This window comes from Dama dama, chromosome 1 (genome assembly GCF_033118175.1).
Source record: "Dama dama isolate Ldn47 chromosome 1, ASM3311817v1, whole genome shotgun sequence".
NCBI lineage: Eukaryota > Metazoa > Chordata > Mammalia > Artiodactyla > Cervidae > Dama > Dama dama.
Genome location: NC_083681.1, coordinates 81,405,946 through 81,461,357, shown reverse-complemented (window position 1 = coordinate 81,461,357; position 55,412 = coordinate 81,405,946). Strand labels below are relative to the sequence as shown.

Genomic DNA, 55,412 nt, shown 5'->3' with positions numbered 1-55,412 from the left:
GACTTTGAAAGGCCTTGAAAGCTCGGAGGTTGGGTGAGCAGAAAGGAAGAGTAAGCGGAGGGGGATAGTTCAGGCTGAGAGAACCGTGTCAGGTGGCTCAAGTTTAGTTAATGTGAAGAGGAAATAAAAGTTTCTTTCCTAAACTGGAGCACAGATACGAGTGGATGAGAGGTGAGCCAGCCCGGGAAAGACAGGCTGGGGCCATGAAACGCTCAAGGATTCCATCCCAAGGGCACTGAGTCAACACTGAAAATGTCTTGTCCTTTAACAAGTGGACTCGCATCACCAAATGGCTTTTTTGTGCCCCAAAAGAGGCTCAAGTAGAAACGCTAAGAATGAAAAAAAAAAACAGACTTAAAGCTAACTGGAGTCTCAGATACTATTGTCAACATTAGAATGAAGAGGCTGTTTGGGCAGAAGAGCTTCTAGCACACAGGTGTTAGAAGGCAAATCAAGCCCTGAAGGAATGATGCCCAGCACCCCCATCTGAGGGGCCTCAGGGTTCGTCCCAGCACCCCAATCTGGGAGGCCTCAGGGTGGTCCGTCCCAGCCTGCCTGGTGATGCCCAGAGCCTTCTCTCAGGTTCCAGCAAGGGACCCAGAAACCCTGTCCTTCTCAATCCCACTTCTTGCACCAGAGTTTAGGAAGGCTTGTCCTTGAAAATTTCTGACCTTGAACATCAGGCACAAACTAGCTGCCTTCTTAAAGCTCCCCAAATCTGCGTCTCTCTTAATTTACTTATGAAGCCAACTAGGACCTGTGGGAAACAGGAAAGTAAAACAGCGCCCACGGCTCTCAGTTCTTTGTAATCTCTCCTGGAAGAATTATTCTGCGAGTTGGGTTCAAGGGATCCTATGCAATCTTTGCGATCAGGCCATGGGGCAGGACCATCCAAACTTTGGATGATCAGACAGGTGTCAAGTACCCTGTGACCAAGAAGGGTAGGTGGAGAGAAGGTCTCCTTTTTGTGCTTGAGAGCCAGGGAAGGAGCTGCAGGCATGCAATGCCAGGGGCACCCCGGTCCCTGACCCCGGGGTGCAGTCCTTCCCGGTTAGCCTTTTTTCCTTGCCTGTGCACCCCCCCCCCTTTTTCTCATGGAGGGCTACCCTAGACCTAACAGTGACTCAATCTTCTCCACCCAGCCTCCAATCAAAAGCTGAGTCTGGGAACCCCGAAGCCAACCAGCCACTCACTCCTTTCCTCCTTAAAGCCTTGAACCTTTGGAAGACACTCTTCTACAACCAGCAGGTGGCACCAAAAACCCTCTACCCCTCAGCTCCAACAACCTTCCTCAACCCTCTCCAAGACTGGTGAGCTGTGATTTAGGACAGGATTAGATCTAGGCTCTGAAGTGCTAAGCACTGTCAAACTCTGGCCATGCTGCTTAAGTCTCTCCTGACTCAGTTTTTCCATCTGTAAAATGGGGCTGTTACTTTTCGGACCCGAGGGCCCACCATGATGCATTTGGTGTCTGGCACATGGACTGCACGTGGAAGTGTGAGCTATTCCTCTGATTTACTCGGGGGCGGCCTTGTAAATTCCCGCCAGGGTGGCTGAGGGGCGCCCAGGCAGGAGAGGAAGGTCGATGCCCGGGAGGCAGCCGGCGCGGGTAGCGCTGCGCGGCCGATGCCCTTTTAACATTGCACTGCTAGTGGCAGGTGCAGACAGTAGCACAATGTGAAAAGAGCTCCGGCCCGCAGCAGAGGGGCGCGGCCCCCTCCCTGGCCCCTGGGCTCTCCCCGCTTCCTGCCTTCAGCCAGCTCCCCTCCTTTCTCTAGTGCCCCTTCTGGTTTTCCTCCACTCCTCCTCCTGTCTTCTTCCTCATCTCCTTCCTAACATGGAGACCACCTTTCCTGGAGGTTTCAGGGCAGGGGGAACAGAGTCCAGTGAAGCAGCCTAGCATTCCGTCTTCACCGGAAGATGACTGGGAGACACCCCCGCCCCCAAATCCGGAGGTGACGTCAAGCCGGGTTTACCTGGATGTGTAGTTCTTGTCAGCTTCCCTCCAGAGAGGAGCTGGCTGGCCCAGACCACAGAGCTTTCTCCCCGCTCTAAAGCTCTCTCTCCTTTTTAGTTTAGATAAAAGGAAGGTCTAGGCCTTCACGGGACAGTCTCGGATGAGGGAGAACAGGCCACACAGAGAGACCCCCAGGCCTGCAGGCGGAAGCTGTGGGTCAAGTCCCGCCTAAGCAGCTCCTCTCTGAGGCCTTCAAAATCCACTGAGTGGATTCAGCGTTGAGCAAAACGGTGCGGCTCATTCCCTCGCCATTAGAGACAGGCTTGCCTTGGCAGTGGGGTCAAAATCTGTTTCCTGTTTATCCAGGGACTCCGGTTCGGGGGTTTTTCAAGCTCACCGGCATCTTCAGACGTCCCCATCCTACCAGGTCTAAAGGGCTTACAGCCCCGACCTGAGACCGACCAAAAGTTCAGAGTTCGGCAGAGGTGTGGGGTGGCAGGCTCCTGGCTAGCCCAGGGGGGTCGGGGGCTGCGGGGGAATTCCGGGGTGCCCCCATCAGAAAGGCCTCTGGGGGATGCCCTGTGCCCTCTCCGCTGGGAGCTCTTACGGGGGGGGGGGGGGGTCCCCTCCCACTAGATCAGGAAGCAGGAGAGTCTGTCCCCCTGCCTTTCCAGGCAGTCTGTTCCTGTAATCAGGGCCCCAGGCCCACAGTTCTAATGGACGTAGATCCAGGCCCGCGAGGGTCGGTCACCAGCCTCTGCTTTTGGGTTGAGCAAAGCCGTCCCGGTGGGGAACCGGATCGTGTCAACAAGGGGCCGAGGGGCCAGGAGGACGGGCCAGCCAGCTTCCTGGAGGCCGGGGGGAGATGCCCCCCAGGGGGCCCAGATCGCACCCGGGTGGGGGGCGGGGCCGGACTCCGCGGCTCTCACGGCCCCTCCCCCCAGAGCCGGCCCCGCGCTCGGGCCGCCGGCGGGGCCCTCCCCCGCCCCCGGCCCGGGAGCCGCCCCCCGGCTCCCGGCGGAGGCGGGCGTGGAGGCCGAGGAGGAAACGGGGGAGGGGCGGCTCAAGTTCCCCGCGCCCCCCTCCTCACCGGCCACCATCTTCCGGCCCCGGCCCCCCAGAGCAGCGGGGGATGGGGCCCGGCCCGCGGCAGGGAGAGAAAGGGCAGGTGGAGGGTCGGCGGGAGCGGCGGGGCAGGCCGGGCCCGCGGCCATGGCGACCGGAGGGGCAGCCCGGATGGTCCCGGGAACGGGGCGCGGGGGGCGGGGGGCGCGCCCTCCTTCCACACCCAGCTCTGTGCGCCCCCCCCTCCCCGCCCCCGGGACACACACACCTGAGGCTGGACCACACACGGGCGCGCGCGCACACACACTCCAGCCACACTTGCTGCAAGGCTCAGCTTACTACACACTTACCCAGACGGCGTGCGTGGGGGGGAGCCCGCAGCTGGCGCTCACAGCCACCCCTCCAGGCCCCGCAACTCTTAAGGCAGGGGCGGGCCTCACCCCCGCGCGCAGCCCCCCGGCTCGTCCCACAACTTCTCCCGACGCAAAACTCCGCGCTGGCTTTAGCCCTGCGGCCCCTGCGTTCCCCCCTCAACGCCCCCGCCAAGTCCCCTGTGCCCCACACCCCCTGCACACACACACACACACACACACCCTGCGCGCGCGCGCACACACACCCCTGCGCGCGCACACACAGAGACACACACACACCCTGCGCGCGCGCGCACACACACACCCTGCACACAGACACACACACACACGCACGCCCGGGCACACACAGATGGCCCAGCGGAGCCCCCCCCCGCCCCGGCCCCACCACACCCCCACTGGAAAGGCGCAAGGAGCCACCCAGCCCGACACGCCTGCTGCTTCCCCGTTCAGTTGCGGCGAAAGAAGAAACCAGAAGAGATGCCCGCGCGCGAGGAGACCGCGGGGGGAGAGAAGACGGAGGAGGGGCCCGGCCCGCCCCCGGCCCTCCCCGAGAGGATGCGCCCCCCCGTCCGCGGCGCTGGCCCTCGGGGCGCCCCGATACCTACACGCCGCGCCTCCTTCCGCTCCTCGGCCCGCCACCTCCCTCTTCCCGGGCCCTTTCTCTGCCCTCCCCGCCCCGGCTTCGCCCCCCGCGCCCCCACCGCCCCCCGCCCCCCGCCAGCCGCCCTCCCGGGCCGGGCTCGGGCCCCGCGGCGGCAGCGGCCGAGGCGGAGGCGGGGGGCGCCGGGCGGAGCGCCCGCGCCGGGCCCCCCGCGCCCCCTTCTCCTTCCACACTCCCTGCCGTCCATCTTGAATACTTGGGATTCTTGAATGGAGTGAGCAGGATCCGCTGCCCCAGGCTCCCATTGGCTGCGGGTTCACCCTTTTGAAACGAGATCCTCCCGCCCATTGGCTGCCGGGCTCCCCTCTTCGCCCCCAACCCCCATCCCCCGCGCCCCCCCACGGCCGGCGAGGTCGGGGCGCTCCCAGGCGCCCCCTCCGCGGGCCTCCCCCCACACTCCACGCGCAGCCCCCCACCCCGGGAGGTCGGCCTCCCGGCTCGTTCCATCACGCCCCCCATCCGGCGGCAGGTGAGGGGCGGCCCCGGTTCCCGCCAAACGCGGCTCCCGAAGCCGAGCTCGCGGATGCCCCTGGTGCCGGAGTCGGAGACCCTAGGAGACGCGAGAGGTGCGATTTCCTGCCCGCCTCCCGACGCCCCTTGAGCTGAAGTCCCTTTCCAACTGGGACCCTCCTGGCCGTTCAGCCTCAGCACAGGCGATCGGAGCAGCGCTGCTGAAGCAGCCAGCCCCCTGGGCTGGGCAGGAAGAGGGCAGCTCCGGAAAGATCTGGGCCCTTGTGAGCTGCCTCAGCCCCTGGTTGCCGCGGGGCAGGTCTGACCCTACCAGGAATGTGCAGCATCTGGAGCGCTGCTCCTCACACAGATCCCCCGGGACCAGCCCGCCCAGCCCCGCCGGGCCCAGTACTGGGCCCACTCGGAGCTGGGAACCCAGACAGGCGCGGGAGCCGGGCAGAGAGCCAGGCCTGGACGTGGGGGTCCCGTTATTCTGGGCCCTGGTTTGCCCTAACATGCTTCACGAGGTCACGGGCTCCTCTCTGGGCTTGTTTCCTGATTTACAAAAGTTTGATCCAGAGCTTCCTATAGAAGTTTCTATGTGAGGATGGAAATGATCTCTACTGTACCACCCAGTGTGGTGACCACTAGCCACCTGCAGTTACTGGCCCTTTGCAATTGGCTACTATGACTGTTGTTCAGTCGCTCAGCCGAGTCCGACTCGCTGCGACCCCATGGACTGCAGCACACCGGGCTTCCCTGTCCATCACCGACTCCCGGTGCTCACTCAAACTCATGTCCATCCAACCGTCTCCTCCTCTGTCACCCCCTCCTCCTCGTTCCCTCAATCTTTCCCAGCTTCAGGGTCTTTTCCAAGACTATGACTGAGGAAATGAGGTTCTGATAATATCGCATTTTAATCACTTCTAATAGCCACATCTAACCAGTGACACCAGTTTGGACACTGCAGGTCCAGAGTGCCGGTGTTCCTGCTGGTGAAGAGCATTCTAGGACTCTTGCTTCGCAGAAAGTCTTTTCTCCTTGTCCCTAGGTGCAAAGTCCTCCAGATCCAATGTGCGTCAGTGTCCAGAAAGTGAGGCCACCTCGGTCAGGAATGCTTTCCTTACCACTGTCGGATTGTCGACCTGCTCTATGGGAGCTGAGATTACACACACCCACGGCGGGGAAGGTTAGGGGTAGTAGAGGATTTGCAAGTTTGCCCAACCTTCATGTTTTCCCAAGCTTAAACACCAAGATGTTGACCGGAGTTAGGGTGGGGGATGTCCTTGGCTGAAGCTTCCCTGGTAGCTCAGCGGGTAAAGAATCCGCTTCCAATGCAGGAGACCAGGGGTTGGATCCGTGGGTTGGGAAGATCCCCTGGAGAAGGAAATGGCAACCCACTGCAGTACTCTTGCCTGGAAAATCCCATGGACGGAGGAGCCTGGCGGGCTACAGTCCATAGGGTTGAAAGACTTGGACACGACTGAGCGACTAAACCACCAAATCACCAAGGGCGCACAGTACTTGGTACATTTTTTCTGAGCTTTACAAGGCGTGTGGGATCTTACTTCCCGGACCAGGGATTGAGCCCATGTCCCCTGCAGTGGAAGCATGATGTCTTAATCACTGGACCGGGAGGGACGTCCTCTTCAGAGCTTTTGTGAGCCTGCCACCCCACCCCCCTGCTGCCACACACACTATTAAGTTTATTCAATAAATGCACTTCTCTGACCCAGGACATAAAGGACCTGGGGTAGAATTCCCCCAACCTGGCTGATACTGAAGGACAGCCAGCTCCATGGGAGAGGCTGAGCTCCCGGGTCTGCCAGGGTGATGAGAACATGGGCCGCTCAGAGTATGTGTCCTAAATCAGGGTGGTTCAGAGAGCCCAGTGTGCACCACCCCCAGCATGAGGAGCAGGAGCCGTGAGGCAGAAGACTGACTCTGGGCTTATCCTCGGGTTGACCAGGAGGCCGAGTCAGCAAGCAGCTGTGGCTCCTGCAGGTGGAGTGGACCAGGGTGTGGGTGTCCAGAACTCTGGTGGTTATAGGCAAGGACTGGTGCATACAGGGCCCTAAGCCAGCGGAGAGAGCGGAGCCACAGGGGCTGCTAAAAGGGGCTGTAGCACCTGCTCGAGCTGGAACGGTATTTGTCCTCTTGGAGGGCATCTGGCCGGGCAATGTGCTGTGGGTAAGGGGACGACCCAGAGCTGCCTGGGGAACGGCTTCTGTGCTCAACACTGCGTTATTATAGGTGAAAACTGCTAAAAGACTGCTCCGGGGACAGGAGTTCAGAGGAGGCAAGGATGGCTCCCAGTGGGGAAGGGAATCTAAGAAGGCTTCCTGGAGGAAGTAACATCTAAGACTTGAAGACGAGAGAAGATTTAAAGGAAAAAAGACGAGGATTTCCCTTGTGGTCCAGTGGCTAAGACTCCATGCTTCCAACGCAGGGGGCCCCGGCTCGATCCCTGATCAGGGAACTAGAGCCCGTGTGCCTAAGGGTTTTCAGGCCATGGCTAAAGATCTTGTGTGTTTCACCGAACATCAAAGGTCCCGCCTGTCACATCTAAGGCTGGCACAGCTTAATTAGTTATTAAACAGAAGACAAGAAGATGAGAGGAAGGAAGACCAGGAAATGGCAAGAAGAGGCAGCAACACAAAGTCTGGAAGGTGGGGAAGCGGTGATCTGTGCTTAGAATGGGTTGTCAATTCCGTGGGAACCCAGGATGTAGGAAGGAGAATGGCCAGGATGGAAAGTCAGGCCAAGACAGGTGGTGGCAGCCTTGGACACTTCCCACTGGGCCTGGCTCTGCTCCAGTGACATCATGTTTCTTTCTTTTTTTCTTTCTTTTTTGACATCATTTTTCCTGAAGATGCCCTAACCCTTTTCCCTGCTGAAGTGATGCTTCTCAGCAGTTCATCAGGCTCCCAGCGCCTCCACCCTCAGCCTTCTGCAGCTTCTACCTTCGTCTGCAGGCCCCCGTTTGCATTCCACCAACCTCCTTCCCAGGGCAGAATAGCCCCTGGTTCCCCTCTAGGGAATGGACCCTCCTCAGTCTGCCTCGGCTCCGTGTCCAGCCTCTGGATCCCCTGGGCCGGGAATGAGCCGCACAAAGGTCCTTTCTCACTCCTGTCTGTGCTCAGCCCATCAGTCAGGCCCTCCAGGCTCCTCTGTCCATGGAATTTTCCAGGCAAGAATCCTGGAATGGGCTGCCATGTCCTTTTTCACTTATCACGTTTTAAACTCTATTCCATCTTGGGAGTTTAAAATGGAGGCCAGGAGACTTACCTGGTGGTCCAGTGGTTAAGACTCCACACCTCCACTGCAGGGGGTGCAGGTTCGATCCCTGGTTGAGGAACTAAGATCCCCCATGCTGCTTATCTGGGGTTGGGGTGGGAAACGAGGGCCAGGAGCAGATAGACATGGTCTGACATGTTATCAGTGCAATTCAGTCGCTCAGTCGTTTCCGACTCTGAGACCCCGTGGACTGCAGCACACCAGGCCTCCCTGTCCATCTCCAACTCCCTAAGTTTACTCAAACTCATGTCCATTGAGTTGGTGATGCCATCCAACCATCTCATCCTCTGTCGTCCCCTTCTCCTCCTGCCCTCAAACTTTCCCAGCATGAGGGTCTTTTCCAGTGAGTCAGCTTTTCACATCAGGTGGCCAAAGTATTGGAGTTTCAGCTTCAGCATCAGTCCTTCCAATGAACACCCAGGACTGACGTCCTTTAGGATGGACTGGTTGGATCTCCTTGCAGTCCAAGGGACTCTCAAGAGTCTTCTCCAACACCACAGTTCAAAAGCATCAATTCTTCGGCGCTCAGCTTTTTGATAGTCCAACTCTTAAATCCTAACTTGTTATAGGAGTGTAAAAAAAAAAGGTACCAGGAGCTATTTGGCTCCAGCCCCCGCCCCTACATTCTGTCCCCCTGTCTGGGAGTTCTGGAATGCTCCTGGGCTCTGCAGTCGTCTCTCTTCCTCATCGTCTGGGCCCAGGGTCACTCTGGAGGTGGCCCTCTGCCTTTCTCACTGATCTCCAGAGTCCCTCCAGATCTCTACTTGGGTATGTGTGTGTGCAACAAATCAGTCGTGTCCATGAGATCAGTCGTGTCCGACTCCGCCACCCCCTGGACTGTGGCCCGACAGGCTCCTCTGTCCGTGGGATTCTCCAAGCAAGAATACTGGAGCAGGTTGCCATTTCCTCCTCCAGGGGATCTTCCCGACCCAGGGATCAAACCCGTGTCTCCTACACGTCTCCTGCATTGCAGGCGGATTCTTTACCGCTGAGCCGCCATGGAACCTCATAGAGCTGGGTAACTGTGAGTCAGCAAGACCTTCTGCACCAGTCCTCTGCCCCTTGGAAGGACTGACTCCAAAACATTGGAGACACGCTGCCTCTCCGACTGAACGTCAGTGGAGGGGACCAGGCTTCATGGCCCCTCACTCCCCGAGCTGATACAGGCCTTTCCACGAGGAGCGCTTTCCTTTCCCCTCCTTCCACAATGAGGTGTTTTGTGTCTTCTCTTATCTGCTTCACCGGGACGCAGCCCCTGCTCCTTGGTTACACGCTGCCTATGACCGCCTTTGCACTACGGTGGCCAGGTTGAGTGGTCACCACCGCAGAGATCCCACTGCCAGCCCAGCTTAGTCTGTTTCTTAGCCGGCTCATTACAGCAAAGGTCTGTGGATGCTTGGGACCCTGTTGTGTGGGAAGGCTGTACCAGCACTCAAGGAGGGCCACTGAAATTGCCCCGAGACGGGACTGGAAAGATGTAGCGGAGGCGTTCGCCGTCAGCCTACACCTAGGCTCAAATCAGGCCAAGTCGAGCACTTCTCACAGAGCCAGTCAGCTTTCCGCATCTCTCCTTCACGTCCCGCTCACTCGTAAACCCGTGCAGTCCAGCCTCTGCCCCTCCTTTCCGCAGAAATGGTTCCCACTAGGACCCCCCCGACTCCCCCAAGCCTGGTCCGTCACCCTTTGCTCAGTCCCGGTCACGCACAAGCTCTCTTTAGCATCCGCCTCTCTTGACTACATCCATCTTGAAATTCTGGTGGCTTCCAGGAGACTAGAGCAACCTTGAATTGCCTCATTTCTTCAGCGATTCCTTCTCGGGTCCCTTCCCTTGGGTCTTCTTTCTTCCCCTCCTGCCTAAGCACACGCTCTGCACGCATTTGCCCAGGGCCTCCGTCTTCCCTCGAGGTTTCTCACTGGGACAAAATCATCCCTTTGCCTGCTTTTAATATTAATACTCATGTCAATGTGGATGTCTTTCTGACATTTAACTTCTGAACGGACAGCCAGATTTCCATCTTCCCGAAAAAAAATCCCTGGAGGTCCAGTGGTTAAGACATTGCCATCCAATGCAGGGGATGTGGGTTCGATCCCTGGTCAGGGAGCCAAGATCCCGCAGCCTTGCGGCCAAAAAAAAAAAAAAAACCCCAAAGAGAAAGCAGAAGCAAAACTGTAAGGAATTCCAGAAAGGCTTTTAAAAATGGTCCGCATTAAAAAAGAGAGAGAGAGAAAAGCCCAGGTTTGTGGGAGAATGCTGCAACTCCTCAAATGCTTGTCTTTCTGAGCAGACAAGCCGATTTCGTTCACGATCACTGTCAGAGGCACCATGCTGACCCCTGCCCTGCTGGGTGCATGACTGCCTCGCCTCCCGTCTCCCCCTTCACGGCTGCTCGTCCTGAGAGGTCTGCCCTCCACGCGTCCCTCCTCGGGGGCAGTCTCATCCACTCCTGCAGTTTCAGCAGTCACCTGTGCGTGCATCACTGCCCAATCCATCTCTGGGTGTGTTTCCAGCTGCCGCCTTGCATTCCCAGCGTATGAGGTAGGTGTCAGGTGTTTCTGCCTGCCCAGACTCCATCCTGAACCTCGTAACTGCCCCTTAGCTTTCCTTTGGGGAGACAACTGTTCCCTGCCTTCCCTCTGCGTGGTTCACGCAAGGCTGACCTCGTCTGCCCCTCCGGGGGGCAGTCCCAGAGGCCAGGTGTATCAGTCGTCTCTGGCTGTGTGACAAATTAGCCCAGAATTCAGTGCCTTAAGACAGCACACATTTATTTTCTCCCGGTTTCTGTAAGTCGGGAATCTGGGCAGGCTTCGGCTGGGTCCTCGGATCGTGGTCTCTCATGAGACTTTGACCAAAGTGTCTCCCAGCGCTCGGGTCTCGTCTGAAGGCTCAACAATGCTTGCAGAGTTGTGGGCAGGATTCAGTTCCTCACGGTTGTCGGACTGAGGGTCTCGGCTCTTCGGTGGCGATTGGCCGCGCTCAGCTGCTGGCCACGCGGGTGTCTGCCCTGTGGTGGCTTGCATCAGCAAAGCCAGCAAGTCTGCTAGCAAGATGGAAGTCAAAATCTTCTGCTGCCTAATCCCAGAAATGACAGCACCACCATGTTGCCATATTTGATTGGTCAGAAGTAAGTTACTCAAGAGGAGAAGACGACACAAAAGTATCATCTAGGAAGCAGGTTCACTGGGCAGGCAACTTCGAGGCTGTCAACCACAGAAGTTTTAGCCAGTTAAACCACAATAATTGAGTCAAGGCCGGGTATCTAATCAAAGTCAATCAGAATTAGACCTGAGAGGTTTGCCAGGACTTTGGAGAGAGTGGAGTTGCTGGCATTGTTCTGCAGGAGACGGTAAACTTGAAAGTGCCGGAGGTCATAACCACTGCCATCTGGAGGAGAATCAGCCTAAACTGGAAATGGATTAAGGAACAAGAAGGCAAGAGATGGGCAGAGAGATATGCCTGATCCAGCCACACCTACAGTAGACCCTCTAGAGTCGTTGGTTATATAAACCCAGATGTTCCTTCTGCTTCTATCGGTTTCAGACGAATTCTGCCACCCACAGCCAGAGGGTTCCTAGTGGATAAAATGTCTCAGAAATACCTGGATTCAATTTGCCCAAATCCAATTCAATGATCTTACCTTCATCTCCCTCACAAAGCTGCTGCTTTTCCTAGGTTCTATTTTGCAGTTGAAAGCATGACACAGACGCTTAGGGCGAAAACCTTGAAGTCATTTTTGCCCTTCCTCATCTGCTCTGGGGGTGAAATAGCCCGTGCAACATGGATTCTATAGAACGGTAGGAGAGACCGTTTTCCTTCGCAAAGACGGAGGAGGCTCTAAGGTGCCCCAGAGAAATGTAAGCTAAACAAGTGAGCAGGTTTTCCTCCTAGTCATTTGAATCCTACAGAATTTCTAGAGGTGAATCACATGATTTAGAGGTGGAAAATAGTGTACCTGACTCTCATATGAAAACATACCACAGACAAAATGAAGTTCTGACAAGCTGCCTGGTGACCTTGTCGTTTGGAAGGCACTTTGGGCTGGTGGTGTGAAAGTATTCACTCTGACTCTAAGGCAAATTTTAAGAAATTGTGTTGTTGGAAAGTCAGTCATACTTTCTTTGTCATCTTTCTCATTAGAGTCCCGATCGTAATTCTGATCTTTCCCGTTCTTTCCCTGTGCCACTTTCATCCAGAACTGCCCTGAATCCTGTGCGTTTAGATGCTATTCACCTGTCAGCTTAATATCCACCCTGGGGTTTTGGATCATCCTCTGAAAAGCTTTCCTTCCAAGCTCCCCTCCTTCAGAGTGTGAGTCCACAACATGGACCTCAGACCATTCATCTGCCCAGTTTAAACCGGGATGGCTCTCTAGTGCCCAGACCACATTTTCTAACCTTTATTGGGTTGTTGGTTTTTAGTCGCTAAGTTGTGTCTGACTCTTTGCAACCCCACGGACTGTAGCCCACCAGATTCCTCTGTCTATGCAATTCTCCAGGCAAGAACACTGGAGCGGGTTCCCATTTCCTTCTCCAGGGGATCTTCCCAACCTGGGGATCAAACCAGTGTTTCCTGCATTGGCAGGCAGATTCTTTATCTCTGAGCCGCCAGGGAAGCCTTTATTGGGTTAAGGACCCTTTTTTAAAAAGCTGATGAAATCTATGGGTAAGGTAGATCTTTCTAGAAAAATCTGTATTTTGTGTTTTGATGTACATGTCAAGATTATGAACCCTCTGGAGTCTGTTTACTACATATTGCGCCCACCTTTCATCAATTTAGGTTAGACCTTCATACAGAGAATACATTCCAAACTTCTTTTTTTTTTCATTCCAAACTTCTTAGCGTGGCATTCAATGCCTTCCAGACTGAATCCTACCTGCCTTTCCAATTGCAGCTACCGCCTCATGCAGTCGTTAGTTTATGTCTGATTCCCCGTCAAGCCCAGAGTCTCCTTGAGAGCAGAGAGTGTGCCTTTTAATTTTTCCTTGTTACATCTCCCCAGACAGAATGACAGTTTCTCAGGGGCAACAGTCAGAACACTTAGTACAAGATCAATTGTTAGTTCACTGCTAGATTTTTTTTTTTTTTCAATTATCTTATTATGGTAAGAATGTTTAATATTTCACATGAGATTTACCCTGTTAACAGATTTTAAAGTGTACAATGCAATATTATTGACAATAGACACCATGTTGTACCACAGATCTCTAGAATTTATTCATCTTTCTTAATTTAAACTTTATGATGGTTGATTAGTAATTTTCCATTTCTCTTTCCCTCCAGCCCTTGGCAATCACTGTTCCATTCTTGGATTCTGAGAGCTTGACTATTTTGGAAATGTCATATAAGTGGAATCACACAGTATTTGTCTTTCTGCGATAGGCTTATTTTATTTACTGTAATATCCTCAAGGTTCACACATGTTTTCACTCATTGTGGAAGTTCCTTCTGCTTTTAAGGCTGAATTCTATTCCACTGTGTGCCTTTACCACATTTTTTTTTTTTTACCACATTTTCTGTATCCATTTGTTGTCAATGGACATTTAAGTTGTTCCCACATCTTAACTATTGTGAATAGTGTTGCAACGAGCAGCTAGATTTATTAATTTCTAGCAGCAAAAGGATTTTAGGGTGACATGCCAAGCCAGTATGATGCAATGTCCTATGCCCCAAATCTGTATCTGCAGAAAGCCCTGATTTCAAAACTTTCTAGTTGTCATGGACCTCACAGGGACAGGAGCTGTTCAGACATTGTGCCATGATTTTGACTTAGAAAATATAGGTCTCCACTGGGGAGCTTCTTACGGCCTTGGCCAGTACTAATATCAGGAATCGTTTTCGGCAGCTGGAGCCCTTTGTGACGCTGGAGAAACTTAAAGAACCGGCTCCGCTGGTGGATTCTCAGGTGCGTTTATTGATTTCATATTGCAGCTCTCAGCTCCACCCCCACCCGCAGAGCAAGCCAGAACAAGAGGGAGGAATGTCTCCTCTGTTGCCCCAAAATGGGCTTTCTCAGGAGATCTCCTGGGAGTCCCGGGGGAGGGGCAATTTCCTCCTGCCCCTCTTTGGCCCTGCTTAGAAATTCCCTCCCCCACCCCCACCTCCCACGGGCGAGGGACATTTCCTATCACACGGCAGGAAGCAGAAAGAAGACAACGTGAGCCCACTGTAGCCCAGGCCCTCGCGGACCAGGGCTCTGTCTTGCGTGACGCTGTATTTCCAGGTTCACAGAGTGCCCAGCACATAATGAACCCTCACGTTATACTTGTCGTATGAATGAATGGGGAAACAGGAGACGTCAGTGGTCTTGGCTTCTAATTTGTAAGTGTTTGTCTTCAGAACCTCTATGCTTTCTCTGTGGACACTTGGAATCTTGTGATTTCATCCAACAAGCAGCCCTAAAGGATCTGGGTCCTACTAGGCCTGTCAGGACCAATGAGATGACCTCAGATTTCTCTCATATGCAACATAGGCATCATTGATAAGTCAGATACCCTCCTTGTGTGCAAGGGCCTTACATGATTGTATCGATGTGCTATGGTTGGGGTTATTGGTTAATATCAGTTTCTACCTCATGATCCATAATGGCCACTCAAGCACCAGCCATCGTGTTTTATTCCAGCCTGTAGAGGGGAGGAAGAAGGACTGAAGAAGGATGTGCTCCTCTTTTAAAGGGACTTTCCAGAGGTTATCTATGATACTTCTCCTTACCTCCCATTAGCCGGAATGTAGTCACATGGTCCCAGCAGATTTCAAGGGAGGAGTCCTTTATATTTCAGGTGGCCAGGTAACCAACCGGCTAAGTATCAGGGGCACTATTACAAGGGAGGAAGCGGGGAACGTACTGCAGGGGACTGCTGACGTGATTGAGGAGGTGGTCAGACCTGGGAAGTCTGGCCTTGCAAAGCCAGAGACCCTTCTCGCGGCTCACAGTCCCATTCGCTGCTCTCGTCTGTGGAGTGGTGGCCACCCGCCCAGTCCCGCGTGAGGGTGAGGCGTGTGCAGTGGTCAGAAAGCGTGGCTGCCGGGAGGGAGCTGGCCGGAGGTTCAGATGGGTCTGTGGGCCTCTCTTTTTCTCCCTTTAAGAAGTGAGGACAACAATCCCCATTGTGTATGGTTAGCGTGAGTACTTCACTCCTCGGAAATCCCTGGGACAGACTTGTGGCCCATGAGTGGTGCTTTTTTTTTTTAAAGAATTATTGTTAAAAAAATATACAGCTCCCCTTTTACACCATGTTTAGTGTGTAGCGCTACTGTACTCCGACTGCACGTTGTCATGCAACAGATTTCTAGAACCTACTCATCTTGCAAAACTGAACCGCCCCGCCTATTAAACAGCAAGACCCCTGCTCCCTCTCCCTCCAGCAAGAATTTGGCTACTTTAGACACCTCGTATCAGTAGACTTGGACGTTATTTGTCTTTGTCACTGGTGTATTTCAGCAGTGACCAGAGGCAAATAATGTCGAAGTCTACTGATAGGAGCCTAACGTCCTCAAGTTTCATCCATGTTGTAGCATATGGCAAAATTTCCTTTTTTTTTTAAAAAACTGAATCACATTGCATTGTATGGATATGCTGCATTTTCTTTAGCCACATATTCTTTTTCCAAATGGATGTTTAGGTTGCTTCTGCCTCTCAGCTGTTATGACCGATGCTGTGAGATTGGTGCTTCTTGGAATTTCTCTGGTGGTCCAGTGGTTTGAGTTTCCACGCTTCCCATGCAGGGGGCGTAGGTTCCATCCCTAGTCTGGGGATAAGATCCCACACACAGCGCAGTGCAGCCAAAAGCTAGACAAACAAATAAATAGCTACAAAAGAGAATGGTGCTTCTTATCAGAGACTAGTTAGTATGAGAGACTAGTTCTCCCCTTTCAATACCGTTTGGTGGGGAGCTTCACGGTTTGCTGGTTTTTTGCTTTCCGGGATGCAAATAATTGTTAGATGAAACAATTGTTAGGTGGAAACAAACATGGTGGATGAATCTGGGAGTTCTATAGATATTGTGTATCCTTTAGAGGGACAGGGGACAGGGGAAGGGGACAGTTACAGAGTGCAGATTCTCTTTAGGTGGCCCATTTGAATAGATAAGACATCTGCAGTGGTGTCACACTGCTGAATCCCAGAGTCACAAAAATTCCAGGCTCCAGATGTTTTGTTACAGGAAGGGTGCAGAACCATCACCCAGTTCCCACTGAAGCCAGCCCTCCACGAGTCCTAAATCCCGACCCCAGGGACACAGGCCTGGAGCAGCAGGGGGGAGGAAAGACCACGCAATGCGAATGTGTGATTCCCTCATTGAGAAATAACGCGTTACACAAAACCCTAGCTGATAATAACTATGAGAAGCAAAGCCTCGGGTTTCCTACCTCCAGTAGTTTTCTCAGGAGATACAAAATGTAAGAATAACATTGATGTCATCGTTTTAGAAAAATAAGATCTTTACGCAAATATGGACGTTGCACACTTTGAATCAAAAGCGTTTATAGGCCTAGATGGTGTCTATGGTATTCCCAAGGAGCTTCCTAGTAGCTGGAGTGAAAAGGCAACCACTCATGAACATGCTGCTATTGACTGGAAAGAGCAGAGGGCGCTCCTAGGGGGAGAGGAGGACGTGGCTCGCACTGGACTCAGAAGAATGACAGCATTTGAATAAATGGACAAGGAGTTCCCTGGTGGCGCAGTAGATATGAGTCCACCAGCCAATGCCGGAGACACAGGTTCAATCCCCGGTCCAGGAGGATCCCGCGTGCTGGGGAACAAACACGCCTGTCCATCACAACTACGGAGCCTGAGCCTAGAGCCTGTGCTCTGCGACGGGAGAAGCCACTGCCGTGAGCAGCCCGTGAGAACCCTGCTCCCACGGCTGGAGACCGCCCACCAAGGCAACGCAGACCCAGCGCAGCCAAAGCGTAAAAAATAAAACAAACGGACAGGATTCAGGAAGGCGCTTTTCTTTGGTTTCGTTTCGGCCAATAGGTACCGAGTGCCAGCTTGGTAGGTGCCAGGCCCCCTGCCTGAAGCTGAGGCTAATGACAAAAAGACACGCTCCCTGCCTTCCAGGGGTTTTTCAAAATTATCTAGGCAAGGGGAGCAGCTTTTTCTTTTTTTTTTTCTTCAATATTCATTTTATTTACTTTTCTTTTTTTAAAAAAATTAGTGTATTGATTTTAATTGGAGGCTAATTACTTTACAATATTGTGGTTGTTTTTGCCATACGTGGACATGAATCTGCCATGGGTGTACATGTGTTCCTCTCATCCTGAATCCCCCTCCCACCTCCCTCCCCATCCCAACCCTCAGGGTCATCCCAGTGCACCAGCCCTGAGCGCCCTGTCTCACGCATCGAACCTGGAGCAGCTTTTTCTAATGAGCACCACACTGCCCTGGTCCTCACGCGCTGAAGGGACACAGAGGCATCTCCAGAGGACCCAGTCCCCACCAATCAGGGCTGGATGAGCAGGGGTGGGGACTGGGGCCTGACCATCCAGCTGTGGCCGCAGGGCGGGAGCTGGCCTTGACGGTGACCCTGGAGCCGGCCGTCAGGTACCGTGCGTCCGGTGGCCCCAGACCCCCGCCTCTCATCTCACCCTGTATTCAAGCATCTTCCGCTCAGCCCCTGAGCCTTGGCCCTGGGGCTCCTGTTTATTTCCACTGTGGATCTCCTTGAGGCTCTGGCCCTTAATCTGGTTTAGGAGAGGAGGACGAAGTCCCCGTGGGGTTTCCAGGAGAAACCCCTCAGCTGTAAGCAAGCCCTTCACACGTGAGACCTGAGCTGCGGAGTCCGCTGCCTGGAGGTGGGGTCGGGCGGGAGACGCACCAGGACCCCAGGCAAACAGCAGAGTCTGGTTTGAACGCAATCGAGCCTTCCCAGCTGGGGTGACCTTGAGTAAATCATTTCACCGAGGCTCCTTTTCTTCATCTGCGAAGCTGGCAAAACAATGCCAGATCACGGGATGACTGCAAAGTTTCAGAGAAATGCTGAAAAGGAAGCCCGGTGTGGGGCAGGTGGGAAAATCCCCGCGTGAAGGGGGCTTAAGCGAGGGAGGGGAATGGGGGGTTCACGGGAGCTCCCCACAGAGGAGAGGAGGGTGTTCAGCTGAGCCAGACCGTGCCCCTGACTCTGTGGAGGCGGTCTGCTCAGTCACCCAAGGGAAACGGGGCGTCGGGGTGGGGGCGCGGCCGGGCGGCCAGCCTGTCACCACGGGATGATGGATGAGCCTGTTCGGGGCTTGTAATTAACACAGGGCAGCTCTGAGATCCTTCCCCTGGGGGAGTGCTCCCCGGGTGAACACTCCAGGGAGTGCCTGGGAGGCCCTCCTCAAGGGCTTGGAGCTGAGGCTGGGTGCAGAGTTTGCGAGGAAACTGACGCAGCCTTCCAGAGGCGGGTGTCCATGTGCTTTTGTACGTGTGTGTGAGTGCAAGTGAATGTGTATTTCTGTGACTCAAACATCAGCATTTTAAAAAGATATTTTATTTGTTTATTTGGCTGCGCTGGGTCTTAGTTGTGGCATGTAGGATCTAGTCCCCTGATCTGGGATCGAAGCCCCAGCCCCTGCTTTGGGAGTGTGGAGTCAGCCACTGGACACCCGGGACTTCCCTCATAACAGTGAGGGCATGTACGTGTGTGCGCATATGCACGTTTGTATGTACTTGCACATACCTGGGCTTCCCTGGTAGCTTAGCTGGTAAAGAATCTGCCTGCAATGCCGGAGACCCCCTTTCGATTCCTGGACTGGGAAGATTCGCTGGAGAAGGGATAGGCTACCCACTCCAGTATTCTGGCCTGGAGAATTCCATGGACTTTATGGCCCATGGCGTTGCAAAGAGTCGGACATAACTGAGCTACTTTCATATCTATGGGCTTCCCAGGTGGTGCTGGTGGTAAAGAACCTGCCTGCCAATGCAGAAGACGTCAGAGACGCAGGTTTGATCCCTGGGTGGGGAAGATCCCCTGGAGGAGGGCATGGCAACCCACTCCAGTATTCTTGCCTAGAGAATCCCATGGACAAGGGAGTCTTGCAGCCTGCAGTCCTTGGGGTTGCAAAAAGTTAGACACGACTGAGCGACCTCACGCACACAGCAGCACACATACATATGAGTGTACACGTGTGCTAGGTTACCAATCAAGACACGGTTAAATATACAATGAGAGGAATATGTAAAATGTAGATTTTTGTCTGGGTCACTTAAAGCGGACTTGCAGTTTGAACAATTCACTTGGCAGGTAGGTAGCCTGGGTCCTCAGGGAAGAAATAATGATGTGTCCTTGCCCCATCCAGGGCAGGTCAGGATGGAAGGGGTGTCCCAATTTGCTTAAAAGTTTTTTTCTGGGAGAAGGGGAATTCACATTCCCCCATTTCTTCTCAAGAGTGAAGATGGTAGCGATCTCCCTGGTGGCCCGTGGCTAAGACTCCGTGCTCCCAACGCAGGGGGCCTGAGTTCAATCCCGGGTCAGGGAACTAGATCCCACGTGCCACAGCTAAGACCCTGTGCAGCCAAATAAATATATCTTTTTAAAAGTTGAGATTGTGGAGAGATTTTGGTAATGGGTGAGTGTAATTTCAAACAAGTATTAGGACAGAGAATACATAAGGTTGCTATAAAGAAAAAGTACCTTGAGAAAAAAAGGAATCTAGGTTACTAAGCACTGGAGTCTACTCCCGACTCTGCTATGCGCCAGTTACGAGGCCTTGAGGGGCTGGATTAATTACTCTCTAAGACTCCATTTTCCATTGGCAAAAAGGGGATAATAATGATATGAATTCTTGAGAGTCCCTTGGACTGCAAGGAGATCAAACCAATCAGTCCTAAAGGAAGTCATCCCTGAATATTCATTGGAAAGACTGATGCTGAAGCTGAAGCTCCAACACTTTGGCCACCTGATGCGAACAGCTGATCATCTGAAAAGACCCTGATGCTGGGAAAGATTGAAGGCAAATGGAGAGGGGATGGCAGAGGCTGAGGTGGTTAGATAGCATCCCTGACTCAATGGACATGAATTTGGGCAAATTCCAGGCCATGGGGAAGGGCAGAGAAGAGAACTGCATGCTGCAGTTCATGGGGTCGCAAAGAGTCAGACACGACTTAGTGACTGAACAACAACCGTGGTGTGGCGTCATCATGTATCATTCAAATTCTAAAACCAGCACATCTCCTTAAATTAAGAAAATCAAGGCTGCATGATTTCTGAATTGCTGTGCTGAGTGGTTTATAGGCTGTTTACAGCTATTGCCACCTGACAATATCCTTTGAGTTGGCAAAGTAACTAACCACCATTAAGTTTCCATCATTAATCAGACTGTTGTTTATGTATATCATAACTTCTGATAGTGACATTACTGACAAATGTGCTGTTATTCTAATATTCAACATTATCATTTAAACATTTTCTGTACCCTAGAACGATGTTATCTTAGAGTCATTAAGTGGTTGTGTTCATGCCAAAAACACTCTCCAAAATCAATAACTTTGTAATGGAAGTTAGATATGATAAAAATACTATGAAAAAGCCCAAGTAACTGTTGTAACATGCCAAGAAGCTAATTTAGGAGTGCCTACTCAGTGAAACATGAGATTTTTAGTGTTTAGTAAATGAAAAATAGCGCAAACACAAGAGTGGTTGAAGTTTCCTCTCCCTGTTGCCTTGTTGCTCAGTCACTAAGTCAGATCCCACTCTTTGTGACCCCACGGACTGCAGCACACCAGGCTCCTCTGTCCCCCGCTGTCTCCCCGAGTTCGCTCAAATTCATGTCCACTGAGTCGGTGATGCCATCCAACCATCTCATCCTCTGTCGTCCCCTTCTCCTCCCGCCCTCAATCTTTCCCAGCATCAGGGTCTTTTCCAATGAGTCAGTTCTTCACATCAGGTGGCCAAAGTATTGGAGCTTCAGTTTCAGCATCAGTCCTTCCAATGAGTATTCAGGGCTGATTTCCTTTAGTTTTTTTTTTTTTTTTTTTTCTCCACTTTTTAAATTGAAGGATAAATGCTTTACAGAATTTTGTGGTTTTCTGTCATCCATCAACAAGAATCAGCCGTAGGTACACCCATGTCCCCTCCCTCCCGAACCTCCCTCCCTTCTCCCTCACCATCCCAACCTTCTAGATTATCACAGAGCCCCTGTCTGAGTTCCCTGAGTCTTAGAGCAAATTCCCATTGGCCATCTATTTAACATATGGTATTGCAAATTTCCAAGATTCTCTCTGTATGCATCTCACCCTCCATGTCCTTTGATTGACGGGGTTGATCTTGCTGTGCAAAGGTCTCTCAGGAGCCCCCTCCAGGACCACAGTCTGAAAGCCTCAGTTCTTTGGCACTCAGAATTGAGTTGGCACTTTATAGTCCAGCTCTCACAACTGTACACAACTACTGCAAAAACCATGGCTTGCAATATGGACCTTTCTCGGCAAGGTGATTTCTCTGTCTTTCAATATGCTGTCTTTTATGATTATTCTTCTGGAAAATACAAAGTATGTAAGTGGAATTATCCAGTGTCTTTGGTAACATATCTTTTTCATAACGTGTGATCTCCTCTTAAAAGAAATTATGCAACCCATGAAAATTTCTGTTTGGTAAATGCTCAGTGCATGGTTAGGTAGTTTTTACTGTTGCTGTGGTCTCGATCCTAGCCCTGAGGGTGCCTGGGAACCAAGCGAATTCTGACACAGCATGTGGCTCAGATCAGGAAGGCTTCTGGAATCCAGGCAGAACCTAAAAAACCACTGTTCTGAAAGCAGTGGCTGGATGAGTGTAAACTGTTAACTTTGGAATCAAAGGTTAAATCTCCACATCGGCTGTTCAGGGCTTCCCTGGTGGCTCAGCTGGTGAAGAATCCCCCTGCAATGCAGGAGACGCCAGTTCGATTCCTGGGTCGGGAAGATCCCCTGGAGAAGGGAACCCACTCCAGTATTCTGGCCTGGAGAATTCCATGGACTGTATAGTCCACGGGGTGGAAAATAGTCGGAGACGACTGAGCGACCTTCACTTTCACTTTCGGCCATTTCAGAATCTTGGAACAAGGACTTTCCTGGTCCAGTGGCTAAGCCTCCTCACTCCCACTGCAGGAAGTTTGAGTTCAGTCTCTGGTCAGGGAACTAGATCCCACATGCTACAACTAAGACCGGGTACAGCCAAATAAATAAATATATAAAAATATTTAAAAAAAAAAATCTGTAAGAGATGATGTGTCCAGGAGGCTACACAGGACTGAGTTTCAACAGTGCCACCATGTGGCAGTAAGGGCTCACTGCAGTGCAACTCGGACCGCTTTAGGAGCTTTCTCAGAATCAGCTCAGTTCAGTTCAGCCGACTCCTTGCAACCCCATGGACGGCAGCACGCCAGGCCTCCCTGTCTATCACCAACTCCCGGAGCTTGCTCAGACTCAAGTCCATCAATTCAGTACCATTCACCAAACCCACCAGGGGAGGATGGGGTCCCTGGAGATGGGTAGCAGACCCCTGGAACTCTGCCTCTGCCGGGGTGGGACAGCAGGGCAGGTCAAGAGGGCGGGGGCCTCAGAAACGTGTGTCTATGAGCGTGTGGCCCTCTGTCTCTCAAACGTGACACAACCCAGGTGGGGGAGCTGGGGGTTAAGGACGCCGGTCGCAGAGGTAGCAGAAAAGGAAGAGTGAATTATACTCAAGCAACGTGACACCTCATGTAAGCCTAATAAGTTGTTTCTAATGTTATAGTGATACAGACAAAAAGTTCCTGATTCTTTAAGGAAATCTCAGAGTAGCAAGTTGCTGGGGCAATTTGCTAATACTTTTTATACATACATGCTAAGTCTGCTGTGGTCGATTAGAAAAGTGGCCACAATCATTCTTGTTTCCTTAAAGGCATGCCTTTGGCAGAAAGACTGCAGGTCTTTTCTTTAGAAGTGGACACGTTTGTGGAATTCCCTGGTGGTCCGGTGGTTGGGACTCTGTTTTCACTGCTCAGGGCCTGGGTTCAATCCCTGGTTAGGGAACTAAGATCACGCAAGTTGTGAGGCGTGGCTGAAAAAAAATGTGGACAGGTTTTCCTGACTCTTTGAACATAAGCTGGCCTGGTGACTTGCTTTGGCCAATAGAATGAGGCATCAGTGATGTGATGTTACTTCCTGGCTTCAGACTTGAGAGACTTTGCTTGACTCCATCACTTTCTTAGACCCCTGCAACCTCTGTTTCAATAGGACCAGACTAGCCTCCTGGAAAAGGAGAGACCCGTTGGAGCAGAGTCGGTGAGCTGATTCGTTTCAGCCAAGGTCCCAGCCGTATGGAAGAGACTGTACAAGGCCAAAGCCAAACATCATCAGACCCGCCAGCTAACCCCCCAGCTGACTGCAGCAGGCAGATAACCAAGGCCACCCTAACCTGCTGGGCCCTCATGGACTCACTTGCTGCTACTAAGTCGCTTCAGTCGTGTCCGACTCTGTGTGTGACCCCATAGACGGCAGCCCACCAGGCTCCCCCGTCCCTAGGATTCTCCAGGCAAGAATACTGGAGTGGGTTGCCATTTCCTTCTCCAATGCATAAAAGTGAACAGTGAAAGTGAAGTCGCTCAGTCATGTCTGACTCTTAGCGACCCCATGGACTGCAGCCCACCAGGCTGCTCTGTCCATGGGATTTTCCAGGCAAGAGTACTGGAGTGGGGTGCCATCGCCTTCTCTTGGCTTCTCATTGCTCTTCTCATGGACTCACTTACTCACCAGCTAAGTGAATGTTAATCATATTAAACCAAACCCCCCCAAACAGACATGTGCCCTCTTACAAGAAAATCTTCAGAACCGAAAATATTTAAATTCCCTTCACTCTCAGACTTTCTACTCTTTCTAGATGGATAACAGTCTCTTCTTTCCCCCCTACCTGGATGTGGTGATTCATTCATTCAATCATTCATTCACTCAATAGTTTTGTTTCTTTTTTTCCTGTTTTTTAAGGGTAAAGCACTTTGATAGGCTTGGTGGCACACATCGTATAGGACATAAAGAAAGAGATCTGACTTGTAGTCTAGTTTCGGCAAAAAGGAAATAAACCTGGCCAAAGAAGGCACCTGTTCAGACAACCTGGAATCAGTTTACAGATGTGCAATCGTAGGGCTTCCCAAATGGCTCAGTGGTAAGGAAAGCACCCGCCAATACAGGAGATGTGGGTTCCATCCTTGGGTCGGGAAGATCCCCTGGAGAAGGAAATGGCAACCCACTCCAGAATTTCTTGCCTGGAGAATCCCATGGATGGAGGAGCCTGGTGGGCTACAGTCCATGGGGTTACAAAGAGTCGGACACTACTGAGCAAGGTTGCACGCAAAGCTCTAAGAGCGGATGGCCTAAGAGCGGATGGTCATCTGAGCGGATGGTCATCGGAGCGGATGGCCTCAACAATGTTAGCTACTGTTATTACTTGTCACAGTTGCTGCAAACAAATGAACAAGACACTGGCTGTGATGAACGACTGCACGAGAAGCTCTCCGTGAATGACTGTGTCCTCCCACTTTCCAGTGCTTCCCCACTCTGCCTCCAGGTCTGGCCGTGTGCCTTGCTTGGGCTGACCGGACGACGGTAAATTTGAGGCAAGCAGAGCTGCAGGCTGTGAAAAAGACTGCCAGTCTCTGACTCTTCACTTGGAAACTGTGCCACTGCAGGTGAGCGTTGTTGGAAGGGTCCGGGAGGTGGATGTGCAGAGGAGAGCCAAGGTGGTCCAGCTGAGGCCACTGTAGGTCAGTCGCCCCCGGCCACCCCATCAACTCTTACAGACGTATGAGTGAGCACAGGGGAGGTCTGCCAGGCCCAGGCCAGATCAGCGAGATCAGCCCTGACTCCCAGACTTTGGTGAAATAGTACATAGCTGCTATTTTAAGCCATTAAGTTTGAGTGACTTGTTACACAGCAGTAGCTAGCTGACACAAGGACCAGGGCAGCCCTAGTCTTCTAAAACTCAAAGGCAAGGGAGAGAGAAAGTCATGGTCTGCCAGGTTTTATTTGTGAAGTCTGCTGTATCTGTGCCAGAGAAAGCTCAAAAGTGCTTTGGAGGGGTTGCCGTAAGGGAGGAGGGAAGCCGCCCCCCCCCCCCACAGGACCCCACGGGAGCCCCTCGGGTGGAGGGCAGGCCTGGGGCGGGAGGCGGGGAGGGGCACGTGCAGGCAGGCTGGAGCAGGGCCGCGGCTGGGCTGGCGGGCTGAGGCCCCAGGCCGGCTCAGCCCTTGGGGTCATACACCCGGCCCATGAAGACCGGGAACTTGTGCTGCTGGTCCCAGAGCAGGAAGAGGAAGGGCTGCTGCACGTCGAAGACCAGCAGGTTGCGGGCCACGGAGACCACCGAGGCGGCGGTCGCCTCCACCCCACTCTCCGTCAGCTCCAGGGTGGCCTGGTGCCGAATCCCAGACACCTGCACGTCCGGGTCCTCCGTCAGCCCGCATAGGTTGACGTCGTAGATAAAGTCAAAGTAATCTAGGGCGCAGAGGGAGGAAAACAATGGTCAGAGGCCTGCATGGCTGTCAACACGCGGAGCGCAGCGGACATGCGGTAAAACTGTAAATGGAAAGCAACCTCTAAAAACGGTACAAAAAGTGAAACTAAAAAAATAGTCATTTAAAATATTTTTTAAATTAAAATATTACATTAAGAAACAAAACAAGACCCGCGCGGAAACCTCAGCAGCTGGAGACATGGGTCCTGAATTTCCGGGGTTGATCCCAAGTTCCAACCCTCTCTTTCCCCTCCTCTTCTTGTTTATCAAAGTGTAATCGCGTTACACTGTGCCTTCCAGTCCCGTTTGTGGGCTCCTTAATCCGTGGGCCCATCTTCACTCCAGTCACCACTTTCTCTCAAGTGGTCAGAGGTCTGGCCCCAACCCCCCCAAAACCCTGAAAAGTGATGCTTCCTCATCAACAAGAACCTTGGAAACGAGGTAATGTATCAGAAGGACATATGTGCTCAAATGACATCACATACCAGGGCGTGATGTCATTTATCAGCAAACGAGATCATCTATCAGGAGATCAAGTTTGAGAAAAGAAAATGAAGGGATATGTATGGCACATGTATGTGTTAAGTCACTCAGTCGTGTCCGACTCTGTGCGACCCCATGGACTGTAGCCCGCCAGGCTCCTCTGTCCATGGGGTTCTCCAGGCAAGAATCCTGGAGTGGGTTGCCATTTACTCCTCCAGGGGATCCAGGGATCGAACCCAGGTCTCCTGCATCTCCTGCACTGGCAGGCACATTCTTTGCCACTGAGCCACTTGGGAAGCCCAGCCTGAGACGATGGATGTGAAAAAGACTCAAGAGGGTGTTGACCGCATTTTAAGGCCCATTCCCCACCCCCCACAACCTCTCCTCCTCTGGGGGCCCAGGATCAGTCCCGGGGCTGCCAGGACTCACCCAGCATGTCCTGGCTGCTCTGCACTTTGATGCGCGGCATCGTCAGGTGTGTGGGATGGAACTTGGTCATCTCCAGCTTCTTCAGGACAGCGTTGAAGACGGTGGCGCTGAGGGCCTGCTCCAGGTCTTGGAGATGGTGTTTCACGGTCTGGGGCACCAGGATCACAAAGCTCAGGTTGTGGGACAGCTGCAGGCGGCCCACCTGGAGAGGAAGAGACGCAGCTTATCAGTCCTCCTACCCCGCGCTCTCCCGGCTCCTGCCCTCTGGGGCCTGAGGCTCGTCTCCAGTCCGTACTGTTTCAGCAAGGAGCTAGAACTAGGCTCCCAGGCTTTGCCACGAGATGGGGTGGTCAGGCAGGCAGACAGCGCTGGTCTGACCCTGTGCTGGTGAGATGCAGAGAAATGAGTCAGAGTTTCTGATTTCACAGGCTGAGGATCACACCCGTACTCTGCTACTGATGAGCTGTGGAATACAGGCAAGCAGTGGGACCTCTCTGAGCCCAGTTCCTTTCACGTATGTTGTGCATAAAGTATAGAATACACATAATGTACCATCAGAGTTATCAGGCCTGTCCTTTCAAAGACTTCTGATGGCTTTTCCCTGCCTATGAGAGTTGGTATAAACCTCCCGGTCTGGCATTCAACATGGTATACAAGCGGATACCAGCCTACCTTTGCAGTTTGCCAGTAGCAGGACTTAGAACTGGTGGCCAGACAAAAGCAGGAGAGAAATACAGGACCCACAAGTCCCATACATGAGTGTTCTCAGCTCGGGATGATTTGCCCCCAGTGGACATCTGGTAACGCTTGGAGCTGGCAGAAACAGGCGCTGCGTGCTCCTGGCATCTAGTGGGTAGAAGTCAGGGTTGCTGCTAAATCCTGCAGTGCCGGGACAGCACCTTATAACGAAGAATCCTTGAACCCAAAGTGTCCATGGTGCCAAGACTGAGAAACCCCAGATGGATAGGACAGAAGAGACGATCACCGAAATGGCATTATGATTGAGGCTGAAGAGATGGACACAAATAATCTAGAATGCAGAATTCAACTGGGCAATGAAGACGTTAACTGAAACCAATCAATTGTTGGAATTTGAAAAAATGGTCCAGAAGAAGCAGGTTGCACAGTGATTTATTGCTTGAAGAGCATGGACACTTGGGTGCTGTTGACAGAGGATCTACACAGGGTTCGTGGACCTGACACTGTGCGCCCCTCACATCCTGAGAGCCTTGCCTCTCTGACCAAAAATTACCACGTTGTGGTCTTGACATTCCCAGCTAGCAACCCTAGCACACTTCAGTTGGTAAACCTAACCCCCTTCGTTGGGTACTCCTTAAATCCTAGGAAAATTTAGAACAAAGTATGGGAATGAGAAAATAAAGCAATTCTGTAGTATGAACCCTGGGTGATAAGTTCAGAGTAATCTGTGTTTGTTATTTAAAATAGGGTGTATAATTTTTAAGAGTCAGACATGCTAGTTTTATGCTTTTGGACAAAGAAGGGTAGGATGGTTGCATTCGGTTTGAGAATAAAGTTGAGATGTTGACTGAAAGTTGATTTACTCTTCAAATTTAATTTTCACAAGTGGGCTTGAGGTGCCAGCAAGATATGGACAAACAGGGGTGTAATTCTCTCCTGTCGAGTATTTAACATGCTAAAAAAGAAAATCAAGTATGCCAAATGTATGAAGTGTATTTATAAAGTATATACATAAGCTCAAAATGCTTAGGGGAATATTAGTTAACCATATTTGTAAATGAAACAAATGGTTTAAAGGAGTTTAATCTGGTCAGTATGGCTTAATTAAAGAACAAATGAAAGTGTTTTATAAAAAATTATGATTATAATGTAATAATGTAATTAATAATTTAACTTCAGCTAAACGTTTAAAGGCTTAAGTAAAACTTTGATTTTGAATTTACAATGCGACTACATCAAATAAGTGAAGTGAAGTGAAAGTCACTCAGCTGTGTCTGACTCTTTGTGACCCCATGGACTGCAGCACGCCAGGCCTCCCTGTCCATCACCAACTCCTGGAGCTTGCTCAAACTCACGTCCATTGAGTTGGTGATGTCATCCAACCATCTCATCCTCTGTCGTTCCCTTCTCCTCCTGCCTTCGCTCTTTCCCAGCATCAGGGTCTTTTCCAATGAGTCAGTTCTTCATATCAGGTGGCCAAAGTATTGGAGTTTCAGTTTCAGCATCAGTCCTTCCAATGAATATTCAGGACTGATTTCCTTTAGGATGGACTGGTTGGATCTCTTTCAGTCCAAGGTACTCTCAAGAGTCTTCTCCAAGACTCTATGCTCTTCTCTATGGACTCTATACAGTCCATGGAATTCTCCAGGCGAGAATACTGGAGTGGGTCGCCTTTCCCTTCTCCAGGGGATCTTCCCAACTCAGGGATCGAACCCAGGTCTCCTGTATTGCAGGTGGATTCTTTACCAGCTGAGCCACAAGGGACGCCCATATCAAATAAAGTATTTGTTTAAAACCTATGGAACTGTAAAGAGTGGGGAAAGTGAAAGTGAAAGCGTTAGTCGCTCAGTCGTGTCTGACTCTGTGACCCCATGGACTGTAGCCCGCCAGGCTCCTCTGTCCATGGGATTCTCCAGGCAAGAACACTGGAGTGGACTGCCATTTCTTTCTCCAGGGGATCTTCCTAATCTAGGGATCGAACTCAGGCCTCTTGCGTTGCAGGTGGATTCTTTACTGTCTGAGTCACCTGGCCAATCCCAAAGAGAGGGAGGGGGGTTGCATAAAATCCCTCCTCCTTTGCCATTAAAAATCCCTCACAAAAAAAAAAAAAAAAAAAAAAAATCCCTCACACTGATACTCTCCCCCCAAATACTCTGAGTTAGAGTGATGCCCCAAACTTGCCATGTATATTCATTCTTTCTGCCTTGTACACGTATTCTGGTTCTGTTAGATAGTTGGGAATACTGAAAGCCATTGGGTAAGGATGGATGGATGGAAAGGTGGAAAAGTGCATGGATGGTTAAGAGTGGTCAAAAGTAACCACTTCTGTGACATCTTCCTAGCCACTCGTTCTGAGTGAGTTGCTCCCTTTAGCATCTTCCATTGAATTCATTAATTTATTCAGCAAACATAATGAGCACTTATTATATGTGGCATTGTTCTAGGCCCTCAGATATTGTAGGGAAAAGAGAAAGTCTCTGATCACAATATCTCAGAGAGATAGACAATACTGGAATTAAATAGGCAAATAGACAATGTAATTCAGATAGTGGTAAGTACCATGCTTTTGAACTGTGGTGCTGGGGAAGACTCTTGAGAGTCCTTCTGTTAGCAAGGAGATCCAACCAGTCCATCCTAAAGGAAACCAACCCTGAATATTCACTGGGAGGACTGATGCTGAAGCTGAAGCTCCAATACTTTGGCCACCTGATGCAAAGGGCAGACTGCTGGGGAAGATTGAGGGCAGGAGGAGAAGGGGGCGACAGAGGATGAGATGGTTCGATGGCATCACCAACTCAACAGACATGAGTTTGAGTAAACTCTGGGAGATGGTGAAGGACAGGGAAGCTTGGTGTGCAGAAGTCAATGGGGTCACAAAGAGTTGGACATGACCTAGCAACTGAACAATACCAAGACAATACAGTACCATGGATATGTTAGTAATAAAAGAGGATGCTGTTACAGGGTGAGGAGGAGGCGACTTTAAGCAGGGGGAAGTCTCCTCCACCTAGGTGACCTTTTCGCTGACACCGGAGGGGCCGGAGGAACAAGTTCTGTGACAATCAGCCTGCAGAGGGTCCAGCAGAGGGAAAAGGTAGGAAAGCTTCCAAGGTGGAAACAGTCCTGGCATGTTCCAGAACAGGTCCTATGTTTCTCAGCCTGATACTGCATCACTGGGCTTCTCCTATTGTTTCCTGTCTCATAGGTCTGTGCCCTGCTATCCTAACCAGGCAGAAATGTCTGGTCATTCGTGTACACGCTGCTATTTAAAATGGAAGACCAACGACGGCCTTCTGTACGGCGCATGGAACCCTGCTGAGTGTTATGTGGCAGCCTGGATGGCAGGGGTCTGGGGGGAGCGGATCCATGCACACGTACGGCTGAGTCCCTCGTTGCTCACCTGAAGCTACCACAACGTTGTCTGCTAACCAGCTATGAGTGTGCGCGCGTGCTCAGTCGTGTCTGACTCTTCGCGACCCCGTGGACTGTGGCCCACCAGGCTCCCATGTCTATGGAATTTTCCAGGCAAGAATACTAGAGTGGTTGCCATTTTCTTTTCCAGGGGATCTTCCTGACCCAGGGATCGAACCTGCATCTCCAGGACTGGCAGGCAGATTCTTTTTTTTTTTTTTTTCATTTATTTTTATTAGTTGGAAGCTAATTACTTCACAACATTGCAGTGGGTTTTGTCATACATTGACATGAATCAGCCATGGAGTTACATGTGGTAGGCAGATTCTTTACCACTGAGCCACCTGGGAAGCCCTAACTGGCTATACACCAGTAACAAAACAAAAAGTTTAAGAAATAAATAAATAACAACATAAGGAAGAAAACCAAGAAAATGTCTGGTCTCTCTTCCTTCCCTCTTCTTTCACTGAAATCATTCTGTTCAATTTCTGCCAAGGAACTTAAGCTATTTAACACATGCACACGCATGCACTTACTACATACATGAACACACGGATATGCCCAGACATGTGCACACGTATGTACACAGATGCAGGTATACGCCAGGACACACACAGAGGAGCTCCTAAGCCAGCAGGGTCTACTGGTGGGTTGACTGGGAAGAGAAACTGAGGCACGGAAGAGGAACACGACTCACTTTTTGCCATTTGACGCAGTAGAGACGCAGGAGGAAACTTTAGAATCTTGCTTTCCGACCTCAAATATATAATGCCTCCCTTGGCCCAGGCTGGAGAGGGGGAGAAGGAGAAAAGATAGGGTGGAAACAGAGATGGAAGCAGTAGAAATGACGGGTTTTCAGTGGAAAGGTGCGCCCCACACCGATGGAGCCACAGCAGAAAGGAAGTCAGGATGCTCAAGAGGCTGTGAGACAGGAGTGGGGAGGGCCGAGAACTCACCCGGGCCTTCAGAGTCCGGTCTGTGAAAGAGGCCACAGGGTACTTCTTGCTGTTCATCATGGGCACTTTGATGGCAGAGGATTTAACGTAAAAGGGCATCATGATTGTTCTGCTGTTATCAAACGCTATCTTCCACTTGGCTAGAGGGAAGAGCAGGAGGAGGGTGACTCTAACGCGGGTGGGGAGGGGAGGAAAGGGAGTTAAACACTCTGGGGGCACGGGCCAGGGCAGGTACCGCGGGAGCCAGGGGTGGAACCTGGGGCTGAGTGGGTTTTAAGCCCGCAGGGGAAGGAAGACCTCAGGATGGGGAGACGCCCCCTTACCGCTCAGGGTGACCGCGTTGAGGAGGATGAGGCGGGTGTCCTCAGGCAGGCTGTCCAGCAGCCGCCTGATCCTGAGGTTGGTCTTCTTGGCCACCCAGTCGTTGATGAGCTCCAAGCTGGCCGTGCTGTTATTCCCCAGGGGCCTCGGGCTGCTGCCATAGAGCCTCTGAGAGGCGTCGGCGAAGGTGTCCCTGATGGTCAGGTCTGGAGGGGTGGGGAGGCGGGGCAGGGCAAGAGGCGGGCTTGAGGTCCTTCGGGGAGCAGCCCTGCAGAGGGGGCTGGCTTCTACCCGGTGGAGGCGGTGTGGACCAGGGCTCCAGCCCCCTCCTCCGACAGGCGCTCCGTGAGCCCAGAGCAGGCGAACCCTGAGCTGAGCGCAGGAGGCTCCTTCCGGGCCTCTCCTGCCACCCGACCACGGCTCGGCAGGTAGATGGTAACTTCCATTCGCCTCTATTTCCCTTCTTTCCTTCCCTTCATTCAGACCGCTTTCTAGTCTCAGTGGAAGATCGCAACAAGACTTCCTGGGTTTTGCTCTCCAAAACCCAGGCCCACTCGAGAAAAAAAGCGTTTAAAAGAAAAAATTTTCCTGAACTAAATAGGTAATATTGACTGAAGCTGTATTTTCTACCAACCTAGCAAGACAGGTTTATAGCAAATGAGTAAAAATGGCAATGTTTCAAAAAAAAAGGGCAATGTTTTTTGAACCCCTCTGAGTCATAACTTTCCCATCTGTAAAAAAAAGTCTTTTTTTTCTTTTTTTAAAGATAATTATGTGATAGGTGAGTTTTCTTTCTTTTCTTCTTTTTTCTTTCCTATATTTTCTCAGTTTTTTTTTTTTTTTTTTGGCCGCGTAGAGCAGCACATGGGATCTTAGTTCCCGGACCAGGGATTGAACCAATGCCCCCTGCAGTGGACGCGTGGAGTTCTAACAGCTGGATGGCCAGGGAATTCCAATATTTTCTCAGCTTTTTTTTTTTTTTTTAAACAGTGAATGGGTATTGCTTTTATAGTTAAAAAAAAAAAGAATTTTTTTCCCCAATTTAAAAGTGGCTCACACTAAACCTGTAATTTTTAAGCTCAGCAGAACTGAGGTTTCAAATGTAGTCATGTCTGAAGCCCACACACTAAAGGGCTCTGGTTGAGGCTGGGTGGGAGTTCAGAGCCCACCTGGCTCCAACCGCCTCTCACAGAAAGTGCTACCCCCTCCCCCGCCGGCAGCCCCTCCCCCCACGCAGCCCCCTCCCCCGCCGGCAGCCCCTCCCCCCACGCAGCCCCCTCCCCCGCCGGCAGCCCCTCCCCCCACGCAGCCCCCTCCCCCGCCGGCAGCCCCTCCCCCCACGCAGCCCCCTCCGCACAGCCTCCCTAACTCCCACTCCCACGGGGACTCCTGCAGCAGTTCTGCAGAAACCTAGGGCTCTGGAGAACAAAATCTGAACGAACTGCATTAGATCATTTTGGAAGCTTATTGCTCTGACTGTTGTTGTTATTACTTAATTGCTCAGTCATGTCCGCCTCTTTTGCAACCCCATGGACTGTAGCCTGTCAGGCTCCTCAGTCCATGGAATTTTCCAGGCAAGAATCTTGGCGTGCATTGCCATTTCCTCCTCCAGGGGGATCTTCCCGACCCAGGGATCAAACCCATGTCTCCTGCATTGGCAGGCGGATTCTTTACCACCGACTGCTCTGATTACCTTACCTAATAAGGCAACATATGTAAATGGCAACAAATTCATATAACATAAAAGTACAAAGAACAGGAGTCCCAAGACCCCCTGACCCAGGTTAACAAAGTCTCTCTTTTTGTTTTTTGGCCTCACAGCTGGCGGGATCTTAGTTCCCCAACCAAGGCACACACCTGAACTCAACCAGTGAAAGGTCAGAGTCTTAACCACTGGACCACCGGGGAATCTATTTCATGTCTAGAGCCCTCCAGCCCTCCAGCGCTCTCTGTTCCTGAATGCCGAGGACTGTTCTTACTTTGATGAAATTGATGAATGCAAATGACTTGCCCATGGTCTCACCTGGGCACCTATCTGGCACCCAGGAGCCACTGGGTGTTTCTCAGGCCCGCCCTGCTCTGCATTCCTCCCCCCACCCCCTGCTTCTAGTTCTAACATTCCCTCTGTCCTCTCTTTCCCCAGTGCTATGGATGGAGAGATGGTTTAGTCACTCAGACATGTCTGACTCTTGGCACTGTAGCCCGCCAGGCTCCTCTGCCCATGGGATTCTCCAGGCAAGGATCCTGGAGGGGGTTGCCATTTCCTCCTCCATCCCCAGTGTTAGGCGCCCACCCAAATCCTGAGGGCCCAGCTCAGCCCCTGCCGTCCTTCCCCCCGACACTCACCTGAGCTGTGGAAGATCTGAGAGAACGAGGTGAAACCTTCGGACGTGAAGGCATTCAGGGCACGGTGGACACAGCTGAAGTTCTGGGGGTAAGAGAGGAGGCGCTCCAAGCTTTCCTTGGTTTCTCCTCCAGCCCCTGCAACAAAGACCAGAGCGGGAGGAGGGACCAGGGTTAAGAGACCAAGCCGCAATGGCGGGGCAGGGCAGGGGGGTTAACCCCGTATCATCAGAGCCAGAGATGGTTTCAAAGACAACACATGTCAGAAAGAGAAGGGTGGGGGAATTATGAACAATCCAGAATTTTCTAGGACTAAATATTCCCTTCCTGCATTTTCCTACCTAATTTTAATACCACTCGTCACCCAAAGCCTGGTCCAATCACCACTTGTTCCACATGACCTCTTATTTAGTCGGTTCAGGTTTACAACGGTTCAACCTATAAGCAGGGACACTAGGTCGTCATTAAGAAGAGAGAGCAGAGACTCATAAAAGATGTCCAATACCCTTTCCCTTGTTCATTATTAAATACTTATTGTCCACACCTTCTGTGTAGCAACAGATAGAATTTAGCAAGCACTCACTTTGATCCAGGCATAGTAACTGCTTCTCCTATATTATCTCTTTGAATCTTCACTATAACCCTTTTATGTAAGGACAAGTACTATCCCCATTACGCAGATGAGAAAACTGAGGTTTAAGAGAGGAAGTAATCTACTCATTTTAAGATCATGGAGTTCATAACCTGAGGGTGGAGGAAAGATTCAAGCCATTTGGGGGGGGGGGCAATAAAACAATTAACTGAAACCAATCAAAGGAAATTGCACCCCAGGGGGTATTTGGCCACATCTGGAGACTTTCTGGGTGTCGTACCTGGAGGTGTGGGGTACCACTGATATCTAGCGGATACAGGCTAGAAATGTTAGGGCTCTGGGACTCTAGTAGAAGGTTCCCCTTCTACTAGTAGAACAGGTTCCCCTGTTCCTCACTGTATCGGCTCCAGCAGGCTTCCTGAGATCCCCTTTGGAGCGACAGCTGTTTCCATTGCCCGGAGCACTTTTTTGGGCCATTTCTAAGGTAAGTTACCCCAGGGGAGTTGACAGGGGTCTCTCAGGGAAGTGGAGGGATTAACATTTTTTTTTTACCTCCTACCAAGTTAGGCACTGGGCTATCTGCTTAATTTTTCTTTTTTTTAAAGGGTGGCTCAGATGGCAAAGCGTCTGCCTGCAATGTGGGAGACCCGGGTTCGATCCCTGGGTTGGAAAGATCCCCTGGAGAAGGAAATGGCAACCCACTCCAGTCCTCTTGCCTGGAAAATCCCATGGACTGAGGAGCCTGGTGGGCTACAGTCCATGGGGTCACAGGGTCGGACATGACTGAGCGACTTCACTTTCACAACCATTTCCATTTTACACAGAGGACTCAGGCTCAGAGAAGTTAAGTGATCTGCCCAAGTTCACACAGCTAAAAAGCAACGTTATTATGATTCTGCTCTATGTCTCTCTTATCGTTTCCTTATGGCCTTACCCTGAACCACGGTTGATGGGCTGGAACCTTATTTAAATGTTCTTGCACAGTTCATAGATTTTATAAGCCATGCTGCTGATGCTGCTGTTTACTCACTAAGACGTGTCTGACTCTTTGCAACCCATGGACTGTGGCCTGCCAGGCTCCTCTGTCCATGGAATTCTCCAGGCAAGAATACTGGAGCGGGTTGACATTTCCTCCCCCAGGGGATCTTCCCAACCCAGGGGTTGAACCCATGTCTCCTGCAATGGCAGGCAGAGTCTTTACCACTGAGCCACCTGGGAAGCCCTTTATAATCAGTAATGCCTATTAAATCATGGTTAAATGAAAGAATAAATGTAAGTTCCAGAATAAAAAGATTCCCCTCCCCCACCATAGCACATTTTTACAGCTTCCTTCTTGAGGCATTTTTTCATTTTTTTTTTTTTAAAGTCGCTCAGTCGTGTCTGACTCTTTGGGACTCCATGGACTAATGTAGCCCACCAGGCTCCTCTGTCCATGGGATTCTCCAGGCAAGAACACTGGAGTGGGTTGCCATTTCCTTCTCCACGAGATCTTCCCAACCCAGGGATCAAACCCAGGTCTCTCGTGTTGCAGGCAGACGCTTTAATATCTGAGCCACCAGGGAAGCCCTCTTTGTGACCCCATGGACTATAGTCCATGGAATTCCCCAGGCCAGAACACTGGAGTGGGTAGCCTTTCCCTTCTCCAGGGGATCTTCCCAACCCAGGGATCGAACCCAGGTCTCCCACATTGCAGGCGGACTCTTCACCAGCTGAGCCACCAGGGAAGCCCAAGAATACTGGAGTGGGTAGCCTATGCCTTCTCCAGGGGATCTTCCCGACTCAGGAATCGAGCCGGGGTCTCCTGCATTGCGGGCGGATTCTTTACCAGCTGAGCCACGAGGGAGCCTGCCTCAGGGAACGTCAAATGCCTGAACTGGAGAGAAGGCGGGCTCTCACCAAGCAGGGTTTGGGTGAGGAGGCTGGCGATGCTGAAGGGGGAGAAGATGAAGTTGGTCTCCTTCTTCTTCAACACCGAGAAGTCATGATAGAGCTTCAGGGAGAAGTCTGTCAGTGCCTCCCCCAGCACCGCCTCTGCTTCGCGGATCTCCGAGTCAGAGCAGGAGGTGATGGGCGCTGGGCAGAAGGGTTCAGCAGTGGGCTGGGTGGTTGGCTGGACCGGTTCGGTGGCAGGCTGGCTGAAGGCCTCCGTGACAGTGTCTTGTACGACGGTCTGGGTAGTCATCGGCAAGGTGGAAGGGTCCTCGTTGCCTTGACCGGTCAGGGTAGTCATCGGCAAGGTGGAAGAGTCCTCGTTGCCTTGAATGGACTCGTTGTCGGGAATACCTCCTTTCTGGCTGTCTCCTTCACTTTCCCCTTCTTGTAAGCTCCCTGGGCCGACGATCATATCTGAGGCGACTCTGTCCTGTGGTTCAAGAGACTTTCTTTCTTTCTTTTATTATGAGGCACAGCCCCCTTTAAACACAAACACTCAAAGAGAAGGTGGGGTGTGTTGCTTAGTTGCTAAGTCTGTCAGGCTCCTATAGCCCGCCAGGCTCCTCTGTCCATGGGATTTCCCAGGCAAGAACACTGGAGTGGGTTGTCATTTCCTTCCCCAGGGGATCTTCCCGACCCAGGGATCGAACCCACATTGGCAGGTGGATTCTTTACTGCTGAGCCACCAGGGCATCGAAGGTGGGATACCAGAGAATTGTTCCTGGCAAAGCTTGGTGGGACAGGGGCCTGCCTGGAGCCCCCACTATGGATTGCCTCAGAGAAAGCCCACATTATCCCATTTAACTGATAAACAAAACCGATGCTGAGACATTAAGCAACTAGCTCAAGGTCTTAAGAGAAGCCGGAGGAAAAACTAGGGGTCAGACTTGGGTCTCTGCTTCCAGATGCCTTGATCACCACCACATCATCTGATCCATCTCAAAGGGCAATGCTAAAGTCAACTTCGGCACACGCCCACGGAATGCACACGCCAAGGTAAACACCCCCCCTTTCTCCCCGGCTCACCCCTTACCCCTGACCTCCGGAACCACTGGGGGGAGCTTTCCCACCCTCACCCCACAACTCAGGTTTCCACGATAACCTCTTGCTTTTTCCTTTCAAAATGCTGTCCATCTCCTTTGCCCTTCCGCTTTATTCTCCACTCTGTACATCAGGGCCGGTCGCTCCCCTAAGTACCAGGCTCCCAGCCACCGCAGCGGGTACCGCGGACCAGGCGGGGTTAGACCCCGCGTGGGCCTCAGTCCCTGCTCTTTCCAAGCTGTGTACTCAAAGCTGGTGGGAGGACCCCCGGTGCCGATCCCACGAGGAGCTCACCTAATTCCCCGGAGCCTGAAGCGTTAACCTCAGCCCCGCTCCCGCCTGGCCGCGCAGGGGTCACTCACCCCAGCCAGCAGCAGCAGCAGGAGGGTCAGCGGGGTCATCCTGGAGGCCGTCTGGGAGGCCACGTCAGCCCGGACCTGCAGGGCCAGCCGGCTTCTGGTGCCAGCTCCGAGCCTGGGGGCCTGGGGGCCCTCCCGCACGCCCCCATTCAACGCCCCCCACCGCCGCCCGCCCGGACCGCCTCCTCCCGGCGCCTCCCCCTGTGTTGTTGTTCCCAGACCGCGGCCCTTTCCCGGCTCCGGCTGGCCCCTCGTCCCAGCCCCCTCCCAGGCCCGAGGCGTCCACCTGCTCCGTCTAGAGGGTCCCGCGGCAACTCAACAAGGAAGCCCGGGGCCGGGGAGGGGGGCGGGCCGGGAGGGGGCGGAGGAGGGGAGAGGAGGGGAGGGGAGGGCAGCGGCGACGCCCAGAGACCGCAGAGACAAGGGGAGCCTGGGGGAGGGAGGGAAGCCAGGACCCCCAACCGCCAGCGCCAAACCTGCTCCTGACTCCCGATCGCTGCGCTGCCTCGGGCTGACTCAGCGGCTAGTCCCCCAGGGTTGGGGAGGCTGGGGTGGGTGGGGGTTCGGTCGTAGCTATTGGTTGGCCCGGGACACTGCCCAGTTACAAATTAAGGCGGATAGAGCGCTGGTGTGGTTTCCCGTAAATCAGGCTGGGCCGGACCACTTGGTCCAGCCCCCGCCTGGAATTTCAGCTCAAAGCCCCTGGTGATCCGGGCTGGGGAAGCTGGGGTGCAGACCTCGGGTGGGCACAGCCAGGCGCCCTGCTCCCTCCGCACGGGCGGTGATGGAGCCGTCCCAGACCCCAAATGTGCTCCGCAGCTTACCAGCAAGCCGCCTTCCCGGAACTGCTCGTTGGGCTGGATCCCTGAAGGAACGCTCTGGAAAGAGGCCCGAATGTGCCCATTGGATGTAATAGCTAAGAGCCTCGCAGCACTTAAATGTCTGGCTCACTTGGTGAGCCTTCTCTTGAAGATGAAACCTGGACTGAACCTCCTGAGGTCCTGACTTCACCCGCTCACCTCTGTGGCTGGTCCCCCTTCTTTTCTTGGCGACCTGGAGTCCGTGGTGCTACCCCTCTGTAACACGCCAGGGATCTGGGACACCCAGTCCAGCAAGCATTCGCCTTAAGTGAAAACCAGAAAACTTGGGAAAAACAAAACCGAAACCAGAAAGGAAAAAAAACAACCCAGAAAGCTGGGTGTTTGTGTCGAGGGGTGGGAGGCTGGAGACTCGGGGCCGACAGACCCGCTGTGAGACCTGGCTTGTGTGTGACCCCAGCAAGTTGCTTTCCCTCTCCGTAGCTAGCTTCCGTCTCAGGCTTCCCAGGTAAGATAAATACAGGAAGAAGCTCAATTAAATTTGAATTTCAGATAAACAAAGAAAAGTTTCTTTGAAAATGTGTCCCATGCAATATCAGGATCCGCCGCTGCTCCTAAGTCACTTCAGTCGTGTCTGACTCTTAGCGACCCCCTGGACCACAGCCCACCGGGCTCCTCCATCCATGGGATTTTCCAGGCAAGAGTACCGGAGTGGGGTGCCATCGCCTTCTCCGAATATCAGGAGCTACTTACAGTAAAAAAAAAAAAATTTTTTTTGTGGACGTTTATCTGAAATTCAGATTTAACTAGACATTCTGCATCTGATTTGCTAAATCTGGCAACCCTACCTCTGCAAAACACAGTGGTCTCTGATGGCCTGATACAGCTCTGATGCTCTGTGGTCGGGTCTCGGCCAGGCTTGTCCTGTTTGGCACATTCTGGAAAGTTGGCTGCTAGCACCAGAGCCGCTGTCCCAACGGGCTGATCGGGAAGGGGAACAAGAGAACATTTACGGGCTCCTTGGGGCCATCCATGGGACAGGCTCACAAAGACGGTGCTGGCTCTGCAGGTCCTCGTTCCTTGGGGCCACGGGGGACCCTCCCAAGTCAGGCGAAGTCTCTTTGCATCGGGCCGTGGCCGCCAACAGCTCTGCACACAGTGGTATTCCTCCATCCCCAGGGCGCGAGCTGGGGCCAGCCTGGACGTAGGAGACAGCTGAACAGAAAGAAGCTGGTGCAAAGCACCTCCTTCATCCTTTCATTAATGCTCATGACATCTACGAAATGGGTGCTAACATTAATTCCATCTGAAATGAATTTTAAAAAAGGAGACTCTGACTTCCCGGGTGGCGTAGTGGATAAGAATCCGCCTGCCAATGCAAGGGACCCGGGTTCGATCCCTGGTCTGGGAAGATTCCGCGTGCCTCGGAGCAGCTAGGTTTGTGCGCCACGATTGCTGAGGCCTCCCCCAGCGCCCACCCCCTGTGCTGCAGTTACTGAAGCCTGTGCGCCCAGAGCTTGTGGCCCAGAACCAGCAAAGCCACCGCAGTGAGAAAGCCGTGCTGCACAATGAAGGGTAGTCCCCGCTCGCCGCAACTCGAGAAAGCCAGAGCACAGCAAGACCAGAGCCTCCAAAAATCAACTCGTTAATTTTAAAAAACGAGGCTCAACAGAAATCATTTGATTCACCTGACATCACACGGCTAGTGACGGAGCCAGCATGTGGGCCGCGTCTGTCTGAGCTCCAGGCCCGGCGTCAAACCCCTATGAACTCCTGGCACAGGCCGTGAGCCAGTCTGAAGCCGGCAGCAGGGTGAACATCCTGTGTCCGGCGGCAGGACCGTGGAGCTCTGCGCCCCAGGGTCTCAGGGCGGACGAGGACCAGCGGAGAGGTCTTCCCGAGCTCCGTCGGACCTCTCAGCTCTTTGGCCAAAGCTGTCTCTTCTGGACATTTAAAGGGTGTCTCTGCTTTGTGGCTAATATCTTGCCTGATGGAACTGGGAGCCAAGCTGAAGCCCTTTTCCACTGTGAATGGCCTGAGGCTGACTTAATCAGGGTGTTTGCCTTCCCTCATAGCTCAGTTGGTAAAGAATATGCCTGCAGTGCAGGAGATCCCGGTTCGATTCTCGGGTCAGGATAGGCTACCCACTCCAGTATTCTTGGGCTTCCTTTGTGGCTCAGGGGGTAAAGAATCCTCCCGCAATGCGGAAGACCTGGGTTCAATCCCTGGGTTGGGAAGATCCCCTGGAGAAGGGAACGGCTCCCCACCCCACAAACTCTAGACAAACCCCCTCAGCAAGTCCAGGGGGTTTCCGTGTCATGAGAACTGTCCCTTCCAATGGGTGAGGAGGCATGAGCTCCCAGGAGGCCCTTTCCCCTGCATATCTGCATATGTGTGTGTGGCATCACCCCCTGCGGGGTTCCTGGTGTTCAGTAAATTCAAGTTCGCACTGAAGCTCTCTCTGTAAAACATTTTATCTTTTTTTTTTTTACATCTCCGGTCCACCCTCAGATACAGAAGGTACCAACTGCTATGGGTGAAGGCTTTCTCATGAACTGCATGCCTGGAGTTTCTCCTCGGAAGAAGAATTACCCAAAAGTTGGGATTAGGGCAGAAGACTCAGGGTCACCAGACTCTCAGAACACAGAGAATCGTTCGGATGATCACTTCCTCGTTTCACTCACAGAGGGCACACGAGTGTCACCACAGACGCAGTGAGGTCGAGTGTGCACAAAGCACGTCTTGGGCATTAGGCCTCAGTCCTCTCCTCGGAATCCTGGCTGAGGAACACCATTCAAGGAGAAGAAAATTTTGTGTTGTTTTTTTTTTAATTTACTTTTATTTATCTGGTTGCACCAGGTCTTAATTGCAGCCTGTGGGATCTAGTTCCCTGACCAGGGATTGAACCCGGGTCCCCTGCAATGGGAGCACGGAGTCTTAACCCCTGGACCACCAGGGAAGTCCCTCATTTCTTATTTACTATGGATCAGGGCCCAGGGTCTGTAATGGCAGATGTTGACCTGCCAAAAAAGGATAAGATGCAAATCTTTTCTGTCTGCCAGAGAGGTGAGTGAGGTGGAAACATCTCTTCTATATTAGCCCTGCCAGGTAGACCAGATGCACAGCTTTATGTAGGCCGTGTATGATTTGAGCTAATCATCTCTCTTATGTATGTGCAGCAATACCCCACCTAATCGACCACTACCCGGAGCTCTCCCTTGTGTGGGGCTGGATGCTTTGTGAGGCAGGGCGGGCGCTGACTGAGCCCCATCTGATTTCCCGCAGGCTTCTCCACGGAAGCCCCGGGTGCTGGTCGGGTGAGGGGCCTGCAGCGAGTACTCCTGTGCATCTTCTCACCACGCTGTCCCCTGCGGGCTGTTTCCTGCTCGACTTTCCGGGACCAAATCTTCCTGGGAACCCACTAGAGAGTCTAAATTCACAGGACTTTTCTGCTGAAGACCCTCTTGTTAGGTATTAGCACTCCCACGTTCATTGCAGCACCAGTCACAAGGGCGAAAATGTGAAGACCAGCAAGAAAAGGTGATGTGTACATACAACAGAGAAATATTTGGCCGTAAAAAAGAAGGATATTCTATAACACGAGACAACACGAGTGGGCCTTGAGGACATCATGCTGAGTGAAATAAGCCAGACATAGGCAAGTATTGCCTGATTCCACTTACGTGTGATACCTCGAGTAGTCAAATTCATAACATCAGAGCTGAAATGGTAGTTACCAGAGCTGGGTAGGAAATGGGGATGGAGAATTATTGATCCATAGACATGAAAATTCAGTTAAGTAAGACGAACAAGCCCTTGGGAATTCCCTGGTGGTCCAGTGGGTAGAAATTCACGCTTTCACTGCTGAAGGTGCAGGTTCAATCCTTTGTCAGGGAACTAAAATCCCACAAGCACAGCCGAAAAAAAGATAGACAAACTCTAGAGATCTGCTATACAATATTGTACCCATAGTCCACACCAATGTACACTTAAAAAAATCTAAGAGACTAGACCTCGTGTTAAGTGTTATCACAACAAAATAAAACCCTCTATTTTCATCTTCCATCCGTCTACTGGTAGGACATAGTTGGGAATGAAAGACAAAGACTTGGATTAGGTCCAAATAATTATTGAGAAGCAAACACCAAACCCTGACTCACAACCTATTTGAAGACCCTGGAAGGTCAAGGAAAACAAAGCTTTTCTGAGTAGAACAAAAATGTATTATGACTCCTGATGGGTATTCTAAATGGGCTCATTTATTTCTTTCTAAGGAAATTTTATGGGCTTCCTTGGTGGCTCAGACGGTAAAAAGTCCACCTACACTGCAGGAGACCCAGATTCAATTCCTGGGTTGGAAAGATCCCCTGGAGAAGGCAATGGCTACCCACTCCAGTATTCTGCCTGGGAAATTCCATGGACAGAGGAATTCTCTGTCCTGGCAGGCTACAGTTCATGGGTTGCAAGGAGTCTGAGAGGACTGAGCAAGTAACACTTTCAAGGAAATTTTATACTACAACGTCACATGTGTACTTTGTAAAAATTTTCAAACAATCCAGACGTTTATAAAATGAAAAGTTATTCCAGATACAGCTTTGGGTAACAGTTTCAAGTGTATTCTTAGAGACTCGCTAGTTGTGCGGTTATGTCTGCCTCTCACACACATAACAATTACTGTTCCCTAACTTCTTTTCTCACTCGAGTATCACAGACACTGTTCCATGTCGTTGCAGACAGTTGTACCTCCTTCTTCCTTACAACTGCCTAGTGTTCCTTTGTGTGCATGTATCACCAACTTTCTTTGGTCTTACACGGACAGACATTTGGGTTGATTCCAAGCTGAGCACCGAAGAATTGATGCTTTTGAACTGTGGTGCTGGAGATGACTTTTGAGAGTCCCTTGGACTGCAAGGAGATCCAACCAGTCCGTGCTAAAGGAAATCAGTTCTGAATATTCATTAGAAGCTGAAACTCCAATACTTCGGCCACCTGATGCCAAGAGCTGACTCATTTTAAAAGACCCTGATGCTGGGAAAGATTGAAGGCGGGAGGAGAGGGGACGACAGAGGATGAGACGGTTGGATGGCATCACTGACTCAATGGACACGTGTGAGCAAACTCTGGGAGATGGTAAAGGACAGAGGAGCCTGGCGTGCTGCAGTCCGTGGGGTCGAAAGGGGTCAGACATGACCTGGCGATTGAACACCCACAGCCCGGCCCCTCCCTGCGCTATGGCTCCAGGAGGCTCCCTCTGGCCTGCCCGCCTTTTACTCTCCTCACTCAGCAGCTTGCCTGATTCTCTGCCACATTCATGCCTCTAACCTCTGGTTCCAGCTCTCTGCTGTCACCGATTTGGGTAGAAAACCCGGGTCTGGACAGCATACTCAGTTGCGAATCCGGTTCCTCCCGGACCGCGTTGTCTTCTTTTGACCCGCTGCTCCCGCCTCCCGCCCCAGGGATAACAGTGCCTGCCCCAGCCCCAGGGGCCAGCCGCCTGCCCACCCCTCATCCATCCCCGCCTGACAAGGGGGCAGGGAGCCAACAGCCTGGTGCCGCCCGAAGTGGCCGTGAAGCCACGTAACCGCTAACCCCACTGAGGACTTTTCTCCGCTGCACCGTCTAACAGGTAATTACCTCTGCCCTACAAATCTTGCAAGCATCTCATCATACACATATTTACCTGCCACAGATGGGAGATTTTCAGATAGAAGAGGGGCTACACATTCCCACCCCCGCCCGGGGCCCTGTGATCAGACGCAGGGCAGAAAGGGGAAAGCACATGTGTCTTTGAGCCACCCTGACTCGGATTCAAATCCTATTTTTCTACTTTAAAAAATTATTTACTAAAAAATACTGTTTATTTATTTGACTGTGCTGGGTCTTAGTAGTGGCACACACGATTTTTAGTTGTGGTGTGTGAACTTTGAATGTGGGGCCAAATTCCCTGACCGGGGATTGAACCCCTGACCCCTGCATTAGGTTTTGGAGTCTTAGCCACTGGACCACAGGGACGTCCTTACTTTCCTACTTAATAACTGTCTTGGGAAGGCGGGAGGGACTTAACCTCTCTGAGGAGTCATAGTTTCAGAATCTGGTTGATGTGGAGGTTGTACTGTCTCCCCTACAGGGTCATTTTGAGGATTAGGTAAGACAGGTGACAAACACTTAAAAGGTATTTGAAAAGATAGCTTTTGAGTGCTGTTTCGGAAAAAGCCATCATGTTTGTTTCCCGTTAGCGTGGTCATAAATTGGGTGCTTATGAATGCGGTTTTACATCAAAAGGGGTTTGTTCTTGAGCCAAGCATCCTTGTGAGCCCATCTAGACTTCTAATTTTATTTACTTTTATATTTTGGTCTCACTTCCTGGCCTGTGGGATCAAACCCACACCCCTTGCACTGGAGGCATGGAGTCTTTACCCCTGGGCCAAGGAAGCCCCTAATCTCATTTTATGATGAGACACATAACACAGAAGAAATCTGCAATGGCCGCCCGGTGTCTTTGTAACATTAAAAAACTACAGTGATTCATAAAGAAAATTGCACAAAATAAATGTACAGTTTAACAAATATTATAAAGTTCACGTCCATGTAACCACAACCTGCTCAAAACTAGGTTATTCTTGTCAAGCTATAAGCATCCTCTGTTCTCCTCTTAATCACAAGTCCGTTTCCCTACAGGAAGCCATGGCTGGAAGGTTGCAGTCATCACTTCCTTACTTTTCTTTATATGCTTGCCTCCTATCTCACCACTCTTACGCAGTATCGGTAGCTTTGCCCATTTCGGAAGCTTATATAAATGAAATCACTCAGTGTGTACTCTTAAGCGTCTGGGTTTTCTCACATAAAGGCACAGTGCGCCCTTACGATCTGTCCATATCGTGGCACGTAGCTGTGGTTCGTTCATTTCCGTTGTCCTGTTAGAGTGCTATTATGTGAATATACCACAGGGTCGTCTGCTCTAGACGGATGGGCACTGGCTTCCAGCTCTGTACGAGGTAGCTATGAACAGATCTGAGCGTGGGGTCGGTTTCTCTAGGGTCTGTACCCAGGATGGTCATTGCTGAGTCAAAAGGTGTGAGCACCTTCAATTTCTCTACCACTTCCAAAGTGAGTTTGTGATTTAAACTCTCTTAGCAATTTATCAAACTGTTGGGATAGTGAACTTCATGAATCAAGTGGACTGGGCCATCGTGCCCAGGTATTTGGTTGAACATTATTCTGGAAGTTTGGATATTTCTCTGGAGCATTTTTTTTCCATAAGATATTAATATTTAAATCAGTGGACTGTGAGTAAAGTAGATCACCCCTTATAATGTGGATGGGCCTCATCCAATCAGCTGATGGTCTTAACTGAACAAAGACTGACCGCCCCTAAATAAGACGTTCTGCCAGCAGACAGCCTGTGGACTCTGACAACGAATCTCCCGAGTCCAGCCTGCCAGCTTATTCCATCAGGTTTAGGACTCACCAAGCCTCCAGAATCATGTGAATCAGTTCCTCAAAATAAACTTCTCTCTTTCTCTCTCTCTCTACCCCTATCTAGTGAGACATCCAGAACACATACATACACCCACACCACATATATATGAGATTCTGCACACCCAGTGCAGATGTTCCAAGTTTGACCCTACATGCCATAACTAAAGACCCTGCATGCCTCAGCCAAGGGCCAGTGCAGCCAAATAAGTAAACACATATTTTTAAAAAATTTCTATCCTAATTTAACCCTGTACTTCCACTTCAGGCTCTCTGTATGAGGCTGGAAGGTGGTAGGAGACGGACTAACCTCTGACCCAGAGGGTCTAGGGGAGACGAAGCTTTCCCTCCACCCAGTCCATTAGCAAGCCTTTCAGTAACATCTCCGGAATGTGTCCTGAATCCTCTCACCTTTCTCCTCTGGGGCATGAGCCCAGTCTACCACAGTCCTTCGTCACCTGGACCACTGAAGAGCTTCCTAACTGTTTTCCAGGCTTCCACGCTGCCTCTTCCATGCATTCTGCATTCAGCAGCCAGAATTGTAAAAAACCGGAGTTGATCTTCTACAGAAGACCATTCTGATGGGAAGTCACGTGAACGACTTTCTTTCTGCACTCATAATAAAATCTCAGCTCTCTGGCCTGTCTAGCCTGTGAGGCTGGGCCCAGCTAACTTCTGCCTTCCTGCCCAGTCTCCCCTGGTATTACTCAGCTCCCCTTATCCTGTCGAGCCCCCGCCTTCTAGAACATGCACACTCTTGCTGCCTCTGTCCTTTCTGTTCCTGTGACAGGACTTTTCCTTCACTGACTTTCTGCGTGGCTGGTTCATCCTTTGGATCTGAGCCTTTATAATTATTCTTTTAAATATTTTATCTATTTATGTGGCTGCACTGGGTCTTAGTTGTGGCATGCTGGCTCTTAGTTGCAACATGCAGAAACTTTAGTTGCGGCTTGTGGGATCTAGTTCCTTGACTGGGGCTCGAACCCAGGCACCCTGCATTGGGAGTGCAGAGACTTAGCCACTGGACCACTAGGGAAGTCCTGCGTTTGAGCCTTTGAATGTCCTCCTCAGAGCGGCCTTTCTGACCACCTTCACTGTTATTCTCTACACAGCGTCCTTGGGTTTTTCTCATTATGCTTATCACAAGGGACAGTTAATCTTTTAATTTATTTTTTAACTGGAGGAAAATTGTTTTGCAATGTTGTGTTGGTTTCTGCTGTAAAACAATGCGAATCGGTATTAATTATAATACAATATTGTAAAGTAATTAGCCCCCAACTAATAAAAATAAATGAAAAATACCTTGTTGTTGCTGTTTAGTCACTAAGTTGTGTCCGACTGTTTGCAACCCCGTGGAATGCAGCCCACCAGACTCCTCTGTCCACAGGATTTCTTAGGCAAGAATACCGGGGTAGGTTGTCATATCCGTCTCCAAGGGATCTTCCTAACCCAGGGATCAAACCCGCATCTCCTGCATTGCGGGTGGATACTTTACTGCTGAGTCACCAGGAGCCCAATTATATATATACTCCGTTCCTGTTGAGCTTCCTGCCCCCGCTCCATGCCACCCATCTACGTCATCACAGAGGACCAGGCTGGGCTCCCCGTTTCATATAGCAACTCCCCATTCAGTTCAGTTCAGTTCAGTCGCTCAGTCGTGTCTGACTCTTTGCGACCCCACGGACTGCAGCACGCCAGGCCTCCCTGTCCATCACCAACTCCCGGAGTTTACTCAAACTCATGTCCATCAAGTCAGTGATGCCATCCAACCATCTCATTCTCTGTCATTCTCTTCTCCTCCTGTCCCCCAATCTTTCCCAGCATCAGGGTCTTTTCCAATGAGTCAGTTCTTCACATCAGGCGGCCAAAGTATTGGAGCTTCAGCTTCAGCATCAGTCCTTCCAATGAACACCCAGGACTGATCTCCTTGCAATTCAAGGGACTCTCAAGAGTCTTCTCCAACACCACAGTTCAAATGCATCAATTTTTCAGCGCTCAGCTTTCTTTGTAGTCCAACTCTCACATCCATACATGACTACTGGAAAAACCATAGCCTTGACTAGATGGACCTTTGTTGGCAAAGTAATGTCTCCGCTTTTTAATCTGCTGTCTAGGCTGGTCATTGCTTTTCAGGAACAGTTACCTTGTTTGCTCACTGCCATCTGATTGCTGTTTGTTTTCCCCGCTAGACTGTGACCCACCTGAGGGCAGGGACCCCACCTGACTTGCTTCCACTCTTTTCCTGACACATGATTCTATGCTCACCATCTAGAAGACAGTCAATGTTTGTCCAATACTGGATACATCTTGCCTAAGTGAAAAGGCAGCCATCCTGAGCATGGGGACTGCTCATAGGAACCCGATAAACTGCTGAGAATCTCAAGGGATCGTGTGTAACCATCAGGGACAACCTCGTGTGTGTGTCTGGGAGAGGAGCTGGGTCACTGAGTCTCGTGGAAATGTTCCCCACCCAGTGAGAGGATGCCAGCTAAAAACTGTCCCCCGGCACCTGCCTCTACAAGGACAAAGTCGCTAGCCCTTGGAGCAACTGGTCTTCAACACCCCCTGAAAGGAGTTCATGGAGGAGGTCAGGAATGAGGCACTTTGTGCTCTGGGAAAAACTGGCAGAACAGGCCTTCAGATAGTTTTATGTTTTCAGGAGAAGATTTTATGAGCCCAATTATTCTTGCATCTCCTCCTATTCAGAAAAGCACGGAAATCATTAAAGGTGGCAGCTGGTGGTACATATATGTAATGGAATATTACTCAGCCATAAAAAGAAAAGAAACTGGGTCATCTATAGTGATGGGGATGAACCTAGAGCCTGACATATACAGTGAAGTAAGTCAGAAAGAGAGAAACACATATTGTGTGTTAACACGTATATAGGAAATCTAGAAAAATGGGGCTGATGAACCTGTTTGCAGGGCAGGGAGAGAGAGGCAGATACAGAGAGTGGACGTGTGGACACAGTGGGGAAGGAGAGGATGGGACGAATATCGAGATCAGCATCGACACACACACCACCATCTGCAAAACAGAGCCGGTGGGAGCCGCTGCGTGACACGGGCCCAGCCCGGGCTCTGTGATGAGAGAGCCGGTGGGAGCTGCTTCATGACACGGGCCCAGCCCGGGCTCTGTGATGAGAGAGCTGGTGGGAGCTGCTTCGTGACACGGGCCCAGCTCGGGCTCTGTGATCACCCAGAGGGCGGGGTGGGTGGGGAGGGCGGCTAAAGAGGGAGGGGACATGTGTATACCTACGGCTGACTCACTGTTTGTACGCCAGAAACTAATACCGCACGGTAAAGTGATTATACTCCAATTAACAAAAGAAAAAAAAAAGGTGACCCTGCCCCGAGTGGCCAGCAGCAAGCCTTTGCCAAAGCGTGTGCCTGACGGCAACGCCCCCTTCACCAAAATCACGGAGAAGACTGGCTTTCCCTCTGTGAGTTAAAAAGACTGCCTGCCCTATCAGAACACAAAGGATGGCAACCCTGAAGCCAGCAGATCAGAGCCACCCTGACGGTGAGCCCTGAGGGAACGCGGGGTGGAAACAGAGGCCTGCTGTCGCAAGCACCCTCCACACACCCCGCACCCCTCCGGGGCACCCCGAGGAGGCTCAGGGGGAGAAAACACAGGACACTGGCCCCAGGTAGCCGGGCTGTGCTTCAAAGGAACGGCTTCTATGGGCCCAGATTTTGCATCTTCCCAAACATAGGAAGGGCTTCCCTGGTGGCTCAGATGGTAAAGCGTCTGCCCGCAATGCGGGAGACCCGGGTTCAATCCCTGGGTCGGGAAGATCCCCTGGAGAAGGAAATGGCAACCCACTCCAGTGCTCTCTCCTGGAGAATCCCATGGATGGAGGAACCTGGTAGGCTACAGTCCATGGGGTTGCAAAGAGTTGGACACGACTGAGTGACTTCACTTTCACTTTCTTTCATACATACAAAAGCACTAAATTAATTTGAGATATCTCGTTTTCTTTAATTAACAATAACCTTTTGATGTTCCAACTATCTGGTCTTTGTCACAAAAACTCCTGTATATCCGTCCTACCTGCCCCTTGCCTCTCTGAAGCGGCCCCTCACACTGATCTGAGAGTCTCGTCTCCGGCCTTGAAGTCCTTGGAATGTCTGCTGAGTGAGACATAACTCTCAAATTTTAGGCTGTGTATTTTTTTTTTTTTTTTCCAGTCAACACCTTCTACCTCTTCAGAGCAGTTTCTCTATGAAATTCCATCTTTCAGACTACAGTCCTCATTTTGCCCCCAATAAAACTCAACTCCTGGGAGTTCCCTGGTGGTCCAGTGCCTTAAGAATTCTCCTTGAATTCTCCTTGCGATGCAGGGGACCCAGGTTAGATCCCTGGTCGGGAACTCAGACCCCACATGCCCTGGGGCTATTAAGCCACGACTAGAGAGCCCCCATGCCATCTGATACAGTCAAATAAATCAATAAAAATAAGTTAAAAAGCTTAACTCGCAACTCTCACATTGTGCATTTTTCCCCCATTGACCAGGGGATTCCACCTGTGGGTCCCTAACAATTCCATCTTTCTGATCCCTCCCCATCCTGATTCCTTTTCTGGTCCATGCAACTTCCTTTCACCAGCTGGTACACAGAAGAAACTCACCAGATGTTCCTTGAATGATTGGATGAGCAAGGAGGCTGGACAATGGCCATCAAGGACAGAGAGGCTTCGAGCAGTTATTTCCTCCCACACACACCCCCAAGAGCAGTTATTTCCTCTCACACACACCCTCCCACACACACTTTTGGCAGCTGCTACTGGGGGGCTGGTGACCCCCCTTGCCTCCTCTAAAGAACTGATAAGGCTAAGAGAGGAGAGACACAAAGATATTACAAGGAGGTAGGGGTGGAGTGGGGAGAGCAAGCCCTCCCCCAGATTCCAGAGAAACAGCTGCACCAGGAGCTGTAACAATCCAAGGCCGAGGGGTAATCTTTATCCTACCCCCAGCCCCAGGACTACTTCCTGGAGAAGGAAATGGCAGCCCACTCCAGTACCCGTGCCTGGGAAACTCCATGGACAGAGAGGCCTGGCGGGCTACAAGTCCAGGGGGTCACAGAGACTCGGACATGACTGAGCACCCATGCACAACCCCAGCACCCATCACTCATGCTTCCGTTGCGACTGCAAGCCCTGAATTACTCTCATTTTCCTCCCTTTCCAAATACATACAAATTTTAACATGAATCACATCCATTTACATGTGGGCTACGATAAAATGACCTTTTGGTTAAAAAAGAAAAATTTAATGTGACAGATAGGGCTAGATTGATGCTTTCTGTCCAACCCAAACGCGTTCTGTCACCGCTTCACCTCATCCCAGGTTTTACTTGTGTTCGTGGAGGATCCAAATCTGGCCGAGTCTCTTCATTCTGTCAGAAGCTCCCCAGGGCCTTTCTGGCCAGACTTCAGACCACAGTGCAGCCCGGACTAGTGGCAGAAGCTCCCAGCGCAAAGGCCTCCGGGCCTGTCCGCATTTCAAAGATGGCCGTTTCACCTCCCACCGTCAGTTCCAGTTGCCGTCCAGAGAGCTGACCCAGAAAGCTGGCTCCATGGCTGGGTTTTGCGTTTCCCGCTAGGTCTCTGGACTCTGCCCTCGCCTCTTCTCCTGTGGCCTGAAACAGAGAAAGAAGAGGGGACAAAGCCCGGGGGCATGGGAGGCAAGGGCCCTTCTTCCCAGCTCAGGAAGTGAACCCAGTCAGGATGTGGTTACCCGGGTGACGGAGTCAGGCCTCAGGGCTTTGATGCGCCCGGAGCCAGAATGCTAACTCACTCTTCTTCGGAGCTCCCTCATGGCTTTATTATTATTATTCTTTCTTTTTTTTTTTCTCAGTCCAAGTATTATTGTTATTATTCTTAACAAAGTGCTGCCACCTGGACTTACAGAGGCTTTGTCTTTTGTTGGCCTTTCAGAACAGTTTTTAAAGCAGTGTTCTGATGGAAACAAAACCAATTTCTGACATAATTTCCTTGTAGGGTCCTCTGCACAGCAGATCTCCAGGCCCAAGGGCTTGGCCAGAGCAGGCTGTGGGCTAAGCCCCCAACTCCTGTGCGGACTGTCTAAGCCGTAGGGATCATCCTATTCTAGGAAATCCCATGGACGGAGAAGCCTGGTAAGCTGCAGTCCATAGGGTCACAAAGAGTCGGACACGACCGAGCAACTTCTCTTTCTTTTTCTTTCTATTCCAGGAAGGTGAAAAGTGAAGTCAAAGTGAAAGTCGCTCAGTCGTGTCCGACTCTTTGCGACCCCACGGACTAAGCAGTTCATGGCATCCTCCAGGTCAGAACACTGGAGTGGGCAGCCGCTCCTTTCTCGGGGACCTTTCCAGCCCAGGGACGGAACCCAGGTCTCCCGCGTTGCAGGCGGATCTTTACCAGCTTAACCGCATGGTGCCTTGCCACAAACCGTCCTGAAGGATTGGGAAGCCTTAGGAACTCCAGTCCTGGCTCCACAAGGATTTATATTCCCAGACCTCAGCCTCCACATCTGTCAAACAGTGGACATTTTTTCCCCCCACATTCTCTCAGCGCAGTACTAGTATGTACTTGCATATTTGCTGTGGACAGAACTGTTTCTGCCTTGTGCCGTCCAAATTCATATGCTGAAGCCCTAAGCCGCGTGTGACTGAGTCTGGATATAATCTTACAGAGGTAATGAAAGTTCCATGACCCACTCCAGTATTCTTGCCCGGAAAATCCCACGGACAGAGGAGCCTGGTGGGTGATAGTCCACGGGGCTGCTAAAGAGTTGGACACAGCTTAGTGACTAAACAACATCAATAAAGTTCAGTGAGGGGCTTCCCTGGCTGTCCAGTGGTTAAGACTCTTTGCTTCTAACGCAGGGGGCTCAGGTTTGATTCCTGCTCGGGGAATTAAGATCCCACATGTCTCGAGGCCAAAAAAAAGTTCAGTGAGGCCCTAAGGGTGAGGTCTTAGTTCAATAGGACAAAGGCCTTCCAAGAAGAGGAAGAGACACACAGACACACCCCCTCCCCTGAGGACAGAGAGGGATCTCCCTGAACGTCTCCTATGCTGGCGCCCTGATCTCGAACTTCCAGCCTCCAGAACTGTGAGAAAAGTAATTTATATTCTTTAAGCCACATAGAAGAGGGCGTTTTGTTGCGGCAGCCTGAGCTGACTGAGGGACTCAGTTTGCTTACTTGAATGCTGCTGCTGCTGCTAAGTCGTTTCAGTTGTGTCCGACTCTGTGCGACCCCTTAGACTTGAATACACGTATGTAAAAATGAAACTTGACCTTGCCTCTGTACATGGAAGCTCAGTAGCCCTCACCAAAGACAGAATGAACTGGGGCCAAGCAGACACAGGGCCTTGAGCCCAGAATGCTTTCAGGGGCCTATGAAAAGGCTTTTATTTTAATTTCTTTTAAAATCAGAAGGAAGAAACAGAAATAGAGTCACAGATGTAGGACACAAACCTATGGCTCCCAGGGGGAAAGCTGGGTTGGGGGGTGGATAAACTGGGAGGTCGGGATAGACCTACATACACTACTATACATAAAACATGATTGATAAGGGCATACTGTATAGCACGGGGATCTCTTCTCAATATCCTGTAATGACCTATATTGGAAAAGAATCTGAAGAAGAGCGGACATGTGTAAATGGATAATGGATACACTTGGCTGGGCAGCAGAAACTCAGGCAACTCTGTAAATCAGCTACACTCTGATGATTTTTTTTTAAAAATCAGGACAAAAAATAAATACCAGAACAAATACAGTCTTGATTATATTCTTTTTTTTTTTTTTTTTTTAGCTTGCATGATCTGCCTTGCATCACGTGGGAGGCCTTGTTGCCCAACACGGACTCTCTAGTTGTGACAAACGGGCTCCGGCTCAGCAGCTGTGCTGCGTGCTCTGAGCTGGGGCAGCTTGTTGGGATCTTCGTTCCCTGATCAGAGATCAAACCCAAGACCCCAACATTGCAAGCGGGATTCTTAACCACTGGACCACCAAGGAAGTCCCTTGAGTATATCCTTATTTATATCAAAGAAGACCAAAGAAATAGAGGAAAACAATGCAATGGGAAAGCCCTCTCTTCAAGAAAGAAAAGGATCTCTTCAAGAAAATTGGAGATACCAATTTTTCATGCACAATAAAGGACAGAAACAGTAAGGACCTAACAGAAGCAGAAGAGATTAAGAAGAGGTGGCAAGAATACACAGAAGAACTGTACAAAAAAGGTCTTAAAGACCCAGATAACCATGATGGTGTGGCCACTCGCCAAGAGTCAGACATCCTGACATGTGAAGTCAAGTGGGCCTTAGAAAGCATTACTGTGAACAAAGCTAGTGGAGGTGATGGAGTTCTAGCTGAGCTATTTAAAATCTTGAAGGATGATGCTGTTAAAGGGCTGCACTCAATATGTCAGCAAATTTGGAAAACTCAGCAGTGGCCACAGAACTGGAAAAGGTCAGTTTTCATTCCAATCCCAAAGAAGAGCAATGCCAAAGAATGTTCAGACTACTGTACAATTGTGCTCATTTCGCACGCTAGCAAAGTAATGCTCAAAATCCTCCACATTAGACCTCAACAGTACGTGAACTGAAAAATCCCAGATGTACAACCTGGATTTGGAAAAGGCAGAAGAACCAGAGATTAAAATGCCAATATCTGTTGGATCATAGATAAAGTAAGGGAATTTCAGAAAAACACCAGTTTCTGCTTCATTGACTACACTAAAGCCTTTGACTGAGTGGATCACAATAAACCTTGGAAAATTCTTAAATAGATGGGAATACAAGACCACCTTACCTATCTCCTGAGAAACCTCTGCAGGTCAAGAAGCAACAGTTAGAACCAGACATGGAACAACTGACTGGTTCAAAATTGTAAAAGGAGTAGGTCAAGGCTGTATATTGTCACCCTGCTTATTTAATTTACATGCAAAGTACATCATGTGAAAAGCCAGGCTGCATGAATCACAAGCTAGAATTAAGATTGCCAGGAGAAATATCAGTAACCTCAGATATGTAGATGATAACACCCTAATGGCAGAAAGCAAAGAGGAACTAAAGAGCCACTTGATGAAGGTTAAAGAGGAGAGTGAAAAAGTTGGCTTAAAACTCAATATTCATGGCATCTGGTCCCATCTCTTCATGGCAAATAAAGAGGGGAAAAGTGGAAAACGTGACTGATTTTACTTTCTTGGGCTTCCAAATCACTGAGGACGGTGACTGTAGCCATGAAACTAAAAGACACTTGCTCCTTGGAAGAAAAGCTATGACAAACCTAGACAGCATATTAAAAAGCAGAGACATTACTTT

At 51.0% G+C, this 55,412-nt stretch overlaps 2 protein-coding genes across 5 annotated transcripts in view; one reads left to right on the top strand and one right to left on the bottom strand.

Moving 5' to 3' along the window:
• The window catches only part of YPEL4 (yippee like 4), a 6,946-nt gene extending 5,982 nt beyond the window's left edge, over positions 1 to 964 (top strand). For both annotated transcript variants that reach the window (XM_061142154.1, XM_061142144.1), the window contains exon 5: positions 1 to 964. This exon is cut by the window's left edge and continues 2,064 nt beyond it. The gene's annotated coding sequence lies outside the window, so the exon portion shown is untranslated.
• A 23,768-nt stretch (positions 965 to 24,732) lies between these two features.
• On the bottom strand, positions 24,733 to 46,544 carry SERPING1 (serpin family G member 1). Of its 3 annotated transcripts, none has more exons than XM_061153992.1 (11): positions 46,512 to 46,544; positions 39,473 to 39,605; positions 38,826 to 38,929; positions 38,544 to 38,684; positions 37,810 to 37,884; positions 36,371 to 36,836; positions 33,886 to 34,020; positions 31,542 to 31,745; positions 31,219 to 31,358; positions 26,153 to 26,354; positions 24,733 to 25,221 (listed from the first exon to the last, which is right to left on the bottom strand). In XM_061153992.1, exons 1-11 carry the CDS (start codon positions 46,527 to 46,529, stop codon positions 24,968 to 24,970), a joined length of 1,872 nt encoding a protein of 623 aa, XP_061009975.1. In that variant the 5' UTR covers positions 46,530 to 46,544; the 3' UTR covers positions 24,733 to 24,967. The 3 variants fall into 3 exon arrangements, with proteins under 3 accessions (XP_061009975.1, XP_061009982.1, XP_061009990.1); XM_061153999.1 differs by having other exon boundaries at positions 38,631 to 38,684; XM_061154007.1 differs by lacking the exon at positions 38,544 to 38,684.
• Between the last annotated feature and the right edge of the window lie 8,868 nt (positions 46,545 to 55,412).

What these genes read in the sequence shown, in the direction of transcription:
- SERPING1 (XM_061153992.1), bottom strand. An exon ending in GACCACTGTGTTTTGCAGAG is followed by an intron (nt 38,930 to 39,472) that starts GTAGGGTTGCCA and finishes TTTTCACTTAAG; the next exon opens with GCGAATGCTTGCTGGACTGG. An exon ending in GAGCAGCCAGGACATGCTGG is followed by an intron (nt 25,222 to 26,152) that starts GTGAGTCCTGGC and finishes TCTGCGCCCTAG; the next exon opens with ATTACTTTGACTTTATCTAC.